Source organism: Elgaria multicarinata, chromosome 17 (assembly GCF_023053635.1).
Source record: "Elgaria multicarinata webbii isolate HBS135686 ecotype San Diego chromosome 17, rElgMul1.1.pri, whole genome shotgun sequence".
Taxonomy (NCBI): Eukaryota; Metazoa; Chordata; class Lepidosauria; order Squamata; family Anguidae; genus Elgaria; species Elgaria multicarinata.
The window spans coordinates 12,356,191-12,426,940 of record NC_086187.1 but is presented as its reverse complement, the minus strand read 5'-3'; the positions used below and the strand labels follow the sequence as shown (position 1 = coordinate 12,426,940).

At 45.7% G+C, this 70,750-nt stretch overlaps 4 protein-coding genes across 4 annotated transcripts in view; all 4 read left to right on the top strand.

Moving 5' to 3' along the window:
• FBXL16 (F-box and leucine rich repeat protein 16) overlaps positions 1-974 on the top strand; it is an 18,460-nt gene extending 17,486 nt beyond the window's left edge. The window contains exon 5 of the mRNA XM_063143133.1: positions 716-974. Coding sequence (XP_062999203.1) covers positions 716-864 — 149 coding nt within the window. The 3' untranslated portion in view covers positions 865-974. The remainder of the gene's footprint in view (positions 1-715) is intronic.
• A 20,546-nt stretch (positions 975-21,520) lies between these two features.
• Positions 21,521-29,835, top strand: WDR24 (WD repeat domain 24). Its single transcript, XM_063143033.1, has 9 exons — positions 21,521-22,361; positions 22,625-22,802; positions 23,255-23,936; positions 24,633-24,748; positions 25,829-25,950; positions 26,130-26,234; positions 26,344-26,681; positions 27,887-28,071; positions 29,285-29,835. Exons 1-9 carry the CDS (start codon positions 21,881-21,883, stop codon positions 29,451-29,453), a joined length of 2,376 nt encoding a protein of 791 aa, XP_062999103.1. The 5' UTR covers positions 21,521-21,880; the 3' UTR covers positions 29,454-29,835.
• Positions 29,836-34,721: 4,886 nt separating this feature from the next.
• Positions 34,722-45,022, top strand: KLHL10 (kelch like family member 10). Its single transcript, XM_063143034.1, has 4 exons — positions 34,722-35,211; positions 36,857-37,474; positions 43,008-43,157; positions 44,606-45,022. The coding sequence occupies exons 1-4, from the start codon at positions 34,792-34,794 to the stop codon at positions 44,978-44,980; spliced, it is 1,563 nt and encodes a 520-aa protein (XP_062999104.1). The 5' UTR covers positions 34,722-34,791; the 3' UTR covers positions 44,981-45,022.
• A 3,354-nt stretch (positions 45,023-48,376) lies between these two features.
• Positions 48,377-68,243, top strand: JMJD8 (jumonji domain containing 8). Its single transcript, XM_063142978.1, has 10 exons — positions 48,377-48,409; positions 50,480-50,694; positions 52,201-52,293; positions 54,443-54,491; positions 55,923-56,019; positions 58,997-59,065; positions 60,291-60,410; positions 62,990-63,057; positions 65,067-65,201; positions 67,003-68,243. Exons 2-10 carry the CDS (start codon positions 50,606-50,608, stop codon positions 67,081-67,083), a joined length of 801 nt encoding a protein of 266 aa, XP_062999048.1. The 5' UTR covers positions 48,377-48,409; positions 50,480-50,605; the 3' UTR covers positions 67,084-68,243.
• Positions 68,244-70,750: the final 2,507 nt, after the last annotated feature.

Here is a 70,750-nt window from a genome sequence, read left to right as displayed (position 1 = left end):
TTGCTGTATTGAGAGAGGCCACGTTCAGTGCTTGTTTCAGGTATCAAAGTTGTACAGTGTCAAACAGGATAGAACATTTTTAACTCAGCAGCTTTGTGCTAGAGTTGGTCCCTTTGGAATCTTTGGTGTTGTTGGTTTGCGCGACTCTATGACCCAGAACGCAATGTTCTGGGAGATTAAAAGCCCTCCCCACAGGTTTCTGAATCATTCTTCCCCAACCCAGTGCCCACCAATGGTCCAACACATTAGATGACTAGCAGGTTTGGGAAGGGTGCATTGAATGAATGAATGAATGAATGAATGAAGCATGCCTAATAATAAAATGTCTCATAGAAAGATGCAATGTCTAATTTGGGGGCATCTCCATCAACAATGGAGAGAAATGTCTCAGGATGCTGGAATAAAGATTCTCTATGTACAAAGCAGAAATTCCTATAACAAACATCTCCTACTACGATTCACAGGCAGCACGAGTGGGGACATTTGTTGCAGGAATTCCTGCAGACGTTTTTATAACCCCCCCTGAAGAATTAAAATAGCTCAAAACATGTTGGGCTTTTTACATATAAAATCTTTGTTCCAGCATCTTGACATGTTTCTCTCCGCTTTGGGACCTACTTCAGATGCTCTTCTGCATTTGCACCTTTGATTTTTCTCCATCTGTAGGAGACTTCCTTCTTGTTCACAGGGTGTTCTCTGATCTGAATTTTTCCAGGTTGCCCTCTGCTGACCACCACTGGACTTTCAGGCTTAGTCCAGCTTCAAGACCTAGAAGAGTTAGAGCTGACGAATTGCCCAGGGGCCACCCCAGAGCTCTTCAAGTATTTCTCCCAGCACCTGCCCCGTTGCATGGTGATTGAATAAGCAGCTCCGTGAAAGAATCTGACCAACATCTGGAGTCATGTCCTCCAATCCCAACCCAGCACTGACCAACCAATCAGAGTCATGGTTTTATTTATTCATTTAATATAAATATATAAATATATATACAATATTCTATATTTTTTTTCTTTTCCGGGAGAGATGCTGTGACTTAAGCCACAACCAACACACATGTACACACAGAGAGTGAATGAGGCAAGGAGTAACGGACAATAAACGAAGCCTTAGATCCTTCAAAAGACGACGCATTTTGCAGTTGCGTTCCACCTCCCATAAGCCGTGGCAATGACAATGTGGAAGAATCCCTCAAGTTTGTAAATTCCCACGCCTCCATCTTCTCCCGTCTTCCGTGTAGTGATCTGTCCTGAAACTTAATTTTTGAAAAAATATTTAAAAAAAACACATACAAAAAATAAAAAACAAACGAGAGGAGTATAGAAAAATGAGCAAGAAACTGCAATGGCGGATTGGTGAGTTGGTGGGCAATGCCGTTGCCGCTCAGTGCTGGATCAAAGTGGTTTCCGTCCAGGTGTTCCATGCCATGGCGGGTAGAAGTTCGCCTGTTCCCCGGTCCAGTCCGGGTGGATCGTGAGGCAAGAATAAGGGGCGAGCCCTCTTGGAGGCCTTCCCAGGTACGGATTCTGGGTGGTCAAGCCTGCAGTTGGAGTGGTCAGTGCCGTCCACGCTTGAGGTGGAAAGTGGAAGGGAAATGGAGCACCCTCCTGAGACAGGCGATTTGTCGGATTAAGGATGGGGGGTATCCAAAGATGCGCATTGGATTCGCCTCTGAATTCCAAGAATGGGACGCTGAAACGTTTATAAAAGAAAATGGGATGGGGCGGGGCAGCAAGAGAGAGAGGGAAAGAATAAGAAACCGACCAATGCTGTGAAAGAAAAAAATTGGAGCTCATCCTGAAGACTCTCGGGAAGTTGGGATCGATAGGTGCTCCCGAAACTGAAGCTGATGGGTTGACTTTAATTCGACTTCATCCGAAGAAAAGACCAAGGAGCAAACTTTCCCAGGGAATGGATTTAACTAACTCACCTGAGCAATCCCGGCCGACCTGAAGGTCATATGCGATGCTTGGCAGATAACATCTGCTTTCCTTCAATTTTTTAAAATTTTGTTTTTAATTTCTAAATTCTTATTATTTGCTGATGAATAAGGTTTCCCCTTCCCCCCTCTCTTCGGAACAAAACCCGCAGACTTTGCATGTTTAGCTTGCTTCCGTCTTGTGGTAAGGTAGACTCTGGATTCTGCTTTGGCTGGGCAGGGAAGTCTCAACCCTGGCTTGTCTTGTCTGTTCCAGTGTGTAAAGCTGATGTGGCTTTGTATTCCATCCACGTTCCATTTCTGGGGCCACAGGTTTGCAGTGGTGTGCTCTGCTCCCACCTGCAGGAGATGAAGGCATCTCCTTCCTGAAACCTCCATCCATCCCCTTCCACACCAGTCCCAAAGTACCTTCTCTTTCCATCCTTACTCAGTCCTACGAATGGAAGGGGGCCTTCACTTCATCCTTTTCAGGGCCCTTACTGGCCCTGGGATGCTGGAGAGCCATTCTGATAACACAACTCAGTGCTCAGGCATGCTTCCCTCTGCCCTGATCCCAGAAGCTACTACAGAGGTCACCTTCAGGGTGGAACTACTAGACACAGGGCCTCGATGGGCATGGCCCCTTGGAACAGTCTGGACATGCAGTATCCCTGTGGTCAGGGGCGTTGCTAGGCCAGGGTCCATGGGACCTGAATCTATTCCCCAGAGGCCTGGATCCATTCCCCAGAGCCTGCATATCCATTGGTGCCAATGGAAGGTTTGTTTCCTTGGCGTAACTGCAATGCAGGAGCCGATTTTCAAGGGGGAATGCAGTGGGGTAAGGAAGGGTAAACTCTCCCCCACAAGCTGTAACACACCACACACCCCCAAAAAATCTCTTCCTGCATGGCAATGAAGCTGGGGGGGGGGGAGTTTTCCATTGGTTTTGGGATCATCCAGGACAAGGGCACAAAATGGCAGATACGTGTCCTATGGGCCTAGGCCCTGAATCTTTTAAGTGCCTAGCAATACCGCCGCCGGTGGTAGAATCCCGCCAGGATGGCAGGGCATGGAGAGCCACTGCTTGTGTGCTTTTGAATGAGCAACGCTCATCCACCGTCGCTGCTCGCTCGAGTGCCTGTGCGTGTTTGCTCAATTTGCTGCTTTGGAAGAGAAAGGAGGAAGCCCACCCCATCGTGTGGCTTTGAGCTCAGCCATGCAAGATCAAATGTGCCCACCTTTTCTATCTCAAAGAACACACCAGGGCATTGGGTGCCTTCTCCTTTCCAAGACTGGTAGAAATACCACATCCTGTTTCCCTGGACAGGCCACGCATCTAAGCCAACGGCTTATGTCATCAGGGGTGCACTCCTGTGTGCATTTACTTACCTGGGAGTAAGTCCTGTTCAATATGGTGGGCCTTGCTTCTGAGTAAACATGATTGGGATGGCATGGATTCATTTTGCTATCGCCCTGACATCTTGTTATATGGGGGACGAGGCAACGGAGTATCCTCCTCATGGGTTTTCCAGTTGGTTGCAGACCCATTTCCTTGTTCCATAAAAGGGGAACAAGCACAGGGATGGGACATTTTCAGCATAGGGATGTTAATGTAATATTGCATTAACTTGTATGGAGTGAGAGAAAGGGCCGGGGGGGTGGGGTGGCAATTGTCTCCATACTTCAGACAATTGTCCCAAAGGTCTAGGAAAGGAGGACTGTGTCCCCATTCTGTCCCCTTAGTGGGTTTTCCCAATTACCTTGGTGCACCTGGAATTCTGACTCTTGAAGCAACTGCTTGTAACACCATTGCTTTGGGCTGGCCCCAGATAATTTACTACACACGGTGCAGTTTCCGATTTGTGGATGACTTAGCGGCCTTCTCATTTTTGTTATGGTTTTAAGAAAAAACACCCAGCAACAATTGTGGGCTTTTCTACACGAGGCATTCATCGTGCACTCATCATTCCCTACTCATGGTTGTTTACAAGTCCCTTAGACGATGTTGCGGCCCTCCAGTTTTGCTTCTGTGTCTAACCAGCACTTTCAGCAAGTTTTTTTTAGAGCAAGGAAAATGCAGCATTTAATGGTGAAATGGGAAAAAGTGCAATTTCCTCTTGTGTATTTGCGCTGTTCCATTATACCACAGTGCCACCTAGAGGTTATGTAGCAGAAAATCAGGGAAGGAAACACTTAGCGCTGCGATCTCCATTCTGCGGCGAAAGTAGAGACAGTGGATTAACAGCCTCGTGTAGAAAAGCTCTGTATTCCTCCTCCAGTTCCAATCTGGGAGGAACCGGAATGTGTAACGCTGAAGAAATGGCCTCTGATTCTGAAGACCCCGTAGCTCTTCCAGCAGTTAAGCCATCATGCCCAATACCAGCAGAATGAGAACACAGGGACTGTCCACCCTACCTCTCTCAAGTCTTCCCAGCTCCATCACCATTTTCTATCTTGGGCTTAATTTGAGCCAACTGTTCAGCTTTAGCACTAGTAATGCATTTATATTGATATCGCTTGCTAAAGGAGAGTAAATCCACCACCCCAATCCCTGCTCGTCCCTTTTCTGGATACGCCGATCTATTATTTTATTTACCTATTAAAAAGCATAAAGATCAAAGATACACAAATGAGACCCTTTTTTGGGGGGACACAAAATATACACAGAGTCACTTTTTTGTAACAGCGAAAGACACCATCTTCCAACTAAGTTTAAGGTATAGCTCACGGATCTGACTTACTTTGCTGTCATCTATCTAATCTGTTTCACTAGCTGAGAATCGGTTCCCATTTAAGTTTTGGAATTCTGGGTTTGTTCATTATAGTGAATTCTATGGAAATTCATGAGTTTTATCATCTGGATAAGATTCCAAATCGTCCATAATATCTCTCATCCCGATTCAGCGCTTGATCAGGCTTTTGCCAGAATGTGGCTGGAGATGTTCCCTTGAATGCACATCCCATGGAAAGCAATGCAGTGCAGATAAGGCAGCATCCAAAGTTGGGTGTGCTTTTGGGTGCTTCAATCTGGGGGTGTAACTAAGTAATTTTATCCATGGATTTAATGGTCTTGGGTAGGGGTGGGAGGCTTTAAACGATCACGAATATTATTTCAATTGTGAAGCACAGTGAAGGCTGGTGGCTCCAAAGCCCCTTAGACAGCTCCTTTAGAGTGCTGACTGGTTCTGGTTGAAACCCAGAGCAAAGTCACTGCCCCACAGATGTCAGAGCCACCAGCCTCCACCGATGAAGCGCCCAAATAACATTTTTCTTTCCTTCCTCTCCAATTGCCATTCCATGCTTTACAACTGCTTCTACATTCCTGATATGTTAGCACAAACAACAACACTGCCAACCATATATATATATTATAATACTCTGAGCATGGTGCATTTTAAATGCACTTAAATCACTGCACCATCGTGAATAAAGAAATAAAATGGGGTTTGCTGCCACCCTCTGGGTGGTCGTTGGAGGAGGGCACTGGGTTGGGGGCCCTGAACTTTGGCTCCAAGCAGCCCCATTGGGTCCCATAGCTCCAGATCCAGACAGTGAGGCTGCTGCGGATTTCCTTAGCTAGACTGGAGTGTTTATTTCTGTAGGAAGGCTTGCCAATTTCCCACCTTATAACTATCTGGGTTCAAAGAACTGCTGATGTATTCAAATCTGATTTTAAAAACAAACAAAAATGCTTTACGTTTTCTAGACAATCCAGCAATGGTACCATAGGCTTTAAATTGAGGAAGTTAATATCCTGTTACCTTTAAATAAAACAACAACAGTTTATTCACTGATATCAAAAAGAAACAAAAACTTCACAGGCATCATTTCATAACAGGCTGATGTTCCAGATGAAAACATGGTTAAAACCAAGCTTAGGGATGCTTTGAGTAGACCCACTGAAATCAACAGGATTTCAGTGGGTCTACTCTAAGGACAACTAATGGCTACTAGTTCTGGTGGGTATATGGTACCTCCAGTATCAAAGCCAGCATGCCTATGTATACCAGTTGTTACTTAGGTATGATTAATGTAAATTTTTCTCACTCTCCATATTTTCCCGAGCCATACATCTATCAAGCAATTCGTCTATCAGGCTAGAACTATTTTTTTTTTTTTTAGCAATAATTAAATTCATTACTCACAGTGCAAACCTATACATATCTACTCTGAAATGATTCCTATTTAATTCAATGGCGATTACTCCCAGGAAACTGGGTATAAGGTTGCAGCCTTACAGTGCAATCCCATGCATTTGTGCTCAGATATAAGTCCTGTTGAGTTCAGTGAGTCTTACTCCCAGATAATTGCATATAAGGTCGAAGCCTTATTCTTTTCAATGCTCTGGGAACCTGCACCCAGGTAATCTAGAAAGATGATGTATGGATCAAATGGAACTGGGATTTATAATATTTGTTCCTTTATATCAATCACTCCTGGCCAAAATGTTAACAACAAAGGAAGGAAGTCTACCACATAAAACAAAACAAAAAAACTCCCACTGTATTCTATTATATTTCTCATTTATTTAATTTATTTATTTATTTATTACATTTCTATACCGCCCAATAGCCGAAGCTCTCTGGGCAGTTCACAAAAAACATCTTATGATGTTGGTTGCTAAATTCCATACCATTTTGTATCTTGTTATATTCCCACCAATAATGGAAATAATTTGCATTAAAAACACCCATTTCTTACACCATATAGCAATATTATACTTTGACACAATCACTCTAAAATACTACATACAAACTTAACTGTACAAACGTTTTCCTTCATTATGCTTCACTAAAGGCGCAATCCTATGCATATTTAGGCAGAAAAAAGCCCTATAACTCCCAGCCTTTTTGTCAAAACATGCATCAGATTGCGCCCTAAGATTTTATTATTATTATTCCAAGTGTTTATTGTTTGCAAAATTCTGCTCCCATTTCCCCTTAATTTTGACTGGTGGGTGTACACACTGTGTGGATAAATATTACACATGGATCTTAGCATCATTAGAATTTTCACAAAGGAATTTGAGCTTTCTTAAAGAGTAACTAATACTCTTTTCTTTAATATACTCTATTCTATAAAAGTATGATAGAATATAGAATAGAATCTACTCAAGTTAGCAAAGGAAGCGTTTGCAGCTGCAGAGGCAATATATGTACACCAGAGTCACCAAGCGTACGAGGAAAGAGCAAATGCACAGGGCTGGCCCTATCTACCGACCTATTTATTTTCTATGTCAGAAATATAATACATTTCTCTGTGATGAAAAAAGTACTCAAAGCAACTTGCATTTATAGAAAAACTTAATAAAACAATGAAGACAATGAGCCTATCTACATTACAAACCTATATTCATTTCACACCCCTTTTAAGTGTTATAGCTTCCCTGAAGACTCCTGGGAAATGTAGTGGGATAGTGGGAAGAGGCATACTGCCAGTGAATCTGGTTATTGGTTGCAGCTAGTAGCCATTGACAAGTCTATCCTCCCTGGATTTATCTACTTCTTTCCAAAGCCATTGATGCTAAATCTCCTGGTTCATCACTTTATGGTGAGGGACACTTTATGTTTACAAAAGCAATTTAACTACCGTAGTGATGATGGTGGGGACTTTAGACACAGTGGAGAGAAGTATCTAGGAAAGTCTCCTGCTGAAGACCAGGAGAATCTCTGGCAGTCAGGGTACGCCATAGCCGGCTATGCCCAATGGTCTGACTCAGCAATTACTCAGTGGTAAAGCATGTGCTTTGCAGGCAAGTTCAGGGCCAACTCCAGTTTTATGGGGGTCATAAAATGCTCCCTGGTGGGTCCCTCCTGTTAGCAGCTGCCGCTGCAACCAAGCAGTTTAGAGCTGTCCTTTTAAATTTCCCACAATGCCTCTTGATAAAGCATCATCCCAGGAGACTGTCGGAAATTTAAAACGGTGGCTCCAAGCTGTTCGTTGGCCCAGGGTAGGTGTCAGTACGGAGGTAGGCCCTGCCAGAATGCTGGACCACTAGCAGCCGACCAAGGATGCCATGTAATGCAATGGGGAAAGTCCATGTAGGGCTGGAGAAGACACCTATCTGGTTTCTAAGGTGCAGCTGACTCTGAGAAAAGGCAGGTACACAATGCAACACTCCCGCCTTGCAATCCCTCTGGATCGGCGACCCTTGCACGCATCCACGCTTTACTGTTGGGATGCGTGTGGACCATGTTCGTTTCACGCATTTGTACGCACATTTTCAATAAGCGCATCAGGAACCTGATCAAAGCCATGCTCATCTTTCTGGAGACAAGAAGATCTCCCAGACGGATCATTTAATAGGATTCAAAGAGCTAGAGGGGAAGGGAAGATTAAAATGTCGTGGATCATCGTGCATGACGTGGGGTGGGGTGGGGTGGGATGGGCCGGGGTGGGGGGTGGGGAGCGACTCAATTTGTTTGTGAATCTTTCGTGAACAGGACAATCCATCCCATCCTATCATCATCCAATAAATCCTACCGCCTGGGCAAACCAAACGGCTAAGCTACACCACAGCACAGAGGCCTAGCTTCTCCACACGAGCCCCACCTGGGCAGGATGAGAACAAGCGCGACAACCTGTCCCGGACTATGGACCCCCACCCCAACACTCAGGGACAAATTGGTCCCGCATCATTTCCAAAGCATGTGCCTGGACACTGGCTCATTCTTCTTCATTTGTACGGAACTCACAAACGAACTTGGTTTGACAACCACGGTTGTTGCTGGTTTTTGGTTTGTTTTTAATTTTTATTTAATTGCAAAGTTTTTGTTGCTATACGATCTTTGTAAAGCTTTAAACAGCCTATTTTTTAGGATGACGTTTTACAACTTCCTGTTCTTTTGGCCTGCCCTCCACATCCTCCAGAAGTGCACGATTATTAGGGTGGGGTAAGTGTGGGGCCAGGGGTGGGGTGGGGTATGGGGAGTCTTGCCTGTTGTGGGTCACACTATTTTGAGTTCCCTCTTTGAACGCTCCTGAAGCTTGGCAGGAGGGAGAATTGAGGGGAAATGAGTGAAATTTTGCCATTTGTCAGCTTGAGTCTTCTCAATGCTTGGGTCTCTGGAAAACTCTGCACACTGCTGCAAAATAAAACCCCATTATTTCTGTCATATGTGAATAGGGCAGCATATCCCATAATGTGGCTTTGACTGCACTCTGTAAATCACTAGCAATCTGGCACTTCACTTATTTTCATCCCATTAAAGTCAGCAGACCTTAGAGCTGGCTGATAAATGTGTGTTCATCAAAGTGGATGGTCTGACATCAAAGTGATGACTTATTTATTTAATTACTTTATCAAAAGCATTTTTGGCCATGCTCTTTGGCCAAAAAAGGCTCGTGGAGCAGCTTATACAAGATCAGTTCTCACCCTCAGGAAGATACAACCGAAAAGGAAAAAGAGATGGGGGAAGGAGAGGAAAATGAGCAAACTCAGGAAACAGTTCTTATTAAAGTGTAACTTATAATGGAAACGGTTCAGGAAGCGGAGAAGCCAAATGGAGCTGATAGCCTGGGCCCTAAGACCTAGGGAAGTTGGAGGAATCCATAATGGGATCAAATGAGTTCTGAATTCTACGTATCCCACATGCTGATTCCGCAACTGACTAGAAAGTATTCCGGTTTCCTGATCATCTCTGAAACATGGGTACTAGCTTTCACAGACCCTCAGTACTAAAGAGTTTACACTCTGTATATGCTCAGAGAGACACTTTTCTCTAGTCATTCTTCAGGCACAGACAAAAGTGCAACGTTTCAACACTCAAGTTTAATGCTTATTCAGGAGATGTAAATGGCAGACCTTGTCAGAAATTCTGAGATTTTTTTTTTATAAAAGGGAGATCCAGACCAAATTAAGCACTGTGTAGCTCACCCAGTTTGCAAAAAACACATTGCCATGCTCAAGTTTACTGCTGAATATACATTCAACATGGAACTACAGCCAATTTGGGTTCCCCAATGAGCATCTGTGCATTGTGTACTCAGAATTTTACCCCACTGGTTGATTTTTTTTATATTTTCAGGCGTCAATTGAAAAAAAGTCTTAGGTGTAAGTGCTGGCTCCAGGTTTTGAAAGACCCATGGCCAAAACACCCTCAATTGCCCCCCTCCCTCAGTGAGACGACCTTCTCACTGCCATTGTCATCAGCTAGTTTCTTCCTCCTCTTTCTCATCATCGCTTCCACTTGCTTGCTTGTCAGGCAGAGAACCAGCGAGCAAGTAAGTAGTGGCATCTCCTGTTCCTCCTTCTCAACACTACCATTGTCTGAGTCAGCTCAAGAGACAGGTGAACAAACAGGTAGCATGGAGGAGGAGGGGGAACTCCAGGGAGCTCTTATCAGTGGGCTCCTGCTGAGGTGTGGACCCTCAGCTGTGCCCAATCGTGCCTACCCTTGATGCCAGCCCTGTGTACACCTAAAAACAAACAAACAAACAAACAGAAAGAAATATATGAACCATCCCTGGATGGAGTGTGTTCAGAGGAGGGCAACCAGGATGATCAGGAGTCTAGAAACAAAGCCCTATGAAGAGAGACTGAAACAACTGGGCATGTTTAGCCTGGAGAAGATAAGGTTGACGGGAGACATGATAGCACTCTTCAAATACTTGAAAGGTTGTCACACAGAGGAGGGCCAGGATCTCTTCTCGATCATCCCAGAGTGCAGGACACAGAATAATGGGCTCAAGTTACAGGAAGCCAGATTCCGGCTGGACATCAGGAAAACCTTCCTGACTGTTAGAGCAGTACGACAATGGAACCAGTTACCTAGGGAGGTGGTGGGCTCTCCCACACTAGAGGCCTTCAAGAGGCAGCTGGACAACCATCTGTCAGGGATGCTTTAGGGTGGATTCCTGTATTGAGCGGGGGGTTGGACTCCATGGCGTTATAGGCTCCTTCCAACTCTACTATTCTATGATTCCAGATTTCACATGATTCATGAATTGGGTGTTTCACAATGTCCAGAGTTTTCCATGGGCCCCACTTGAGACTATCACAGGGAGGGAGAAGCAAAAAGGTTTGAGGTGGGGGAGAAGAAGAAGCCATTGAGCAGAGAGTGCCTTCAGAACGGGTGCATATTTTTTTTCTTCTAAAGGAGAGGGCTGCTATCAAAAATGATTGTTGGACCAGAGCTTTACGGAAATCACCATCTCTTGCCAGAGTCAACCATTTTATTGGTAGTGGTGGGGGTTGTAAAAAAACAACAACAGCAGGGGAGGGAGGTCAAGTTCCAGGCAGGATAGACTAGACAAGTAAACACAGGACTCAGTGGTAGAGCACCTGCTTTGCAGACAGAAGGTTCCAGGTTCAATCCCCAGCATCTCGAGGTATGGCTAAGAAAGAACCCTGCCTGAAACCCTGGAGATCCGCTGCTAGTCAGTGTCAACAATACTGTACTAAATGGACCAATGGTCTGACTCAGTAGAAAAGAGCTTTCTGGTTTCCTATGAAAGTGTTTTTCCCCCTGAAACTTTATGCTTGGAAATTACAGTACGTTGCACGTTATGCTGCAATTCTGGACCAGTGGGGAAAGTAGATGGAATGTAGTGCCCTCGAATAGCCGGAAAGTCCTTGATTGAAATCTTGCCACTGCCATGAACTCACCAGGTAGCCTTAGACAGGGCACCCCCTCTCAGCCTTGGCCCCCATGTCTATTATGGGAATAATAGTAATACTGAGACATCAAACGTATGTAAGGTGCTTTGAACACCCTAAATGTTACGGTTGATTATATCTGTCAGAAATGTCACCATGTTCTTCCTGTCCATGAGGCTTTCTTAGAAATCTATTCCTGCTGTTTCCTGCCCAGTTCCATCACAGTCTTATTACTAACTAGCAAACAAACACTGCTTTGCGTGGGTTAGAGTAGCTCCTAGTTTGATACAGCGAAGCCTTCAAGCATACTGTCACACTTAGATACCCGATCTGGGTGAAGCTATAGCTACTGGGATTCTTAGGAACAGCCCATGCCATGGGGCAGCCCCCTGAAGGGGGAGTTAGTCCAGTCCAGTCCCCTGGGCTGGAGCTGTCCCACGGCAGGGGGTAACAGACAGCCATACATTTCTGACCCTCAGTACACTCCTTCCTAGTTTCAAACTGTACCAAAACTGCAAAGCTATGTGCCTAGTGACCGAAGATAGTCCTGTAGGCTTCAAACAACACAGACACATTTAAATTAATTGGAATTAATTAATGAATAGTAAAAACCAAATAATCCCATGGTGCACACCCCTAGGATCCCCTTGGAATGCATGCCAAGTTTTAGGAGTCTAGGTTTCAGGGTACTGGAGCTATGGATGGATGTTGACAGACAGACAGACAGACATGACCCTCCATTATTATAGATATCGTTCCCAAGAGATATAAATTCAGTTCTATAAAACATTTCCAACATGAGTAACAAAAATCTATACAATATCTCTAGGAAACCTTTCTTATATGAACTGCCTAGAGAGCTCCGGCTATGGGGCAGTATACAAATACAAATCAGCAGCAGCAGCATTTCACTGCATAAACTTTCCTACAATTTCAATCGGAGGAAGGACCATAGCTCAGGGGAGACCATGTACTAATCCTTGGTGTCAGCGGTCAAAAGGATTAGGTAGCAATGGATGGAAAAGAGCATTCTCTGCCTAAGACCTTGGAGACCTTCTAATAATCAGAGTAGACAATCCTAGGCTAGTTACATAGATAGTCCGCCTGTAAAATGACTTCCTATGTTTCCCAAACTGTTCTTTTTTCTACTTTGAAGTAAGTTGGCATAGGAGGGCAGCCATAACCTTGAAAATAAAATAGTGGTAGCGCTGCCACTGTTGAGAATTGTCCTACTTATATCAGGATGTGACCAACTGAACATCAATAAGCTAAGGAACTGGTCCATGATTTTCATCTCATAAGAAGAAGAGATTTGAAAGTCAATATCGACAATGAAATAATTGAGCCTGGCCCTGTTGTCATTTTCAGGCCAGGCACATTCCCTCTAGCTCATAATTCTATCAACCCATTAAATGCTTTATTCATCTCTTTGCAGTGACATTGTTTTAATGCCACTTTTGTTAAAGACTTAATTGCTGCGATAATTTAGAGTGACCTTGAAGAAGCTCTGACAATGCAAGCAACACGCACAGAGCAGATTAATTTTTTTAAAAGATCTGTCTCCTGAAAAAGACAGAGGCATTTGGGGACCTTCCAGGTGAAAAGAATTTTATTTCTGGTAGAAGGAAATAAATTCAAGAGAGAAAAATATTTACAACCAAGGTGAGAAAGTTCAAATGGTAACCTCATCCCATTTAATTAATGTATGATGGGGCAGAATCTATCCTGCACATGTCTGTATCTGACAGAACCCTTCATATTTATTTGAGACAGTACCAATGTTCTGGTTCCTGTTCCTTGTAAATCACTGTTCCTCTTTTGCAGATGCCTTATTAAAATTTTGTTAGTGTGAGTTCCTACATTTGTCATTCTTTGGGGTTCAACAGCTCTCACCCCAAGGATTCCAGAGATTAAGAATCTGAGTGGATGATGGATGAATTTTTGCCTCTAGCACATATCTTTGTAAACGCAAGCGCACAAACATTAAAATGCCATGCAGTGCATATACTGCCATTTCAAACACAGCAGCAGCTGGTATATATTTTGTAGTTAGCATATTGTAAGACTAATATATTTTTCAAATAATATATTTAACTGCAGGACAAATAGCCTCTTGGCTTTTAAAACAGTGAAGGATAGGCTATTGCAGAGTAAATCCAGAGATCCGTAGTAGAAATTTCAGTAGTGTTCTTTGCCATCAACACACACACACACACACACACACACACACACACACACACACACACCCTGTGCTAATTTACTCCCTAATCCTGTCCATTCCACTTTACCTTTGTTTAGCACTAACTAAGGCCATAGCTAGACCTAAGGTTTATCCCAGGATCATCCCGGGTTCGTCCCTGCCTGAGCGCTGGATGCCCTGTGTGGCACTTAGATGAACAGGTTTGACCCCAGGACAATCCTGGGATAAATCTTAGGTCTAGCTACGGCCTAAGACTTACAGGAATGGAAAGTCTCACTTATGTATTACTGAAAGCAGACTGATATGGATCTGAGTGAGAATCAGCCAAAGCTTTGAACATTTCATACTGAGCACAAATTGGACACATCTTTTCAGAGAAATGTTTTGTGTTTTATTGATAGGTTGTTTTTTAAATTACCAATTCTGCATATTTCAATCCTGTTTAGTCGTACTAACATTTCCATCCACTGTAACCATGAAACCTATCAACGTTCCTTTTAATTATCATTATTTTTCTAAATCCAACAATAACCAATAATTAGTATTTCTACCGACTGGAAGAGATTTCAATTTACTCTAGCCATGTGTCATACACACATACTTGGAAGAAATTCCTGAGATATTCTTCCCTAGGTGTGTGAGCGTGTGTATATATTGCACACACACAACCTAGAATCAGATAACACCTTATAGAGATTAAAAGGAACAGGATTTGTCTGCACGATTTGGCCCAATGCAGACCTAATGTTCTTGATCTCCTAGGCATGGTTAAATGGTGGAATCTTTCATCAGCTCAGTTAACCCCAATAGTAGTTAGTTTTTAAGAAAGAAAGGCAAAAGAGAGGGGGGAATTAGTGCGCAATGAAGGGGAAGAAAGACATTGCCGAATTCCTAGCCATCCTTAGGAGATGGGGAACATTCCATCTACATTGGGCCTTATAATTTAAAAAGAGATATGGCATACAAAGAAAGCATTCAGGAAGATCTGAGTCAAGAAAAATGTGCTCAGGATCAGAGTGTAAAGCCATTCATTTTGCCAGGCCACTACAACAGCAATACCATGGATTACTCCTGTTCTGGAGGTGGCTGAGAGAGGTGAATCCATTTCCTGCAAAGTTCCATCAGTGTCTTGGTCCAAATTTAGGGCATCATCCAAAAGGAATTTCTCCTGTGCAAGCCACACAGATGCAAATGGGTAATTGCCTGTTCATTTCAACTGGACTTGTGCAGGAGAAATCTTCAGTGGGTAGTGCCCTCTGGTATCCTTAGCACCCTGTTTAAAGTGTCCACTGGTCCAAAGTATTATTTAAAGCTACTGAAGATGTGATATTTCAAATTGCTATAAAAGGGGGAAAGAAAAATAAAATTCTGAAAACCATTTTCTTACTGTACATACAAGCCTCCTTCTCCGTATATTCTGAAGATATAACCTTATATTTGGTAAGTGTTTCTTGTGCTATTTTATCATGTGATCTGTTTATAAAAATATATATTAAAAAATTAAAAAATACGAAAGGCCTGATTTATTTTTCACACCATTGCCGTTACGTTTATATTTAAATATATACATGGCGGTTTTTCCATGCAAATTTTATTTGACTGAAAATAGAGGGCATGTTATACAAAATGTGTACAGAAAAGTCACTGTTCTGTGCAGGAAATATGCAACTTTGCAGAAAATGTGCATGAGGTGAAAAAACTCACACGTGCAAGCATCACATCTGATGATGTACACAGGGCTTGCACATTATTGCCTACACCGGATATTGTGACGTGGGACCTACATTTCTGTTAATACCATCAGTTCTCAAACTTCACAAAGAGGCATGCTAATATATCATACAAGGAGTCAAAGTACTGCTTTAAAAATTAAAGCGTCTCCTCAACCTTTTGCCTCCAGGACTAGGGAGGGTGTGTGTAGCATTGATCTCCTCCTTTCTATCAATATATGAGCATCAAGTTAAGCCCAAGGGAGAGAATATGGAAAAACAACCTAGGTTTCCTTGATATAGCCTAAGCAACAGCAAACAGAGATAGGGAATTCCAAAAAGGTCACAATTGCCCAGAATGAGCAGAAAACCAGGACGCAATATTTATAACTAGGATATCCTGCATTTTTAACTAGTTTATCCTATAGTTCTGCAAACTGAACGAGAAAATATGTGTGTATCTTTTTTGAGTTTTGATTCAGAAAAAAAGGAATGTGCCCAAGTTCCAAAACTTTAGGAAGCATGACTTTATGCCTAACTTGCTCTTGGGAGCACCACAAAACCAGTGGTAATCTGTAAAACATCAGGCTATAGGTGGGTGGTACCAACTTTTAATGTTCCCCTGTGTTCAATGATAAAATCCATTCTACTCCGAGAACCTCTAGCAGGCCTAATCTACGTAGTCTACATGGGTGGGGTGGGGAGAACCATGCCTTTTGCCCTACTAGGCTAATATTTTTTTGTTATCATTAATAAGTCTTTAGTGATCATTGGGGTGTTATAAAAACATGTCCCTATTTTCATTAGTGTAAAAATAAATACATATATATGAAAATACATAAAATAATCAGTTCTGTGATACTTGAAAATAAATGAAAATGACATACACAAAATATTTAATTCTCCGACCTTGAATTGACAACAGAGTGAATGGATGAAACCATTCTGTTGCTCTTAGAGATATGCTTCGCACATAACATCAACCCAGAGTATGGGCTCTGTATGGGCTGTCATTGAATTATGGGTTGTTGACGAATGGTGGGCTGTCATTACATTGACAACAAAGGTCCGCATAGTTAAAGCAATGGTATTCCCCGTAGTAACCTATGGCTGTGAGAGCTGGACCATAAGGAAAGCTGAGCGAAAGAAGATAGATGCTTTTGAACTGTGGTGTTGAAGGAAAATTCTGAGAGTGCCTTGGACTGCAAGAAGATCAAACCAGTCCATACTCCAGGAAATAAAGCCAGACTGCTCACTTGAGGGAATGGTATTAAAGGCAAAACTGAAGTACTTTGGCCACATAATGAGAAGACAGGATACCCTGGAGAAGAGGCTGATGCTAGGGAAAGTGGAAGGCAAAAGGAAGAGGGGCCGACCAAGGGCAAGATGGATGGATGATATTCTGGAGGTGACAGACTTGACCTTGGGGGAGCTGGGGGTGGCAACGGCCGACAGAAAGCTCTAGCGTGGGCTGGTCCATGAAGTCACGAAGAGTCGGAAACGACTGAACGAATAAACAACAACAAACATGAACAACCCAGAGTTCATAACCCAACAAGCCATGGGTTCTTTTCCTGGGTTGTTCAGAGTTAACAACCCATAGCTAAACCATACTACAAGAAATGCACATAGCAATAACCTATGATTCAAATACAACTCGTACTCAGGGTTGTCATTATCTGCAAATCAGACTACTTCATAGATTAATAAATTCCTAAACAGAAGGCACTTAGCCTCCCTCAAAAAACAAAAGAGTCATGTGGCACCCTAGGGTGCAATCCTATGCGTCTTTAGCCAGAAAAAGTACTGCAACTCCCAGCATGCTCCATCCAGCATGCTGGGAGCTGTAGTACTTTTTTCTGTCTGAAAATGCATAGGTTTGCAACCTTAAAGATTTAGTCCCTGAAAGCTTATGCCAAAATAAATTTGTGAATATCCTATGCATGTTTAGACAGAAAAGAGTCTTTCAACTGGGAACTGTAGGACTTTCTTCTGTCTAAAACATGCATAAGATGTTTAAAGCCCTAAACAGCTTGGGACCTCAATACTTGAGAGAGCGCCTCTCCTTATATATGCCTGCCCGAGACCTTAGATCTGTTGGCGGAGCCCTTCTCCGCATCCCACCAATGCAACATATACGTTATGATGGGACAAGAGAGAGGGCCTTCTCTGTGGTGGCACCCCGCCTGTGGAATGCCCTCCCCTCGGAGGCCTGATTGGCGCCGACATTGATTGCATTTCGACGCCAAGTAAAAACATGGCTTTTTAACAACGCCATTGATGGTTAAACTCACTGGCACATTGTTTTAACTGCTTTTATTGCTTTTAAATTATTTATTTATTTATTACATTTCTATACCTCCCAATAGCCGGAGCTCTCTGGCCGGTTCACAAAATTATATATTGTTTTAACTTGGATTATGGTTTAATTTTTTAACTGTGTATATTTATTGTTTTATACTGTATGTTTTTATCTGTATGACGCCCTGAGATCTTAGTTATAGTTATTATTATTATTATTATTATTATTTATATAGCACCATCAATGTACATGGTGCTGTACAGAGTAAAACAATAAATAGCAAGACCCTGCCGCGTAGGCTTACATTCTAATAAAACCATAATAAAACAATAAGGAGGGGAAGAGAATGCAAACAGGCACAGGGTAGGGTAAACAGGCACTGGGTAGGGTAAAACTAACAGTATAAAGTCAGAACAAAATCAAGTTTTAAAAGCTTTAGGAAAAAGAAAAGTTTTTAGCTGAGCTTTAAAAGCTGCGGTTGAACTTGTAGTTCTCAAATGTTCTGGAAGAGCGTTCCAGGCATAAGGGGCATGATATAGGGGCATAAGGGGCATGATATAGGGCGGGATATAAATATTTTAAATAAATAAATAAAGACTTTAGACTGTTAGTTATACTGTTATACTGTTAGTTTTACCCTACGCTGTGCCTGTTTACCCTACCCAGTGCCTGTTTACCCTACCCAGTGCCTGTTTACCCTACCCTGTGCCTGTTTACCCTACCCAGTGCCTGTTTACCCTACCCTGTGCCTGTTTACCCTACCCAGTGCCTGTTTACCCTACCCTGTGCCTGTTTACCCTACCCTGTGCCTGTTTACCCTACCCTGTGCCTGTTTACCCTACCCTGTGCCTGTTTACCCTACCCTGTGCCTGTTTCCATTCTCTTCCCCTCCTTATTGCTTTACTATTTTATTAGAATGTAAGCCTATGTGGCAGAGTCTTGCTATTTACTGTTTTACTCTGTACAGCACCATGTACACTGATGGTGCTATATAAATAAATAATATATAATAATAAATAAATAAATAAATAAATAAATAAATAAATAAGATTGTGCCCCAAAGGAGCAAATCTATGCACGTTTAGACAGGGGGGGGGGGAGCCTTAAAATTCCCAGCACGCACCAACCAACATGATGGGAGTTGTAGGACTTTTTGTGTGTGTGTGTCTAAACATAGGATTGTGTCCTAAATCTTGACTCCGCGTTGGTTTTGCTGCAATCGACTTAACACGACTAACGCTCTGGAAAGGATGGCTATAATACCTGCGTGAACGCAACAGGGCAAGGGTCTTGCCACCACCCCCTCCCATTCCCATGCAACAGGGCTTCTCTTGCAGAACGCGCGGAACACCACTTGTTCTCCTTCAAGGGAACGATGCATACACGTGATTGCGCGTAACTCATTTTACTGTGTAGGTAATATCTGGGAGAGGGGAACGACGACAAAATAAGCACCAGTCAACCCGTGTTAGGGTTGAGGAAAGAGGGGGAAGGGGAGAATGGCTGAGGGGTGGGGAGTGGGGCAGACCCCGGAGGCGAAATTGGGCAGGAAAACAATGGGAAGGCCGTGGGAGGGGGGGAGGTTAAGGGGTTTGCTGTGTTAAAACAACCACAGCCCCCCGGGCCTGGCAAGGCCGAGCCACCCGGTTCTTCGGCGACCGGGCGAGGGCGGAGCGGCTTTGGCCGGTGGCGGAAGGGGCCGGGCGAGCGAGAGGGGCCGGGTTTCCGCGGCGGAAGAGTGACTGAGGGCCTGCAGCGACCTGGAGTGCTAGTGCTGCCCGGCGTTACCTGGCTGCTTCCCTCCGCTTTTGCCGCCGCCGCCAGGTGAGGTGCCGTCAAATTTTACCTCAGCGCTCCCTCCCCTCCCGCTCGCTGGAGTTGGAAAAGCCAGGCCTCGCTAGGCCCGAGGCGGAAGAATTGGGTATGTGGGTGGGGGAGGAAGGGAGTTCCCGAACCGTTTGATTCCTGGGGTGTCCTTTTCAAATTTATTCTTTTTTTTAATTTATTATTCTAAGGGGTTCTTCTCCCTGTGAAGGAATGCCACAGCGCTTCTGAGCATGTGCAGAGCGCGCCTTTTCTCACTCCCAACTGCTGATTATAAGCACAGCCGGGTGCTCCCTACACAACCCATCACACGGCGAGAGGTGAGCCCCGGGAACATTTTTTTTTTTTTTAGTATAGCCTTTAGAAGCCTAATGCCCTCCAGAGGTTTAGGACTACAACTCCCATCATCCCCAGCCAGCATGGCCAATGGTTTGGTGATGGGAACTGTAGTTCTGCTCCTTCCCCAACCTGGTAGGGTCTTGCTATTTACTGTTTTACTCTGTACAGCACCATGTACATTGATGGTGCTATATAAATAAATAAATAAATAATAATAATAATGGTATTGGACTACTTCTTCCATCATCCCCAGCCAATGGATGGGAATGCTGCGAGTTGTACTCCAAAACATCTGGAGGGCATCAGGTCAGGGATGGCTGCGGTAGCCCATTACATTTTAGGGAAGGGTGTTTTAGTATCTGAGGGTGCAATCCTATGCAAGTTTAGACAGAAATAAGTCCTACAACTCCCAGTATCCTGCCACCAGGGGATGCTGGGAGTTGTAGGACTTTTTTCTGCCTTAAATGTGCATAGGAATGCAACCTACCTTAACTATCTATAAAAAGGAAGCCACATGGGTAGAAAGGAGGTGAATGGAGTTTAAAGAAAGCTACCTGAAGAGTGAATGCATTGCATTCACAAGGTTACCCTTAATTAATTGCTGATGATGATGATAGGTTTTAATTCAAGCAGAATAACAATCCTCTCCTTGATGTTGGGGTTTTGACAAGGACTGACCAAGAAGCGGATGTGCCGGCAACAGCTTTTAGTGCCTATTTGTTTTCCCAGTGGGGCTAATCGCAGTTTCAGGATGGAGTGAGGATTTGGATTGGAGAAATGGCACGGGAAGTGTCTAAAATGGCATGGGAATGGGAGGGGGTGGTGGCAAGACCCTTGCCCCGGCTTCTTTAAGGTTAAAATATAAAGATCGGGTGGTCTCCATTGTTGCTTCTGTTCTTATCGCATTGTATCATCATGCCCTTTGAGATTATCTCGTGTTTGTTTAGCAACAACAATTCTTAGCTAAGACATTGTAAGTGACTGGTAAGCTTTGTAGCTAAGCAAAGATAACAAATCTAGTACCAGCTGTCAAATGACTTGTCAAATATCTATTAAGATATTTTGACAAGGGGAGACACAGATGTCTTAACCAGCTTTTTTTAAAGTTGATTAAGCAGTGAATCAGTGTAATAATAAATTACATTTAAAGAAACCTGATTACCAATACCTCAATATATGTGCCTTTTTGAGCACTTGATTTGGTATGAGTTACAATTTAACGTACAAAATCTGCCACTGTTAGAAAGAAAGAGGCTATCCCTGATATTTTGTTTTGACTCCCTGTTGCATAACCCCTTCAGAAGCAAGTAGCTTCTAAAATAAATATGTGCCTTTAATTTTCAATCCCACATATTAAAACTGATCCAAACGCATGCTACATAATCAGCTGAAGCTTGAGGTGATAAATCGACTAGTTTACAGCCCAATTTTAAGTGCTCATCACTAAGGAGTGTTTTAGTGGTGTTTCACCTTTTACGCAATTGTGTACTTAGAAACAAATACCAAAACTGTGATGATGGTCACTGTTCTTGTTTCAGAGTCAAATGATCAGAGAGATTTTCTCACTCCTTACATGTGTTGTGTAACTTTGCGTCTTTCCTGAATGATTTTCTCTTGTGTTACAGAATGGTGCTGAATTTCTTCAATCAGAAGTTTTCCTGCAAAGGGAGAGGGTTTTTTCCCCCAAGACTTTACTTGAATTAAGAGGAAAAAGAGATTTCAATGATTGCTGAATAAACTCTACATGCATATTTGAAGTGGTTGTAACTAACTCCATAGCTGTAGCATCTGCTTTGTGTGATAAAATGATGGTTTTTGCTTGCATTAAGATGATGCCCATATTTGGGCAGAAGCTTATCTGAAGTGCTGGGTTGTAATAATAAGCAGCCAGCCATTTTGTAATGGTGTGCTTCAAGGTATCGCTGTAGAAACACTTGCTCTGTGGTCATTGGGAGAAACCTTGCCAATACAGGGAGACCCTTAGAAGACAGTCATGGAGAAAATGGCAAGGGTGACCACTGCCCTTGGTGGCAATACCATCACTGGACGGACCATGTTCTGCCACCTGGATGCCCCTGCTAATGCCATTAGCGTGTGTCGTGATGCTGCCCAGGTAGTGGTTGCTGGGCGCAACATCTTTAAGATCTACTCCATAGAAGAAGATCAGTTTGTGGAGAAGCTGAACTTGCGTGTGGGCCGCAAGCCATCTCTGAACTTCAGCTGTGCCGATGTGGTGTGGCACCAGATGGATGAGAACTTGCTGGCCACAGCAGCCACCAATGGCGTCGTGGTGACCTGGAACCTTGGCAAGCCATCCCGTAACAAACAGGACCAGCTTTTCACCGAGCACAAACGAACAGTTAACAAAGTGTGCTTCCACCCCACAGAGGTGTATATGCTTCTCAGTGGTTCCCAGGATGGCTACATGAAATGTTTTGACTTGCGCAAGAAAGATTCTGTTAGCACATTCTCAGGTAACAACTCATTTCTAGACTTGTGGCTGGCTCTTTCATTATAAGCAATGGCCAATTCCACCTAGTTAAAAGGCTTCTATTCTCTCTTCCCCACTCTCTGATGCAGACCTCGTTCACTCTTTCAAATAACCTTGAGGATAGACCACTATAATGCAGGGTTAATAAAAATAAAATGAATTATTTTTAGAATGTGTGTTGTTGTTTTTTACAAAACAGTTGTTACAATAATTCCTGATCATGCTGTCTGTTGCATTCTCCTTCAGGTCAGTCAGAAAGCGTTCGTGACGTCCAGTTCAGTATACGTGATTACTTTACCTTTGCTGCAACCTTTGAGAATGGTAACGTTCAGCTGTGGGACATCCGCCGGCCTGACCGCTATGAGAGGATGTTCACAGCCCACAATGGGCCTGTATTCTGTTGCGATTGGCATCCAGAGGACAGGTATGGGCAGAGGGATTCTGAACTAAAGCTTTCTCCCTTCTCTATTTCCTCTTTTTGTTCTCCTGGCACCTTCTGACTTCGTAAGAAAACAGTCCCTGAAAGTTAAGCTTTAAAAAATTCCAAGAATGTGTGTGCTTTACTCTGTAGCACAATTTCTTTTCCTGAATTGGAAATAGATTCCGGCTAGAAACTACAGAATGGGGATGTTGTCGTGTGAATGAATGCAGTATAGGGAAGAAACGAGTCTGCAAGAGCAAGGGTTGGGCTGTGTGCTCAACCATCACATCTCAAGAGTCAATGGAAGCATCTCTGTAAACCCTCTGAGGATTCTAAGCCTTTAGCAGAATTGTGAATTGATAACTTTTATGCATGAAGCAGTGTATAAGACCAGTGGTGGTAGTTATTGAACAGTTACCTGCCCCTTCAGCTTCTCTTTGCTACTCTTCCACTAGGGGCTGGTTGGCAACAGGGGGTCGAGACAAGATGGTGAAGGTTTGGGACATGAACACCAACCGGGCCAAAGAGATCTACTGTGTGCAGACAATAGCCTCTGTGGCAAGGGTCAAGTGGCGCCCGGAATGCAAGCACCACATTGCCACGTGCTCTATGATGGTGGACCACAACATCTACGTGTGGGACATACGGCGCCCTTTCATCCCCTCGGCCATGTTTGAGGAGCACAAAGATGTCACCACGGGGATCGTGTGGCGTCATCTCCATGATCCTTATTTCCTCCTGTCCGGCTCCAAGGATAGCACCCTTTACCAGCATATCTTCAAGGATGCCAGCCAGCCTATTGACCGGGCTAACCCTGAAGGGCTTTGCTACAGTCTCTTCGGGGACCTGGCTTTCGCTGCCAAGGAGAGCCTCATCTCTTCTGATTCTAACCGTAAGCCCTACATCGGGGACCGGCGCCACCCTATCTTCTTCAAGCGCAAGCTAGACCCCACGGAGCAGTTTGAGTTCATCTCTTCTTCCAGCGCCCTAAGCGTCTTTGAAGCAGACACAGAATGTGATGCTGGTAGCATGGACTGGTTCGTGCGAACCGCCAAGCAGTACGTGCTGACGGGGAGACCGCTGGCGGAGCTGTGTGACCATAATGCCCAAGTAGCCAAAGAGCTCAAACGCAACCAGGTAAGGGCTCCGTCCCTTCCAGTAGTTCTTGTTCTTATACTCATATGCTTTAGGGAATTAGGAGAGAAGGGCACAGTCTACTTACCCCTCCCTCACTGTGAGCATCTGGGAGGGGAGTATCACAACGAGCCAGAGTTGTGGGTTGCCAGATTTTAATCCAGGCCTGGAGCGTGGGTGTTTGAACCTGGGTTACCTGAAATCCGTTCTGCTGAAGCTGGAGGCTTGAGATGAAGTCAGAGGAAGGGCTTGAGTTACACCCTGAAGTGCTGCAAGCAGAAGGGTTAGCTTCGTTGAACAGGCAAGAGCAGAAATCCAGACTCCTAGTATTTTTGATAAGAGGCCTGACCAATTCAGAGGAGTCATATTTCCTGCCAATTGTAGGGGCTGATATTGTGTATGTCTTTGGCTGAAGAAGGCTTTGAAACCTGAGCGTGCACACTCCAGGTCCCGCATTAAACTACGTCCCAGCCCTGGAATCCATGACAGAGAGCTAGGAGTTCACTGTTTTATGGAGCCGAAAGCAGGCTTGTGTCCAGCCCATTTCCCCTCTTCCCCAAGACCTGTGACTTTTTTTTACGGCGGCCACTAGCTCAAGAGCTCGTTCCTTATGGTCACAGTTGCCTTCATTTCTTTTCCTTAGCTGCAAAACATGGCTGCTGATTGTTAACCCTTTCTGTTCTTTGTCTTGTTTGCCAGGTTGCCCAGACGTGGACAATGCTCCGGATTATTTACTCTAGTCCTAGCACCATGCCCACTTCAAACTTAAATCACAGCATAGGAAAGAGTAGCTCCAGCCTTCCACTCATGAATAGGTAAAAACAAAACGCCTAAAAGGGTTCAGCATTCTAGAGCTTGGCATGGTTGTGAGATGGGTAATATAATGTAGACCAGCCTTCACCAATTGGTGTCCTTCTGATGCTGGCTGGAGAAGATTGGTCCAACACATCTGGAGGGCACCAGAATTAGGGGGAAACTGGTGTAGACTATGGGCTAATGCAGGTGGGCTGACACGTAAGCCATGTGAGACATTGCATTTACACAGACCAGTGCCATTTGGACTAGGGAGGGGATTTGTCTGGATAACAGTGTGAAGGATTGCATTTCCACTTATGTGTGGGTGGGTGTATACAGGAGTTCTTGTTATTAACTATGAGATAGTTCAGACTTTAATATCTGTATTGCTACTTTTTTTCTGGCATCTCGAAATGTCTCTTGTGCATGAGCTCAGGCATATATGCATAGATCCCCATGATGGTCCCAAGATAGAGAGTTAGGCGTGAGGGGAAAATCTCTGCTTCAGCACTTGAATAATGAGGGGAATGCAAAACTATGTGGAAGAAAGTGCTGGGTTATAGCTACAGATTTGGGGGAGTGGGAGGGAAAGTGTCACCTTGATGAGGCTAGAGGGCAAATACAAGAGTTACGAGAACTTGAGGATCGGGTTTTTAATGTAAATTTTGAATCCTCTCTCATTGGTTCCTCCCAGTCCCCAAATTTCTTTTCTTGCACGTGTCTGCACTAGCTATTTTTGGGATCACATTGTTTACATTGGGATTTCCAGTTTCAGCAAGTAGGCACAGCCAGTGGGTCCTTCAGAGAATGATCTTGTTTGTAAGCGCTCTTGGAAAGAGGGCAGATGTCTAAGCAGAAAAAATACACCCTGCTGATAAGCCCAAAAATATTACTGATCCCTCTATATGTGCTGACGTGTAACACAAGGTGGCTTGAGCAAAGAGAAAAGTTGAAATAAAAATGATGCAGGATTTTGTTTGGTTGCCAGAAATTACAGGTAGTGGGAACATGGGTGAAAGGAGGTAGAAAGGAAGCTGGGAGGAAGGACATATGCACCAGATTTTACTAGGATTTAACACAGATCTATGTTTCTCTCCCAGCTTTAACTTGAAAGATATTCCCTCTGGGATAGGCAGTGAGTCAAGGCTGGAGCGGAACAAGGGAGAGAGCCGCCCTGAAAACATTCTCATGGACTCTTCTTCTACCCTGATCAATAACGATGGTGAGAACAGAGGTGGAAAAGTAACACACACACACCTACTCATCCAGCCCTACACACACACACACACACACACACACCTTCCTATCTACTTATTTACCTTTAAGAAGCATTTCACTTACCTTTAAGACTAATTTCAGTCTTTCTTCTCTGCTTCTCCATTTTTTCTCATGGATGTTTAGAGAATGAAGAGACTGAAGGCAGTGATGTCCCTGCAGATTATCTCCTTGGGGATGTGGAAGGAGATGAAGATGACCTGTACATGATGGACCACGAAAACCCCCACAGTGAGTGTGTTCCCTGGGTCACTGTTGGCCCTTTCTGCTTGCCTTCCTGTGCTGAAGTTTCTAGATCTTTCCCTGCCTGCCTTCACTCTCAGTCTATGCCTTCTTACAGCTGAGGAGCAAGAGTACATCCTTCCCCAGGAGGCCTTTCCTTTGCGTCATGAGATTGTGGACAACCCATCTGCACTGGACCACCTGCAGGACAAAGCAGACTCCCCCCACGTCAGCGGCAACGAGGCAGAGACTGTTTCCCTGACGCCTGTGGAATCTTTCTCTCTCATCTCCATCTCTCACTCTCTGTATGAGAACCGCCTGCCTGCCGACTTCTTCAGCTCCATTGTCCGTGACATGCTGCTCTTCTATGCTGAGCAGGGGGATGTGCAGATGGCTGTGTCCGTGCTGATTGTGCTGGGGGATCGCATCCGGAAGGAGATTGACGACCAGGCACAGGTACCTGCCAATGCTATGGGCCATGTTGATAGCTGTCGCCATTGGGCAGCTGCCACGGTCAATACCCCTAATACCAATCCCTGGAACCTCCTATTCTGCTGCTGCTGCTGCTCCTGGCTATTGCTGCCTGTTCTCCTGCCCTCTCCAAGTGAGCAATCAGTAAGAGGAGCGAGGAGAAGGAACAGTAACTTTTGCAAGCCTTGTCCTCTCTCTTTCTGGAACCAGAACTGCCATGGCCTCTGCCCAAGACGGGGAGGTAAACATTCCTTTGTACATAGTGAAAGCCTTTTAATTTGGGGGCAGCAAATCTGGATACGAACAGCTCAGTCTCCCTCCCCGGCATGGATATGTAGTTTGGGAAGGGTAAATCCTGCCAGATTCTGAGCAGAACCCAGCTTCTTTCCCTTCTGTTCTTCCCCTCCACAGGAAAAGACAGGGTGGGCATCAGGGGACCACAGTGATGGCAAAACACTCTGTCCTCTCCCTCCTGCTTATTTGTTTTAAACTCCACCTCTTTATAGAGCAGAGAAATGAAAAGTTCTAAGAAGCAGGAACTGTGGTAGATCTTGGACTTCTCATGCTTACCAATTGTTTTGAGATTTATGCCACAGAGACCTCTGTAGCACTCTTGGTTTTTTTTTGGGGGGGGGGGAATGATCTCTGACTGCTTAACCAGTCAGGAAGAGAGTTTGGGTAAGATGGGAGGTAAGTGAGAGGATGAATGAATGAACATGGTCCCAGGGCAGGTTCTTGACACACATGATGCTGCCATCTTTCTGAAGCTATGCGTTTCTGGATCTGGTCAGTGCTTGGATGAGAGTCCGGCTGGCTCCCCTTTGTACTCCACCTTGAATTCTGTGATGGGAGAAGGGCAGCATATCAATGAAATAAAGAGCTGCTCTTCACATTGACGCTTGTGACAGTTTGCTATGTGGAATTGGCCCAAAATGTAGGGATACATCTGGTGGTCATGCCAAGATGAAGAAGGGGCCAGTTTAACTTAGATTTTTCATCTACAAAGAAGTATAATCCTTGTGGATATTGTTTTCCATTTTTCACCTCTCTTAGAAGTTGCCCATAGCCTTTAGTGCCTCTATTTGTTGAGATGAAAAGATGGGGTACATGTATTCCAGCAAGTAAAATTAAGTAGCGAGACAGGTTGAGAGGCAGGTATGCAATTTTGTGTGTGTCTTAAAACTCCACAGGAACACTGGTACACATCCTACATTGACTTGCTGCAGCGCTTCCAGCTGTGGAACATCTCCAACGAGGTGATCAAACTGAGCACGTGCAGAGCCATCAACTGCCTCAATCAGGCGTCCACCACGCTGCACATCAATTGCAGCAATTGCAAACGACCTATGAGCAACAAGGGCTGGATTTGTGACAGGTGAGAAGTTTGTGAAAGAGGGACGGGGCAGACCTTAGTTTGTGACAGACCGGAAAATCGTAAATACATGAAGCAGCTTTATTCAGAGGCAGACCATTGGTCTTTCTAGCCCAGGACTGTCCATTTTCATGGCTATGGCTCCCTGAGGTCAAAGGCAAAAGTTGCTCCCAATATTGGTACCCAAGTTCATTTTAAAATAGATTCTGGGGATTGACCTCATAAGCTGCACGCAAAAAACATGTGCTTTACTAAGCTGTGGTCCCACTCTCATGTAATGACTTGCAAAGACATTTGCTGATCAATCTTCCTTCCCAAATCTTCCTGCTGGCTCCTGAAACTTGTTTCCGAAACTAGCTTCCGGTGCTCTTGGCCAGCCCTACCATTAGGTAAAGTGAGGCACCTTTACCATTAGGTAAAGTGAGGTAAAGCAGTAGCAAGGTGACGGAGGAGACGACATGGGAGGACAGGGGCATTACTTGTAACATTTTTATTATTATTAGAAATGGTGTCTTTACAGCGGCACCCAAATGCCCCAGCTAAGGTTTGAGCTGCACCAAGCAAAAAGCTAGAAATGCATCCATTTCATCTCTCTGTAGGACTATTCACATATTGACCACCATCCAGAGATGAGCCCATGGAATCAGTCCAGACCATAATATGCCACGTTGTCTAATATCTTGTAAAATGGAAAAGGCAGCCCCAGTTCCAAAGAGTGTGCAGTGACTGGTGTGTGGCGCATCCTTTCCAGACAGTTTGACTTTGTTTAAAAAAAAAAATTGGAAGAGATTTGTTTAAAAAAAAAAAATTGGAATATAATTTAGAAGAGATCTCGCCCCCTTGCGGTGATGTTTGACGACAGTGGGAGGCAGTAAAAAATGGAGTTTCCTTGTGATGGGCTTCCATCCGTGACTGGTGTGGTGCCTCGGGTTCAACAGGCTATAAATCGTGCAGTCCTGATCTAGAATATATCTCTTGCCAGTAGCCACCTTATCCATTCCTGAGAAGAACTTCCTTCATCTCAGATCGCTATGGCGCCGCCAACAATATGTTAAAAACCCTGACTTGATATTTAATTTCAGCTGGGGCCTGTTCAGCTGACGGCCACACAACCACCCTGTGTTGACGGTAGACGAGGCAGAGAGAGCAGGGCTGGCCCATGTTCACTCCGGGAGCTTCATGGCTGTATGGGAATTTGAACCTTGCTCTCTTTCAGGTGTCGGCAGTGTGCCAGCATGTGCGCCGTGTGCCACCATGTGGTGAAGGGCTTGTTCGTGTGGTGTCAAGGCTGCAGTCATGGAGGCCATCTGCAGCACATCATGAAATGGCTGGAGACCAGCTCTCATTGCCCTACAGGATGTGGTCACCTCTGCGAATACACCTGAACCGAAGGGAACCTGTGTCTGCTGGAAAGCAAAACGCAGCCCAGTGGCTGCTTAGAACCGGCACTGAAAGCTTCTTTGTGGGAGGCTTTAAAGCCATCGTTATTGTTGTCCTGGACGGCTGCATGAGAGAGTGTAGTGGGTTGGACGCTTTGAAGGGAAGGTACCTTCTTTGCTTCACGACAAGCGGTGAAATTTCTAATACTCAGGGGATTCTTCTGGAAAACTTCACCTGGTCACGTTTATTTATTTTTTTACAGCTGTATAAACTTTTTATTATTATTATTATCATGATTCTACACAAACCTACTTCTTAAGGTCAAGATGGCAACGAAGTGCTTCTGACCCATTTTTATACTGAATTAAAAGAACAAAGCGAACTTTACCACTTGCTGTTTTGTATGGAGTACTCAAGTGCTTTTGTATAAATGCTCCTAAATGGTAAGTAGTGGACTAGGGATCAGCATCTGAAATCCTTCCTCAAAAAGGAAAATCCTTCCCCAAATCTGTGCTTGGTATGGTAATTCTGAGCAGAAGCTTAATTTCTAGCTCCCAGATGCAAAAAACAAATTACTGATCAGTGAGGGAAGATTACACTTTAAAAAAAAACAGTTTTAGGATTCCATGATAAGTAGAAGACTGATAAAAATGTCTTAATGCAGTTGGAGTTCTCAAAGATAATCATAATGGCCCTCTGCTGTTCAAGGACAAAATGGTTATGCAGTACAATCATATCAGTATGATTGGGAGTTTATTCCCAGGTAAGTGTGCATAGGATTGCAGCTTTAATCATCTTTATATTATTAAGACCAAAAAAAGATAAAGAGATGAGTGAGCAGTGATTTAGTTTGCTGAATGTGCAAGTCGCAACATTTTCTGCCCACATGTGTGTTTTTTGTAGTGCAGCAAAGGGAACTGGGAAGACTTGCCCATCTTTTAAGTGGCGTGACTTTCAGCTGGCAGAATATGGATTGCCTTGCTGAATCACATTCCTAGGGTGCTTCCAGATGGCGTAGTCGTAGCACTACCACTAGAAGGCGTTGTGCAACCATTATGCCTTTTCTTCCTTAGTGGATTTTCTGTGATAAAGAAAAATGATGTAAGAAGCAGTGGGAAAACATAGTTACAAGTGTCGTCTGCTCCACCATAAAATTCCATGAGTGAGGCAAGGCAATGGTGCAATAAAAGGCTCATCTGGAAGCACTGCTAGGTTTTTTTATCCCCAGTGAATAAGGTAGATCATTGTACTCCAACGTGTTTCCAGTATTTAAAAACCTGCTGCTTCCCTCAGTCACTTTCACTCTAGGTTAAGCATGTTTTGTTCCTTCATCCTGTCACATGTGTCTCATCTTTTAAAAATATTTTTCACCGTTCAGTTAATGAGGCCTGATGGCTTGCTGACAGAAGGAAGTTTGTGCTTGAACAGAAGAGAAAATTATAGCGACAACTGCCTAAAATGTATGGACAGTGTTGAAATCATGATCTGTGTGTCTTAACGGCTTGTCACCAGATGGTAAATGCATCTTTTCAGCTGCCAAAGACTGAATTAGCACGAAAGTGGTGGTGTACAGGCTTCAGAGAAATGATTCCAGTGTTTGGCACAATAACGGAGCTGGCCACTGTGCCATGAAACCCTTTATCCAGGGGTAAGCAACCTGGAGCCCACCAGATGATTTGGACTACAAGTTCCATAGTCCCTCACCACTGGGAATGGTGCCTGGGGATGATGGAAGTTGGAGGCCATCAGTTTGCCATAATTTGAACTACTAACATTTTTCTTTCTTGTAACTCCTCTGAATCCTTTGCCTTTCGTATTAAATTAAAGGCCAAATAACAGGGTATCATTTTATTTACTTCAGACATTTTTGCCCCACACTTAAATTGGCAGGCCAGCTTAACAATAAAATATAACAATTAAAGAATCCATGTATCTTTAACCGAGAATACAGTAAAATCAAACAGGTAGAGAGAGGCAGCATAACACCATCCATTAAAATAAATGCTAAAACTTCTACTTAGAAGACCTGGGGAAATAAAAGAAGTCATCACTTCACACTGGAAAGACATCAAGTTAGGCATCAGGTGAGCCTCCCTGGGGAGACTATTCCACAATTCAGGTGCCAACACTAAAAAGGCCTTTTCTCTGTTTGTCACATATCGTAGCAGCACCTTGGGGAGGGCCTCAGAAGATGACCTAAGTGCATGAATAGGCTCATAAGGAGATAGGTGATCTAACAGGTTTCCTGATGCCAAACTGGTCAGCTTTCTAGGTCAACAGCAGCTTACATATTTTATGTATTCATTACATTTATATCCCACCTTTCTTCCATCACGGAACCCAATGTGGCTTACGTGATGGTCTTCCCTCCAAGCACTGACCAAACCCAGATCTTCTTAGCTTCAGCAAGGTGAGCTGCCTCATGTATCTTCAGACCATGCCTTTGGACTTGCTTTTTTAAAGTTAAATTAATAAAACAGAAACTAGGCTGCCTAATGGGTGCCAAGTTGAACTATATTGCTGTTCTCTGAAGCCTTGGATACAGTTTTTGCTCTTAATGTAATCTACAACAACATTGGCCTGTGCTGCAGCATTGCATTGTTGGCCAAGCTCAGTTCATCGATACAAATGTATGTTGAATACTTCGCAATGGTGTTCCTTGCCTAGCCAGTTAGTCAAACCGTACGCCTTTGTGGCTGTCCTAAGTTCATCTCCCATACTATGTTCTTAGGAGTGGTAAAGATGAACTTCTGCTAGTAGATGAACATTTAATTATGGATTAGCTCAGGAATAGGCAGCATGCAATCCTGCTTTTATTGTGTTCTTTCCCCATCCATAAAACAGCCATGCCCCCTCCACCATTACCACTCCTGATCTATGAGTACCTCGTTGAGATAGAAGCAGACAAGGAAATACACCTTATTTGCAATAGAATTGTTTTGGTGTTCAACTCATATAATGTAGTTATACTTAAATGTTTTATATTGCTAATCAGGAAGAATTGTATTCTGGTCCACCTTCAGCCTGAGATGTGTAAATCTGGCCGACAGTGAGGGAAAGGCAGGGCCTGTTCAGAAGACACCTTAAACCCTGCTGGTTAACGCTTTTGGTTAAGCAGCAGGGTTTGAGGTGTCTTGTGCAATGTGTTTTGTTAAATCCTGCTTACTCACTAACCACATTCGGGCCGTCTGCAGCAGGGTTAGCATCTCTAACCATGGCTTAAAGTGTTGTGTGCGGCAGCACGGCTTGTGGTTAGTGATAGCCCCAAAGAACCACAGTTTCGCTAACAACAGAGCCTGATGTGTCATCTGAACACGCCCGCCGGCTACACATGGATTCGCTTTATTTTCAACTGCCTAGGAAATGATATCCAAACCTCAAACGCCGTGCTCTGAGCAGGGCCATCTTGCTTCAGAGGACAGCCAAGATTCTAGAACCTGTTCATGTCAGGGGTCTCATTATGGGAGGGGTTCTGGAACCCCTGAACCAATCACACCCTTTTTCCAAGAGGAGGGTTAAGTGGAAGGCCCGGCAGCTCTTTCCGCTGCCTCCCCCCACCTTGAAAAAATGGATGATGCCTCTGCTTCGGCGGGGTACTCCCATCGCCACATGGAGAGGAAGATGAGTGCGATGGCCTGTACAGTCTTCAACGAACTTCGACTGGAAGGGAAGCTCTGTGACGTGATCATCAAGGTCAACGGGTGCGAGTTCAACGCCCACAAGAACATCCTCTGTAGCTGCAGCTCCTATTTTAGGTCAGTACTTCTGATATGCCCAAGAGGCAGCTTGAACCCTGACCAAACTCCCAGGAACATGTCTTCTTAACTTCAGGGCTAATTTATATAAAACAGCCTGGAGTTTGGGTGTCTTGAAAGATGCACCTTTCAATCCAACCTCTGCCCATAATCCCAGTTGTGGGGAAATTATTGCAGCTCATTACTAGGGCTGACCACCAGTTGAATGATTTTTATTAAACATTCACCTGCCTTTTACCTGATCAATTCAATTTAAATGTGACGACATTACCAAAACCATAATATAGGTGCCTTTTTGAAAGAACTACATCTAGTCAAACAAAAACCACAAGAATAATCGGGAAGGCCATCTTGTAATATTTTCTTTTTCAGACCCTATTACAGCAACATTGAACCCAGCTAGCCCTAAAAAGTAAACAAGTGTATACCGGACTCACAATCTGACCAATTAAAAGCTTCAGGTCAGTGTGATGCCAAATGTCACGGCCCAAAAGCATAATCCAGAAGTGGGGTCTTGTATCCAAGCCAAATAAGTCAAGGTGAAGCAGGAGATAGAATAGAAGAAGGCAGGAATGCAATTTTGTAGGGTAGGAATAAAGCAGAAATGGCAGTTGGGACTTGAGATTGACTAGGTTCCTACTTTGCTGTTCAAAGAAAATGGATTCCGTTTGAAGGATTTCTTGAGATTTAAGGGAGAGGGGGGTTTGTTAGCTTTTGTCTATCAAGGGGAGAAGATGATGCTGCATTTCTGAGCCATTACTAACTTATAGTATGGGGAGGCTGAACAGAATGCTATTTGAACAAACTGGGTGTTTTTTCAGCACCCAGTGGGGACCTTTGAGCCTATAGTTTGACAGAGCCGAGAGCCCCGTTTTCTGCATGCACAGTCACGTAGTCAAGGGCTTGTACCCAATGCATTAGGTGCAGGATCTATCACTATATCACCCCGATAGCTACAGAGGACATGATCCTCATGGTGCAAGAAAGCTACAAAGCAGTACAAGTTGGGAGGCCTGCAGCATCAGTCAAGTTCTATATCTTATCAAAACTATAGGTTCTCAAACAGCCTCCATAATGCAAGAAGAAAACGGTTTGTGCCTTCCCAAACATCCAGAGATTGTTTGCATCGGCACAAGTCCACATGTTGGTGCCACACCAGATGAACATCCCATCCAGATGTGACTTAGCACAGTCTGACCTGATGACAGGCATGGTTGCAATGTGTCCATGTTGCAAGCAAGGTCTGCTTGGTCATAGGAGTGATGGCGCACAGCTGTCTGGCTCCACATTGCTCAGCATGAACAATATTTTCCATGCTCTGCCTTCAACAACGTGCATTTTACAAATAATACGATGCCAGCAGCCACCGTGAATGGCACCAAATGTTGTTGCTGTGGGAGTGACGATAATGAGAGAGGTTCAGCAGGTTGGCTGGAGAAGGGCCAGCATGGTCCTTTTGAGGGACAGGAGCCCAAGATCTCACAAAGACCAATGCGAAATAGTTGTGTTCTTTTTCAGAGCTTTGTTTACCAGTAGCTGGAACAACTCAGAGAAGAGAGTATATAATATTCCTGGCATTACCCCCGATATGATGAAACTCATTATCGAATACGCCTACACAAGGACAGTGCCCATCACGGTGGACAATGTAGAGAGGCTTCTGGTGGCTGCCGACCAGTTTAACGTGATGGGCATCGTTAGGGCTTGTTCCGACTTCATGAAATGTCAACTGTGCCTGGAGAATTGTATTGGCATCTGCAAGTTCACCGAGTACTACTACTGCCCCGATCTGCGGCAAGCGGCCTACATGTTCATCCTGCACAGCTTTGAGGAGATGGTTAAGGCGTCTACTGAATTCCTAGAGCTCTCGGTCAATGAGTTTAAAGACATCATTGAAAAGGACGAACTCAATGTGAAACAGGAAGATGCCGTCTTCGAGGCCATCCTCAAATGGATCGTCCATGATCCCCCAACCAGAAAGCAGCACATGGCTGCCCTGCTTCCTAAGGTTAGTTTCCTGGTCTGTTTTCTTCCTTATCGAGTGACTTGTTTTCCAGATCTGCAAAGCTGGCTTTAGGGTGGCCATGTGTCCTATTTAACAGGTGACAGTCCTCTATTTGAAGGGCTGCCAGAGGACGGTCCTCTGCTTTGAAGGTGTGCTCTATTTGAAGGGTGGTCTGGTCCAAATCCAGTTTAAAGATAGAGAACCCTAAGAAGGGAGAGCCTTGAAGTTCCCTATCAACATTTAGAGGTTTACAAAATTATGCATGGTGTAGAGAAGGTGGATAGGGAGACTTTTTCTCCCTCTCTCATAATACTAAAACCTGGGATCATCCCATGATTGGTGGGAGATTCAGGACAAATAAAAGGAAGGACTTCTTTGCACAGTGCATAGTTAAATTATGGAACTCACTACCACAAGATGTTGGGATGGCCACCAATTTGGATGGCTTTAAAAGGGGGTTGGATAAATTCCTGGAGGAGAAGGCTATCAATGGCTACTAGTGCAACCTCCAGTATCATAGGCAGTAAACCTGTATACACCAGTTGTTGGGGAACATGGGCAGGAGGGTGCTGTTGCACCGTGTTCTGCTTTGTTGGTCCCTGGTCGACAGCTGGTTGGCTACTGTGTGAATAGAGTGCTGGACTAGATGGACCCTTGGTCTGATCCATCAGGGCACCTCTTATGTTCTTATGTTAATACCCAAACAGCACACTGAGCAGGCTCACCTGATCACAGTCTTCCCTTGCTATGGTGTGATACATTTCTGTCTAAATTACAGCAATTCGTTATAAATTGGCTCTGCGTTGTATGCACACGGTTTGGCTTCAATCCTGGGCTCAGGTGAGCAGATGATAGGAAAGATCTCAGTTGTTGCTTACACTTTTTCCCCTCTACTCCCTTCATGCTGCTGACGGACTCCGAAAGCTTATGCCGTAATTAATGTGTAAGTCTTGAAACTGCTGCAAGACCCATGGTTGCTTTTACTGCCAGTCACAGCAGACAATACTGGGCTAGGGAGTATTCGGCTACTGGGCAGTATAAAAATGCAATAAATAAATAAATAGGAGGCGAATAGTTTGACCTGGCACTAGATATAGCTTCTTAACAGTGCAGCTGGTGGAGGCTTCCAGGGTTCTTTTCCTGCTGACCCCAGTGAAGATGGTTGTGGGGGAGAACCAGCCTGAAGGTGTCTGTGATTCCTGAAGCATCAGATGAAAAAGCTTGAACTGTTGAGTAGGTTCCAGTTAAGATGTTATAGGATATAGTGAGATTGTGATAATAGTACCACCTCTGCATGACATAGTTATTGGAGCATTGACCGCTGTCCCATGAGCCATTTCCTCATGTCATGGAGGCCTTTTCTGTTATCCACTGGTTCCAGACAGCTATCTTCAGTTATGATGTTGTTCCATCGTTCTGAGAAGGCAGATACTGTTTTATTAGATGGCTCCTTTTGTACCATAACGGCTGAGGCCTGGTCTCCGTTACTGCAAGCAACCCATGGTGGAGTAACAGGCCTGTCAAACAAATTTGAGAACCGTGAGGCTAGAATGCTCCTTCCAAGAATCAAGCCTTTGGCTTGCCGTCGGTCTTCATCTGCTTCCCCATGAACTTTACCAACTTCCCATTTGCTCTCCTCTCTTGGCAGGTCCGCCTGGCCTTGATGCATGCGGAATATTTTATGAACAATGTCAAAATGCATGACTACGTGAAGGATAGTGAGGAGTGCAAGCCCATTGTTATTGACGCCCTGAAAGCCATGTATGATCTTAACATGAACGGCCCGTCGAGTTCTGACTTCACCAACCCACTGACAAGACCCCGTCTGCCGTACGCCATTTTGTTTGCCATTGGCGGCTGGAGTGGTGGGAGTCCAACCAATGCCATTGAAACATACGATGCCCGTGCCGACCGCTGGGTGAACGTTACATGCCAGCAGGAGAGCCCCCGGGCATACCACGGGGCTGCCTACCTTAAGGGCTACGTCTACATCATTGGGGGGTTTGACAGCGTGGACTACTTCAACAGTGTCAAGCGATTTGAGCCCGTCAAAAAGACGTGGCACCAGGTTGCGCCCATGCACTCAAGACGCTGTTATGTGAGCGTCACCGTCCTTGACAACTTCATCTATGCTATGGGTGGCTTCGATGGCTACGTGCGTCTCAACACGGCTGAGAGGTATGAGCCCGAGACCAACCAGTGGACCCTGATAGCCCCCATGCACGAACAGAGGAGTGATGCAAGTGCTACAACCCTGTATGGAAAGGTAACAGTCATGCGAATGGATCTGTGCGTTTATTAAGATTGCCAAACGCTAACTCAGGGTATCGGTTGCTGAATTCTGGACCAGGAATGATCCAGAAAGAGAACCTATTTTATTCTGTTTTTTTGTTGGATTGTGAACTCTGGCTTATTTAAACCGTGGGTTGTCATTACATGCAAACCCAGAAGTGTGGGGTTGTTAATAATAATAATAATAATAATAATAATAATAATAATAATAATAATAATATATTTATTTATTTCTTACCCGCCTCTCCCTTTAGATCGAGGCGGGGAACAACATTAGAACAGGAATCAATACATCTTAAAAATTCATGATTTAACATTGATCTGGATAGGCCTGCCACAAAAGGCTAGTCTTTAAAGCTGCCTTAAAATCACACAGAGAGTTAATTTTACGAATCTCCTCCGGCAGGCCGTTCCACAATCTGGGGGTGACAGAAGAAAAGGTCCTCTGGGAAACTGATGTCAGCCTAGTTTTAGCTGACTGAAGTAAGTTCACCCCAGAGGACCTGAGTGTGCGGGGCGGACTGTATGGGAGAAGGCGATCCCGCAGGTAACCTGGACCCAAACCATTTAGGGCTTTAAAGGTAATGACCAACACTTTGTACTTTGCCCGGAAACTAATTGGCAGTCAGTGGAGTGATTTTAATGTTGGGGTAATATGCTCACCCCTAGATGTACCGGTGACCAACCTGGCTGCCATATTTTGAACTAGTTGAAGTTTCCGAACTAGGTACAATGGTAGCCCTATGTAGAGCGCATTGCAGAAGTCGAGCCTTGAGGTTACCAGCGCGTGCACTACTGTCTTTAGGTCTCCTGACTCTAAGAAGGGGCGCAGCTGGCGTATCAGCCGAAGCTGATAATAGGCACTCCTGGCCGTCGCATCTATCTGGTTGTTAATAGGTTGTTTTGGCAGTCTACAGAGGCGGCAGATAAAAGTGGTTAAAAACCAACTACCAGCCACTCCACTTGTCAGTACTACAAGTTCCACAAAGACATTTGGGATACAGGGAGGGAGTGGGCAAAAGAGGAGTGAAACAAACAACCCAGGCATTGAGAAAACAAACTGTGGTTTGTTGGATCATCTGCCAAACCATCCATTGGGGGGGGACAAACTTTGGGTTAACCATGGGTTAAATGAGCCATGGGTTATTGTTACATGCAAACCAGGTATTTCTGTAAAGCAGACACCAATACAGACATGATATTGCATATTTTAAAACATGCAAGGGAAAAGAAAAAAAACTGGAGTAAAGTGTCATCAATTTGCTGATGGCGCCCAGCCCCGTTTCTCCTTTTTCATCAAATTCAGGTGAAGCTGAGAACAGGATGTGCAAAATGGTTACTTGTGGACTAGATGGGAGCCAATAAACTGAAACTCAGTCTAGATAAGATGGAGGTGCTGTGGATATGTAATTCATCTGACCTGGGAGGAGTTATTCATCAGTTCTGGATGGGGTTGTCCTTCCTCTGAAAGATCAGGCTTTCAGATTAGGTGTGTTATTAAATCTGGCCATATCTTGAGAGGCCCAAGCGGCCTCTGTGCCTTGAAGCATCTTTCATCAGTTGCGGCCGGCCCATGAGATGTGAGCCCTTCTGGACAGAGATAACCTGATGGCAACATCTTGTTGAAGTTATTGCAGTGCGCTCTATGTGGGGCTGCCTTTGAAGACAGTTTGGAAAACTCACTTAATGCTGAGTGCAGCTGTATGTTTATTAATGTGGATCGCATTATATGCCGATCTGGAAACAGCAACATTGTCTACCAGACCATTTCTAAGCACAATGGAAAGTGCTGGTTTTAACCTGTGAATCCACAACTGAAGTGAGAGATGGGCGGTGGCTGAAAATGAGGCCTTTTCAGTTGTGCCGAGATTCAAGAGGGATTCACCTGCCACCATCTTTATATTATTTTCATGTGAAAAGACTTTATTTGCCCACACCCTCCAATGCTTGTATGCATTTTATGCTAGTTTCCAATGACTTTTGAGATCTGTTTGCAATGGTTCTTAATATTTGCTTGGCTTTATTGTTTTAGTGATTGTAACTATACTTTTATTGCTTGTGTTGGCTTTATCAAAGCCACTTTAGCAGTGTTCTTGGCTGAAAAGCAATAGGGAAAGGAAAGGAAAGGAACCTCTCGTGCAAGCACTGAGTCATTACTGACTCTTGGAGGGACACCAGGTTTCGCTGACATTTTCTTGGCAGGCCTTATAGCGGGGTGGTTTGCCGTTGCCTTCCCCGGCCATTATTACCTTTCCCCCAGCTAACTGGGTACTCATTTTACCGACCTCGGGAGGATGGAAGGCTGAGTCGACCCGAGCCGGCTGCCTGAGAACCAGCTTCCGCTGGGATCGAACTCAAGCCATGGGGAGAGTTTCAGCTGCAGAAACTGCTGCTTTACCGCTCTGCGCCACACGAGGCTCTGAAAGCAATAAAGGCTGATCTATTCTGGCAGACCTGTCCAGTGAAATTTTAGAATGTTTTTAGGATGTTTTAAGGATGTTTTAATCATGTATGTGATGTTTTTAATCAGTTTTTAATGTGTTTTGTATTCGCTGTTGTTCCCTGTCTCAATCCAAGTGGAGAGGCGGGTAAGAAATAAATGATGTTGATGATGATGATGATAAAACTATCTAAAATAATTAACACAGAGGCTGAGTTCGGATGACATGCTAATTACCGTGTGTGTGTGTGTGTGTGTGTGTGTGTGTGTGTGTGTGTGTGTGTATAATAGGAACAAAATGGAAAACAACCGTTGCTTAGTGTGTCATCCGAACATAGCCAAAGTCTTGTGGCTTCGACGGCATAAACTTTTGTGGACCAGAGTCGAGTTCACCAAATGCCATGAGACTTTTTTTTTTTTCCGCTGGAAGTGACTAACACGGCTACTCCTTTGGCAATTATTCAAACAAATCACCCTTGTAAATAAGCCCACAAAAGTTACTAGCCTGCTGTAACATGACTGAGGAAGGACTGAGAACTCCATCCTTCCTGCACCACTCAACCGCACTTCTGTGCTCGATGCAGAGGGGAGGGGGCTTCCGTCCTTCTTCTCGCAGCCCACTTGGTTTCTTTGCTGGGTGCAGAGAGGAGTCAGGGTCCTCCGTCCCTCTCCATCCGCTTGCTCACTCACCTGCCATGCAATTCCTCATTGCCCATGGCTACCAAGTGAGTTCTTAAATACCAGTTTTACATTGCAAAAGAGTTTGATAGTGGAAACTCAGATCTCTCTCTCTCCCACTCCCTTCCTTAAAGACAACAAGTACTGCCAGTCTCTCTGTCAGGCAACAAACACCCTTGCGCTCCCCACAGAATCTCTGGGGCAGGCCTTCAGGAAATCTGAGAACCCTACCAGTTGTAACAGACACTTGAGCATTCCCTTCGGACATAGGGTCATAAGCGGACTGTGAATCTTTAGGCCAGGGGTGCAGAACGGCAGGCCCAGGGGCCAAATATGCCCCTTCTGAGGTCCCAATCTGGCCCTTTGCAGTTCTTCAGATAGCCACACACCCCATCTCCTGTCCCCACTCCTTTCCCCCCAACCATTCCTGGCTTTTGTTCAATCCCCCCTTTCTTTCTTTCTTTCTTTCTTTCTTTCTTTCTTTCTTTCTTTCTTTATTCCGTTTATATCACACCTTTTTTCCTCCAAGGACTCCAAAGTAGCATACATAATCATCCTCCCCCCCCTCTCCATTTCTATCCTTACAACAACAACCCTGTGAGGTAGGCTGGGCTGAGAGTCTGTGACTGGCCCAAAGTCATCCAGTGGGCTTCTATAGCCGAGTGGGGACTAGAACCCGGATCTCCCAACTCCCAGTCCAACACTCTAGCCACTACACCATGTGCCGTATTATCACTGGGATCTCAGTACAGATCAAAAGCAGAGCAATGTAAAACAAAGATATGCCGCTAAAAAAATTATTAAATCATTAACAAACTAAAACCAGTAGAAAAGTTTGAAAGCAATAAGAACAATTAAAACAATTAAAACTATGTGTCCCCTTGGAGAACTTTAGCCTTCAAAGACTTTAATGAAAAGCCGTGTGTTAACTCGGTGCTGAAATGAAGCCAGCATCAACGCTAGTCAGGCCTTTAAGGGATGCCACCACAGAGAAAGCCGTGTCCCACCATAATGTATGTCTCGCGTTGGTGGACACAGAAGAGACACACACACACCCAGATCTCAAATCTCGGGCAGGCAGCATATATTCCAAAAGGTTGAAATGTTTGCTGGAGGTCTAGTTACTAGCAGAAAGAGCTTTAAGTTAAAATAGGCTGGTATTTTTTACCACCATCTCTTTCGCCTTAAGTCCCGTGTGCCACTGGAACACAGCCCCCAAGAGAGTCTCTGAAATGGAATTCATCCCTCAGGCTGAAAGAGGCTCAACGCCTCATACTTTAGGCTGTTGTTCTCCTTCTGGTCTATTTCTGTACACAGTCCTGCACAATTTCTGACACACCAAGCTGAATACAGCCCATCAGCCCTGTAATGTGACCTACCAGGTACTTGGCAAACCCAACTGCTTTCATAGTGTCCGGCAGGCTGCAAACACATGAGGTTTATTAAGCGCCTCGTGGACTACCAGGCCTCTCTGGCAGATCAGTCCTGCTGTAATATCTTAAACAATAAGGTGTTTTCCAGCCCGGTGTTTTCAATATGGAAAAGCACCCTTAATTTCTGTTGATTTCAACCCTTCAAATATCCAGTTTGAGAGCCAGAGTAAGATGGGGAAGAACAAGGTTCAATTCTCCACTCCGCCATGAAGTGATGTGTGATCTTGGATCATTCTCAAACTCCTGGCCTAATCTGCCTTACAGAGCTGTTGTGAGAATAACAGGGCACACTGTTCCTGAGCGCCTTCGGGTAAAAATGTAATGATTCGCACTACAGTCTTATAACCGTTATTCCGTCTCCCTAAGGAACCCTGGGAACTGTAGTTCTGTCAGGGGTCTGGGGAGGATGAAAGAATTCTCAGCACCTTCACAAACGACAATGAACCTTTCCGTACACTACGCTCAGCATCTAAGGGCCGTCCTCCAAGTGACTCCTCCAAGGGAGGCAACAAGGGAGAGGGACTTTTTGGTGGTGGCCCCCCAATTATGGAACGATCTCCCTGACAAGATCCACCTGGCATCAACATTGTTATCTTTTCAGCTCCAGCTTAAAACTGCCCTCTTCTCTCAGACATTTGTCTTTGGTTGATTGTTTTAAAAAGTGTTAAATATACATTGTCTGGGTGTGTGCTGTCTGTCTAGATGTTTTATGTAAATAGTTTTTGCACTTTGTATAATGTATTTCTAATAGTTTTAATCTTTCTGAACCAGGCAGAGAGCTTCGGCTGTGGGCTGGTATAGAAATATAATAAATGAAATGCCCAGGATTCCTGTGAGGAAGCTGTGGCACTTAAAATGGTTGGAGGGCCTTAGACGTTTTCCATAATGTGTTCACCATAAACCAACAATAGTGTAAAAGTCTACCTTCTCTCCCGCCTGCTTTCCTACAAAAAAAGGTCTATATTTGTGGTGGATTCAATGGGAATGAGTGCCTGTTCACGGCTGAAGTGTACGATGCCAAGATTGATCAGTGGAGTTTGATCGCACCCATGAGAAGCAGGCGAAGTGGCATTGGCGTGATCGCGTACGGAGAACACGTCTACGCAGTAAGGCCAGGATCCTTTTGTACCTGTAAGAGCAGATGAGCCTCTAGCACTCCTTCGTGGTCAAGGGGTCGGAACAACGTTGCTTTCCTCCCTTTAGTTTAGGGTGGGCAGAGCATGGCCAAGCCGTTATCCATTCACTGTCTATGATTAAGTAGGGTGTCCACTCATGAATTGCCAAGAAAAGAAAAAAAGGAAACCCATTACCAAAACTGAGGTTTGCATGCAATTCGCATTATGTTAATTTTATGCACACGGATGCAAATGTGGAAGAAATGACTGTTATTTAGACAGCAATATAATACACCTCACTTTACCGAGGAAGACTCTGGTGTGACCGGGTGCTTCGTTCAGGTGCTGCTAAACGTTGAAAGGCAACTTTCGGACAGGACTTTCGAACAGGACAACCTTCAAACAGAGGATGCCTAGGAATAGAAGACTATCATAGAATCATAGAATAGCAGAGTTGGAAGGGGCCTACAAGGCCATCAAGTCCAACCCCCTGCTCAGTGCAGGAATCCACCCTAAAGCATACCTGACAGATGGTTGTCCAGCTGCCTCTTGAATGCCTCTAGTGTGGGAGAGCCCACAACCTCCCTAGGTAACTGGTTCCATTGTTGTACTGCTCTAACAGTCAGGAAGTTTTTCCTGATGTCCAGCTGGAATCTGTCTTCCTTTAACTTGTGCCCGTTATTCCGTGTCCTGCACTCTGGGAGGATCGAGAAGAGATCCTGGCCCTCCTCTGTGTGACAACCTTTTAAGTATTTGAAGAGTGCTCTCATGTCTCCCCTCAGTCTTATCTTCTCCAGGCTAAACATGCCCAGTTCTTTCAGTCTCTCCTCCTAGGGCTTTGTTTCCAGACCCCTGATCATCCTGGTTGCCCTCCTCTGAACACGCTCCAGCTTGTCTGCATCCTTCTTGAATTGTGGAGCCCAGAACTGGACGCAATACTCTAGATGAGGCCTAACCAGGGCCGAATAGAGAGGAACCAGTACCTCACATGATTTGGAAGCTATACTTCTATTAATGCAGCCCAAAATAGCATTGGCCTTTCTTGCAGCCATATCGCACTGTTGGCTCATAGTCAGCTTGCAATCTACAACAATTCCAAGATCCTTCTCGTTTGTAGTATTGCTGATTCTCTGATTGCTTTCTAAATAGAGGACTGTCCTCTTAAAGTAGGCCAGGATGTATGTTAGAATATGCCCCAGAATCCTTTGCAAAGGCAGGAATGCTCTGGCAGACAAGTTAACTGGGAAAAGGGCCGCCCTAGAAAGTCTGGGAACTTCCTCTACGGTATAAATGCTTGTATGGAACAGGAGTTGGCTTTCGCCATCTCCCTGGTCTCTGTGGGCCAAACCACAGTACTGTGCTACATGGACCAATGGTCCAATTTGCTATAATCCCGCCTCCTCCTAAACAAAAGCCTGTCTTCTTTTTGCTGCCGACAGGTGGGCGGATTTGATGGCGCCAACCGCCTTCGGAGCGCGGAAGCTTACAACCCCATAGCCAACACCTGGCGAACGATCCCGACCATGTTCAATCCTCGGAGCAACTTTGGCATCGAAGTGGTGGACGACCTGCTCTTTGTGGTGGGCGGTTTCAACGGCTTCACGACAACGTTCAACGTCGAGTGTTACGACGAGAAGACAGATGAGTGGTACGACGCCCATGACATGAGCATCTACCGCAGCGCTCTGAGCTGCTGCGTGGTGCCGGGGCTGCCCAACGTTGGGGAGTACGCTGCCAGGCGGGATAACTACGTGGGGTTATCCCAGAGAGATGAGGTCAAGTACTCCTCATCCACAAGCACACTACCTGTGTGAAAAAGCTCCTTGACTAATAAAGCCCTCTAAGCAAGAACTATATGCACAGGTGGATTCACCTTTTATTTCCCCCTCAAACAAGCGACGAGACTAGTGCTCATAGAGGAATTAAAGGCGCACATCTGTCCCCCCACTCGGATCCTTAGCAACCCAATTCCATTATCTTGTAGACAATCATTGAGCTGGAGGGACTCAGAGGATGTTAAGAAAGATGCTGAGGACATTTGAGAGGATTCAGAGGAGAGCTGCAGGGGTGGGGGCGGGATAGTGGGTTATGCCACGTCTGCTGTTGTCGCTCTGACACAAAAGGCGAGTGGGTGCGGACTTCAAGGTGATCAGGACTAAAGAACAGCATGGCATGGCTACTATCCGAAAGGGGAATGTTGATTGTAAGTCAGCCGTGTTTTGTATGTACCTAAGGATTTAGTAACCCTTCCACTCTGCCTGATGAAGAGCCCTTTGTAAGTAGAAAGCTTGCATATTCCTGCACCGGTAGACGTTGATCCAATAAAACCCATTCGCACAGACTACCCATCTTCTATTTCTTATTGTCTGGAACAAGAGCAACAGCAATGGTCCATGCCAAATTACGGAAGTTTTCCATAGGCATTCCACAAGACAACCCTGTTATCTGTCATTTTCTTTTGAGACTTTGACCCTGTTAAGCCACAGTGGTTAAGCATTTTGAGCTAAATATTATGGCTTAGCGTGTCATGTGAACCATGACTTAGTGTGTCATGTGAATCATTCCTAACCATTGTGGCTACATAACTATGGTTCAAACATGCTCACTAAGCATTTTCTGAAAAAGGGTTAATGGCCTAGCCATGGCTTGGTGTGTTGTCTGAACAGACCCACTGATCCCCACACTCAGTTAACAATTTTTTAGAACTTTAAAAACATAATGATCTTAACACAACATATGATCATTTCTTACCTATATACATATGGTTCTTCATAAACAGGAAATGCAACGTAAAGAGCACTAAACTTTTCCTGTAGCTAAATCATTCAGGAGACTCACAGCTGCCTCTAAAAACAGCAGTCATGCATAGCCTCCTTCTCTCCCCTAGTAACATGTATTACTACAATCTAGGTAATATGGGCCTCTTTAGAACTTTCCCTTCCTGCATTCATAAATGTGGGGCTGAGTGAGGCTGTGTGCACTGCTCCTGTCCTCAACTCCCCAGCTCCCTCCTCCCAAAATCTGTTAGTACTCCAGAAGACAGTGATAAAACAAAAGATAAATGCTACCACGTCAGCTTTTGCATGGTGATGTTCCAATGGCTGTCATAGGTTCTCCACTATTACCAGCTGTGGAAGCTAAACATGAGTGCCAATGGAGATCCCTCCCCCTTTTTTAGCCCCAGTGTGTATGTGTGTGTGTTGCGGGGTGAATTTAAAGTGGGGGCAGTGGCTGAGTGAGAAGGTTTAACTCCCACCTGCTGTAAGTGGTGGTCCAAATTGGGGACCCTTCACACTTACACTACAGTAAACCAAAAGTATTCACATCACTTATATGCTGTTCATTAGTGTAGTGTGTTATTTAGCACTTACTTTTGAAAAAAATGTGGATAGGATTGTGCTGTAAGTTTGGATAATGCTTCCTCCATCCCATGTTAAGGCTCTTAAAAACTATAGACTGTGGATGCTTCTAGACAAGGCTTTTATCACACCGTCACCGTGTCTCATTCACAGAATTTTTACAGGAAGGAGGGGGGGGAGTTCCAGATGTTATTATCTTCCACTTGTAATCATCCTGTTTTTCTCTTCCGTCTTGTTCCTTACTACAGGGGTGGGTGGGTGGGAATGTTAAGGAGGAAACATCAGAATAGCTGCACAACACCTTTATATATTAAGGGCACCATCTTATGCATGTTTAAACAGAAGCCCTGCAACGCACAGCATTCCCAAGCCAGCTGGGGAAGTTGTAGAACCTATTTATGTCTAAAAATGCCTCTTTTTTATCTTTTTTTTTTTGATGTTTAAAATTATTTTTAGGCCTCCTTTAAGGGTGAAACCCATCACTTGAGGTTGGAAGGATGTCATGTCCAGCAGCATCAATCTCTTCCCCCTCCTTTTTTGACTTGTGTTTTGCGTAACATCCTGGGGAAGAACTCTGTAGAATTCAAAAGCTTGCTCACTTTTTCGTGATTTTTTTTTTAATCAGTCCTAATAAAGACTTTATTTATTACATTTTTATACTGCTCAATAGCCAAAGCTCTCTGGGCAGTTTAGAGGGTTCCTCTAAACCTTTTAGAGGGTTCCTCCACCACCACCTCTAATAGACCAACAGAATTGCCTTCCACTTTGTGCATTAGGAAAGACAATTCCACATTACGGTGCCAATCTGTGGCAGCTGGCATCAGAACCTAAGAAGAGCAGAAGAGCCCTGCTGGATCAAACCAAGGGTCCATCTAGTCCAGCGTTCTGTTCACACAGTGGCCATCCAGCTGTTGACCAGGAACCCACAAGTGCAACAAGCAACATCCCTCCACTCATGTCCCCCAGCGACTGGTGTACTGCCTCTGATATTAGGCAAAGCACATAGCCATCAAGACTAGTAGCCATTGATAGCCTTATACCTCCATGGTTCTATCCAATCCCTTTTAAAAGCCATTCAAATTGGTGGCCATCGTTACATCTTGTGGAAGTGGATTCCATAATTTGACTATGTGCTGCACGAAGAACTCCTGCCTTTTCTCCGCCCGACCAGTCAGCTTCATAGGATGATCCTGGGTTCTAGTAGTAGAGAGTGAAACGTGTCTCCCTAATCTACTTTTTCCACACCACACATAATTCCATGCATCTCTATCTCCACCCTCCCACCCTGTCCCAGGCTTGCAGGGAGAGATTTTGGTGTGTGCGTGTGTTTGTGTGTGTATGTTGCAGCATGTGTTTTTGTGTGTGTGTGTGGTGGTGGTGACGTTAACTCTTCCCTCCCCAGCTTCAATGCCTCTGAAAATCGCCTCCTGCATGGCAATTAATTGAGCAAAAACAGAAGGATGCGCGGTCCCGCAGCAATGCATTGTAGGTAACATAGTCTCCAGCCCTTGTATCCAATAGCAACAGCCCACATCCCTGTGTCTTTCCCCGCCCATCTGTTCCTTCCGGGCTTGGGTACCAGGCGGTCCTCTGCGCCCGGTGCCTGCCGGGTAATGTAGTCCCTCTCCCTTCCCTCCGCGCCGAGCGCTTGGCGAAACGTTGGCAAAGGTTTGGAAAGCGGGCAGCGCCTCGAGATAGACCCCCCGAGGGCTGGGGCCAGGCTGGGAAGCTGCGGGCTGTTTGAGCCCGAGGCCTCTGTTTCAAGGCGTGGTGGCGAGGCGAGGACTACAACTCCCAGAACCCAGCGGGGCGAGGGCATCCGTTGCCGGCGGCCCCAGGAGGGCTTGGAGACCTCTGCAGGTAGCAGCGCTCCTGGAATGAGAGGTAAGGCAGGAGGGATGCTGGAAAGGTGAGCGCGGAGGGATGCATCCTCCTGCCCTGCAAGGTGGAAGAGAGCGGGCGGGCTCTAGGCCCTCCACAAACCCTGGAATCTGTGTCTCCAGGGGGGGCCAAGAGGGTTGGATTTGGGGGGCTGAGCCCCACAGCCCAAGGGGTCCCCTCTTGACCCCACTGGAGAGCGGCAGGTGATGAGGCCAGCAGCAGAAGCAAGGTGCTAGGATTGAAGGGAGTTTAAAACGCCACACTGCACATGCTCAGAGTTTCAGAGTTTGGGACTGGGAGACCCCGGTTCAAGTCCCCACTCAACCATGGAGCCAACTTGGTGACTTTGGGATAGTCACTGACACTCAGCCTAGCCTACTTCGCAGGGCTGTTGTGAGGATAAAATGGAGAGGGGGGATAGACCCAGGCCAGATCTACCGCCAAGCAGGATATAATACTTTGAACGCAGTTTGAAAACAGCATATGGGTTGTGTCATGGGCCTCCACAGTTGTCAGTGCATTTCAATACTGTTATATAGGGCACCCTGCCCTTTGCTGTCTGCTGCCACCAAGAAAACCCGGTGGGATGGCGTGTCGGGGGCACCAATAGAAGAATGTGACAGGCAGACATCACTTGGCCCTGTGTGATTCGATCTCCTGATGGTATTTATTATTTTTAAGCAGCCCCAGAGGACTCGAGTTGGATCTAGTACCTGTCTTGTTTTCCCCACGAGGCTAAAACGTACAAACAAAAGTCAGGCGATCCGATCGCAGATCTCCTGATTCTTGTGTGGCTTGGCCCACACACTTTGAAACCGACCTTGGCGGCCACCTTCAGTGTTCTGAATTCTACACCCAGTCCCGGATTCGGCCTTGGTTCTGCAGAATCGCAAAATGCACCCACCGGCCTGCCATTAGCCTTCTGCTGAAGGAGAAGGCTAGTTCATTATTACTTTTTCCCGAGCATAGGAAGCTGCTTGGGACCACAGTACCTGACAGAGCGCCTCTCCCAACATGAACCTACCTGTACACTGTATTCATCACCTAAGGCCCTTCTTCAAGGAAGAGGGCCTTGTCGGTGGTGGGCCCACAGTTGTTAAATTATCTCCCCAATGAGGCCTGCCTGGCACCAACATTGTCATCTTTTCAGCGCTAAGTGAAGACCTTCCCTTTTCCTCAGGCATTTGGCAGCCTATGATGAGATTTAATCAGGTCCTGGATTTGTTTTATGGTTAATTGCTTTAAGTTGTTTTTGTATATATGTTGTCTCTATGTGTGCTGTGTTTATATAAATGTTTATTTAAAGATGTGTTTATATCGCCAATAGTGCAATATGGCTGCAAGAAAGGCAAATGCTATTTTGGGCTGCATTAATAGAAGTATAACTTCCAAATCGCGTGAGGTACTGGTTCCTCTCTATTCGGCCCTGGTTAGGCCTCATCTAGAGTATTGCGTCCAGTTCTGGGCTCCACAATTCAAGAAGGACGTGGACAAGCTGGAGCGTGTTCAGAGGAGGGCAACCAGGATGATCACGGGTCTGGAAACAAAGCCCTATGAAGAGAGACTGAAAGAATTGGGCATGTTTAGCCAGGAGAAGAGAAGATTGAGGGGAGACATGATAGCACTCTTCAAATACTTAAAAGGTTGTCACACAGAGGAGGGCCAAGATCTCTTCTTGATCCTCCCAGAGTGCAGGACATGGAATAATGGGCTCAAGTTAAAGGAAGCCAGATTCCGGCTGGGCCTCAGGAAAAACTTCCTGACTGTTAAAGCAGTACGACAATGGAACCAGTTCCCTAGGGAGGTGGTGGGCTCTCCCACACTAGAGGCCTTCAAGAGGCAGCTGAACAACTATCTGTCAGGGATGCTTTACGTTGGATTCCTGCATTGAGCAGAGAATTGGACTCGATGGCCTTGTAGGCCCCTTCCAACTCTACTATTCTATGATTCTATGATGAATGTTTATTTAAACTTCATATACTGTATCTTCCATCTTTGTAAACTGCCAGGAGAGCTCCTGCTATGGGGCAGTATAGAAATATAATAAATAATAAGTACTATATATCATGTCAGACTATTTCTCTATCTAGCACAGTATTGTTGTCCTCCTCTGAACCTCGTCCTCTCTAGGTGCTCCAGCTGTCTTTGCCTGCTGACAACCACCACTTGGAGTGACAGGTGTGTCGGACCTCCGAACAGATGGGATCCAGGTGCCAATTCTTCCTGCTCTTGCTGATGTTCTTCCTGGTCTCTAAAGATTTGGCACTGCTGGAAACGGATGGAGGCTGGTGAGTAGGCGTGCTCTGAAAGACGGATGGGTCAAAGTCTTATAGCTTCTCCCTTGAAAGTCAACAGTAGGGAGTGTCCATAAATTCCATCACGTTTGTAAAGGCTCCTCCGCTTCCCTTGCCAGTCCCTCCCTTTTCACGACCTGATTGTGTGACATCCATTGTGCACGGTCCCATATCCTTCCTGTTGGATACTGGACCTGTTCAGAGGTTCTCTGGGGTTAGCACTAACCACAAGCTGTGCTGTCACACAGAACACTTTAAGCCACGGTTAGAGCCGCTAACTCTGCTGCAGATGGTGACCCCCGAAACCCTGCTGCTTAACCAAAAGCCTCAACCAGCCAGGTTTAAGGTGTCTTCTGAATAGGCCCACTGCTAGTCACAGCTTAAGGCCTGGGGCCTGCTTTGATACCTGGCTTAAATTCTGGTAAAAATTCTATAATAATGTCCCTGCAAAATCGAACCATTTAGCCCAGTCTTGTCCTCTTAACCCATATGCCCAGTAAAATCTAGTTTTTGCAAACAGCAGATATGGACATAAACCTGTCTGGACTGTACCACCACTATACCAACATTGCAGGTAGGGACACGTAGGCTTTAGCATTCTTCCGTAAAAAGAATTAAACAAACATCCCTGCTCCTAGAAAACTAGGTGATAGGAAGACGGGCTCTTGCCTAAACTTCTCTACGACACTCTAGTTTTCTATGTGCAGGGTAGTTGTTCTGTATGGAGGAGCATTTCATCCTATGACTCTCGCTCTGCAGTTAGAAATGGTACAGCCCGGACAGTTTTTTTGCTCAGGGTGGCCACATGGCCTTCTTTGCAGAGGACAGTTCTCTGTTTGAAGGGCTGTCTGGTCCAAGGCTGGTTTAAAGAGAGAAAGAGCCATCAGAAGGGGTTGCTGAGGGACCTTGAAGTTGCCCATCCGCACTTAAGCACCTGGACAACAGGTAGAACAGGCAGGCCTGTCCTCAGCCTTAATTGCGATGGCGAAATGCCTGCTATTTCTGTTTAAATTCTAGCCATTCTTTCCAAATTTGCATCTAGACATATAAATTACCTTGGGCAATTTTTATGCAGATCCTCTTTTGTGGCAATGCGTAAGCGGACACCCTGGTTTTGCCGTGTCTAAACCGGACTTTTGCGTGTGCCTAAACTAGGGCCTCATCTACACCAAGCAGGATATTGCACTATGAAAGCGGTATATAAAAGGCGGGAGCCACACTATTGCTTTTATAGCAGTATTGAAGTGCACTGACAACAGTTGGGGCCCATTGACACAGACCATATGCCGCTTTCATACTGCTATATCCTGCTTGGTGTAGCTCCTGCCTTTTATATACCACTTTCATACCGCTTTCATAGTGCCATATCCTGCCAGGTAGTTGGGTATTTTCAAGCTTTCAAATCTCAGGCCTTCCTAAAAACATATATTTACAAAAAACAACACACACCTTCATATCACACTATTTTAAACCCTGCTTCTTTTTCCTTCCCCGTCTCAGGCTGACAAGCAAACGCTCTGCCCTAATGGAAGAAGACACTTGTACCGTGGAGAGACTGGATTCCACTCTCACCTACTCCCAGTTCATTCAACAGTAAGTGAGAGTGAAACGCTCACATACTTCCCTGGCTTGGTCACCACCAGGGAGCACTGTGCCCAAATTCTGGTGAATGGCTTGCGCCGGACCAGAACAGAGAGGCCTGTAAGCTCAGACATCTTTCGCCAGATGCACAAATTCACCGTTTTTTAAAACAAAAAACCCTCTTTGTTAATTTACAGTGCACATCTTTTAATTTAAAAAAAAAAAAACCACCCAGAGAGCTTCAGCTATTGGGCGGTATAAAAATGTAATAAATAAATAAAAATGTAATAAATAAATAAATAAATATCCTCCCTCTCTCCATAAAAAAGAAACTCAAAGTGTGGCTTAAACCGTAAAATAGACATACAATAAAATGGGATTCACAAAATGCAGGAAACAAGCCATTAGACAATACCGAACGAAAAAGAAAAAAATTGCAATTGCCTAAACCAGCAATTCGTAACACACCCCTACCCCACAAAAAAACAAACGAACCCCGAAGTGAAGACACAACCTTGACAAGGAGTGAAACATTTTCCAGCTGAAGTTCTGACTAAAATAACCAGTGTTTGGCCAAACAGCTACAACCATAAACTGTCAGGGCTTGGCGAATCTCAACCAGGTGTGTAGCCACCACTTAAAAGGCCCTGCTCCTGCTTTTCATTGGGCCTCAGATGGGCAAGAAATCTGGATCAGGGCCTCGGATAATGAACAGAGCATGTGGGGGCGGATGTGTGGAAGGGAGGAGGCTACAAAGTGCCACACCTGGAATTGGTTTGTTTTTAGAACCAATTGGGAACAAGTGTAGATCAAGCAAATCGAGCCATAAGATGTCCTGATCGCTTTGTTCTAGCCAATACGTTTTTTGCACTAAGAACATACGAATGTAAGAAGTGCCCGGATGCTGGATCAGACCAAGGGTCCATCTAGTCCAGCACTCTGTTCACACAGTGGCCAACCAGCTGTCGACCAGGGACCCACAAAGCAGGACACGGTGCAACAGCACCCTCCCACCCATGTTCCCCAGCAACTGATGCACACAGGCTTACTGCCTTAGGTACTGGAGGTATAACTATTGATAGCCTTCTTCTCTAGGAATTTATCCAACCCCCTTTTAAAAGCCATCCAAATTGGTGGCCATCACTACATCTTGTGGTAGCGAGTTCCATAATTTAACTCTGCTCTGCATGAAGAAGTCCTTCCTTTTACTTCTCACCAATCAGCTTCATGGGATGGCCCCATTGGGTTCAAGTATTATGGGATGGCCCCATTGGGTTCAAGTATTATGGGAGATGGAGAAAAATGTCTCCCTCTCCACATTCTCCACCCTATGCATAATTTTGTACACCTCTATCCTGTTTCCCCTTAGCCTCCTCTTCTCCAAGCTAATGTAACCTTCCCTTGTAGGGGAGATGCTCCAGCCCCTTCATCATTTTAGTTTCCCTTTTCTGCACTTTTTCCAGCTCTATAATAACCTTTTTTTAGGTGTGGTGACCAGAACCATACACAGTATTCTAAGTGTGGTCGCACCACAGATTTGTATAAAGGCAGTACGATACTGGCCGTTTTATTCTCAATTCCTTTTCTTATAATGCCTAACGTGGAGTTTGCCTTCTTTACAGCGGCTGTTTCCAAACACTTTTCAAGGCGCTTAGAACTCCTTGCCAAGGGGGGCTTGGTTGGCCCCCTCTCTGTTGTTCCTCCATTTTTATTCAGGCAGGCCTATGGCGTATCAGCTGGTTCATTGCTGAAGGAATTGGCCTGCTTGTTTCCTTTATTGTTGCATTTTTAACTGTGTTTTTAAGTTTTGGGGTTTCCTATTTCCCGCAAATGCTTATGTTTCAGGGCCTAAGGAGTTCTCTGCCACTATGGCTCAAAATTCCACAAGCTGACTCTTTTCTGCTGCCATCAGTTCTCTTAAAATACTTTATACCCTCCTAGTAGCTGCTTAGGCATGAGATGGGCACCAGCACTGGAGACATGCTGAACTATTTAAAAAGTAATTTATTTACTTCTATGCCAGAAAGTAAAATGTCAGGGTCTGTGTGTCACCCCGGCGGGAGGGCTTATGCAACCCAAGAGCTGTGTGGCTAAGAAATGCAGATAAGGAACTGGTTGTTATATAGTACGTAACGCTGTAAATCACTTCTTCATTTCCCAGGTATGCCTTCTCTCGGCCAGTTATACTGCAAGGAATCACAGACAACTCGGTGAGTGTCCCCATGCCATAGATTTGGGTTAAATGCTAGGAAGAAGACAAATCACGTGAGGTACTGGTTCCTCTGTATTCGGCCCTGGTTAGGCCTCATCTTGAGTATTGCGTCCAATTCTGGGCACCACACTTCAAGAAGGACGCAGACAAGCTGGAGGGGGTTCAGAGGAGGGCAACCAGGATGATCAGGGGTCTGGAAACAAAGCCCTATGAAGAGAGACTGAAAGAACTGGGCATGTTTAGCCTGGAGAAGAGATTGAGGGGAGACATGATAGCACTCTTCAGATACTTGAAAGGTTGCCATACAGAGGAGAGCCAGGATCTCTTCTCGATCTTCCCAGAGTGCAGGACACGGAATAATGGGCTCAAGTTACAGGAAGCCAGATTCCAGATGGACATCAGGAAAAATTTCCTGACTGCTAGAGCAGTATAGCAATGGAACCAGTTACCTAGGGTGGTTGTGGGCTCTCCTACACTAGAGGCCTTCAAGAGGCAGCTGGACAACCATCTGTCAGGGATGCTTTAGGGTGGATTCCTGCACTGAGCAGGGGGTTGGCCTCGATGGCCTTAGAGGCCCCTTCCAACTCTGCTATGATTCTATGAAGATCTGGTGTGATTTCCACAGAGTGGCTTATTTTTCACAGACAAGCTGCCCAGAGAACCCATGGCTTATTGTTGGGTTGTTCAGGGTGGCTTGTCGCGATGTCTGAACCCAGCCGGGCGACTTCATTATGGGTTGTCAGGAATGACTTGAGGGCCTCTTGGCAAGAGCGGTGAACCCCCTGCTGCTTCTTGCGATCACCCCCACCCCCACATCTCAGTGCCCTCCGCCCCGTGTTCCTAAGAATCAAGAAGAAAGGACACTGTAGAGTGTCCTGAACCGTTCACAACCTTTAAAAAAGAAAGTCTGCATAATTTACTGCTCTACCATGAAATTTGTGTATATTTACTTATCCCCCTTTTGCATATGGAATCTGGAGATTGCATTCCCCCCCCCCATAATCAGGGTGAGTTTTTGGATTGGGGCAATTTGGGGGTTATGCACCCTTGATCCTCTGTTGCAGAGTAAGTTTTGTAGGACTATCCTCAAGACAGAACACGATTCAAGCTTTAAACAGGACCTTTACTGAGCATAGCTGTCTTTTTCTTTTCAATTTTTTCTTACAACTAAAAAAGTAGGCAAAAGTGAAGCGAAATCCTCCTCAACTCTCTCCATCCGTTAACCATTTAGGGCGCAACGTTTAGACAGAAAAAGAAGTCCTGTGCTGGCCAGGGAATGCTGGGAGTTGTAGGACTTTTGTGTGTGTGTGTCTAAACCCACATAGGATCGCATCCTTGGTAACTTTTCAACCAGTCATTTTCTCTCGCCATAGAGTGGATTTCAGCTATTGGCTGTTGCTCATTGCAGCCTCTTCTTCTGTGCCTGCAGGAGTTCCAGGCTCAGTGTACCAAGCACAAGCTGCTAGCCATGTTTGGGGATCGCCCGGTCCGTCTCAGCACCGCTAATACCTACTCTTATCGTAAAGGTGAGGAGGACTGGGTCACCAAGAATAGGGTTGGGTAGAAGAGTGCAAATTCACACACGCACAAATCCGCCGTGTTGCATACCCTATATATGTTGTATCGGGCTCTATTATTTATTTTATTTATTTATTTAAGGATTTTTATGCCACCCTTCAGCCAAAAAAGGCTCTCACGGCGGCTTACAAAAGTATTTCTTGACAGTCCCTGCCCACAGGCTTACAATCTAAAAGACATGACACAAAAGGAAAGGGGATTGGGAGGGAGGAGGAGGGGGGGGGGGAAAGGAAAGCAAACTCAGGCACTACAATCTTAGTTGCAAAGTTCAGCAGTTACAGGTGACAGCAGGAGGGAGGGGGCTCTCAGCTGGAGTTGGACCCAGGCACGGTGGAGAGGTGCCTGGCTGCTGCTTCCTCCCTCACTGGTGGCCTCTGCAGAGACAGTTGACAGCAGGAGGGAGGGGGCTCTCAGCTGGAGCTGGACCCAGGCACGGTGGAGAGGTATTCTATTAGGAATGCTCTATTATGAAGATCGATGATCTTCGTATTAAAGTTTAATAATAGTTAAGGCTGCAAAACAATTTTTCAATGTTCTTCAAAAGCATACTGTGTGTTTGTGTGTGTGCGCAGAACTGAACGTCAGAAGAGCCCTGCTGGATCAGACCAAGGGTCCATCAAGTCCAGCACTCTGTTCACACAGTGGCCAGCCAGCTGTTCACCAGGACACGAGTGCAATGTTCCCCAGCAACTGGTGTCGATAGGCTTACTGTCCTCTGATACGGGAGGTAGCACATAGCCCTCAGGGCTAGTAGCCATGGATAGCCTTCTCCCCCAGGAATTTATCCAACCCCCTTTTAAAGCTGTCCAAATCGGTAGCTGCCATGACACAGGCTCTGAACACCAGACCTCACGGCTGCCACCACTTCTTATGGGGCGACACAGGCTCTGAACACCAGACCCGGCCGAGGCTACTCCCTGCTCAAGCCAAGCACCACCGCTTGATACGCCTGAGACAAGGGATAAGAACCACCTTCCTCCAAACTATGTGGAGAAAGGGGTTTAAAATGGAGAAGGATTTTAATATATATAATAATGCGCTGTGAGTTATATCTGCTTAGGTGAATGATTGTCAGAGTGGGTGTTAAATGTGTAAACTTAAGATGATAAATGCCAAACAGACACATGGGCTTTTTGTGGTAGTTTAAAAACAAAACAATCAAAATTTATTTTTAAAAGTTCATAAGCTTTGTTTCAAATAACAACCTTTAAAAACCTTTTTGAAACCTTCCATACAATCCTGTCACTCTCACATTCGCGCTTTCCTTTCTCTCACACAATCACTCTTGAACTTTCTTTATTCTCAGTATTGATTAATATACTTCCACTACGTGCACACCACACTCTAAAGACACCACTCACTACACTGACTCTCAAATTTCCCAAAACTTAAGTACCATAAATACAGAGAGCACTACAGACTCTAAGAGTCCCTAACAAGTCTCCCTGGAAAGAACTCCCAATCCCCTCAGTCATTCCCTTATATATCACTCCTCCCCCCTCCCAAGACATTCTAACTCCGCCCACTCAGGCCAACATTCTACAAACCACAGACTTACAAACCGCAGACATACCTTTGGAATTGACTTGTGGGGTGTAACACCACAGTAGCCATCACTACATCCTGTGGTAGTGAGTTCCATAGTTTAACTCTGCGCTGTGTGAAGAAGTTCTCCCTTTTATCCGTCCTGAATCTCCCACCAATCAGCTTCATGACCCCATTGGGTTCTAGCATTATGGGAGAGGGAGAAAAATGCCTCCCTGTCCGCATTCTCCACCCCACGCTTTCCTTCCTCACCCCATCCTCCTCCAAGTCCAGGGAGGTGCCGTTTGCTGACATTTGCCTTCTTGGTGCCTTCTCTCTGATCGCATTGTTTTGGATGCGCGTACATACATACACGCCGCAGGGCAAGCTCTTGCTTCCGTACCTGGGTGGCTGCGTTTTTCTGTGTGCAGACGACGTTTGCAAAGTTGGAGGAGGGAGCAGAGCATTGCCATCCTACGCACTCTTGTTTATTTTCTGCCCTGTGATGGTCTCTGGTTAAACTGGCTGAGCAGGTTTCTCAGCTGTATCAGCACACAGCCCAAACAGCGTACGTTGGTTTTACACACCTCCTCTTTTTCTTTTCTTTTTTAAGAAACTGCACAGGCTCTGCCAGTTTAAACGAACTTACGCCTGCGCAGGCGTGCAGACACGCAAGGTTTCCAGGGAGTTCTTCATGAGTTCCCCGCGTACCACCCTCTCTGCAGGCCTGGTTGTGAGCATCTGGTGGATAATGCTAAAGGAACAAACACACTGCTCCACATCTGTAATAGTTTTAAAACAGATTTTTGAGGCCTTCTTCTTTTTTAAAAAATAAGGTTTGTGAAAGGGTTAGGGTTAGGGTGAATGTCTGTCCCCCCATATCTAATTTCAAGAAGTTTTTTTTCTTCTCTTTGGTTCCCTTTAAGAGTGAAATTGACTGGACCAGAAGCTGCTTGGAGTCTGGTCTAGTCAATTTTGCTATTCTACTGAGTTGGATGGGGAACTAGCCGCAATTAAGGAATGAGGATAGGAACTAACAGGCTTCTATATGTGTACACACACACACACACACACACACACACACACACACACACAGAGTCTCCTCTCCCCATTACATCTGTACATATATCAAGCTATCGATACTGATTTAGACTTAATTTAACAAAAGCAGCTCAGTCCCTTAGAGGTAGGAGGCCGCAGTAGTAGCTGGGCTAAGGAATGGTTGCAGCTGTAGTTGCAGCTGGTGGGCCAGCAGGAAGCAAGTCCATCCTACTGTGTGATAAAATGGCCGTCATCTAGTTCAGGGTTGTGTTGAAAGACATCTGAAGCTGCCACCTGGCCGCTAAGGGGAAAGGAAAGGCTGTCCAGTGCATTCTTAGCGGCCCTGTTTTCTTGTTGCAGTCGACGTGCCTTTCCAGGATTACGTGGATCAGTTTCTGGAGCCGCAGGACCTGGACTCCCTGGGGAGTGGTGAGTTGGACATTCCGTGACCTGCCATGCCTTTTTTCCTTCAACCCCCGGCGCGGACCCTCTTTCACCCCAAGGGACGGAATTCCATTTCAGAGAAGCTCTCAGGGGCTGCATTCATGGGCGGAGCCTAGGCAAAAGGGGTGGGCCCAAAATACCAATCACGCCGGCATATTGCAGCTTTAAAGCCTTTCCGTCAACATCTAAGGTCCTCTTCCAGGTGCCTACTCCGAGGGAAGTTTGGAGGATGGCAACAAGGGAGAGGGCCTTTTCAGTGGTGACCCCTCAATTGTGGAACGATCTTTCTGACAAGGCTCGCCTAGCACCAACGTTGTTAAACTTTTCTGCGCCAGGTCAAGACTTCTCTTTTCTCCCAGGCATTTAACAGCATATGTTGAGTTTTAACTGACTCCAGATCAATATCCATTTAAACGGATATTGTCTTTGTATTTTATCTGTTTTATGTTTTGAATTTGATGATGGGAGTTGAAGTCCAAAACGTCTGGAGGGCACCAAAGTGGTGAAGTGTGTTTCAACTTCTTTTCCATACCCCTCTTGGGAAATCTTTGTCTTTCTCCATTCCGTTTAGTCTGTATGTCCTCTTTAAAGTGCGGTGCCCAGAACTGGGCAGATGAAGAGACCAGATCCATTTGTGTCTATAACGCCTAACCCCTTTGCTCTCCACACATCTGACGAAGTGGGGTTTTTTTTTAACATTTAATCTTTTTTTTCTTTTTATTGTGAGTTTAACCGAACAACAACAAAAAACAAATTGTAGAAAGAAAAACGGAAATGAACAAGAAATTACTTGCATAGAAATATCAATATTCCATCAAGTACAACCTTCTAAAAATTGGGAGGAGGGAGATCATACGTACATTTCAATAAAAGCCGACCAAATATCCAAATATTTATCTATTCGCCAGTGGCACCTATATACCACCCGTTCGAATGTTGATAGAATTGCTAAGTCTTCAGCCCATTGCATTATAGGAGGTGAACATTTACCCTTCCAATGTTGTAATATTAGTCTTTTGGCCGTCGTAAGGGCTCGGAAAATCCATTTGCACTGACCACATGTTGACTTCCAAGAAACTGGTAAATAGTTTAGGAGGTGGACTTTAGCCTCTAGCAAGCTCAGCCTGGAATACAGCTGTTAGCTTTTATTTTCAGCTTTTGCCGGACAATCTTTGCTATGGAAGGATTGCCCTCTTTCTCTTCCCCTCAGAAACACTCTACTTCTTCGGGGATAATAATTTCACCGAGTGGGGGCCCCTCTTGCGGAAGTACACCCCCCCGCCTTTCCGGATCCCAGGCACGACTGGAGCATACAGCTTTGGAATTGCTGGTCAGTAAGGAGGCTGTCAAGGGGAGATGTGTTTGTTCTGATCAGATCACAGTGGGGCTGTTCACACAATGCGCTAACCCACACTCAGTCGTTGAATGTGGGTTGTTGTCAAACCGTGGGTTGTTTGCTGAACCGTGGGTTTGCATGTTGTCTGAACCCAGGACATTTTCCGCAGGGTGCTTCGTTAACCACACAGTGTGACTTGTTACCCAACAACAAACCATGAGTTTTCAAGGTGGCTTGTTCGAGAAAAAATAAGCCACGTTGCATGGTTAACAAGCAGCCCTGCAGAAAAAATGTCCTGGATTCGGACAACACGCTAACCCGTGGTTCCACAAACAATCCACGGTTCACCTACTGGGTGTGTGTTAGTGTGTTGTGCAAACCCAGTCAATGAGAGGTTCACGTATCTGTGAATTTCTGCTAGTTTTTAGGCTGATGTCAGTCCTGACCCTTGGTTGACCACATTATCTGTGTATCACAGGCTGCACAATGTTTATGGCTGGAGTGCAGCACACAAACATTCAATTCACACTCACACATTCATTCACATTCACTCACATACTCATACCCACATTCATTCACAACATACTTCTCTCTCTCTCTCTCTCTCTCACACACACACACACACACACACACACTCGGGGCTTTATATTACACTTTATCTCGTCGTATTTGATTAATTTATTTTATTGTAATATTTTTATCCCTCCCTTTCTGCCAAAAAGGCTTTGAAGGCGGGTTACATAGACATTTCTTAAGACCATCTCTGCCCAGAAGCTTATGGTCTGAAAGACACGACTCTAAAGGAAAGGGGATTGGGAGGGAGGAGGGGGGGAAAAACAAATTCAGTGACTAGGTACTTCATTGCAAAGTTCAGCAGGTCATGGACACAGTGGAAGGGCTGCCGCCTCCTCTCTCTCTCCAGTGGCTTCATACGGATCCAGGCACGATAGAGGGATGCCTGATTCCTTTCACTCTAACAGCCCTAGTATTTTAGGCTTTTCATTTTTGTGAACTGTCCAGAGAGTTTTGGCTATTGGGTGGTACAGAAATGCAATAAATAATTAAATAAATGCAGTTCAGACAAGTGGATCAGTTCAGACAACACGTTAGTCAAGGCAGTGTGAAAACTCCACTCAACAGTTGAGTTTCTAGGGCAGCTTTCCTCAACCTTCGGCTTCGGCTATTGGGCGGTATAAAAATGTAATAAATAAATAAATAAATAAATAAATAAATAAATAAAACCTGGAACGCTCCAGATGTGTTGGACTGCATCTCCCAGAATGCCCCAGCCAGCTGGATGGGGCATTCTGGGAGTTGTAGTCCAACACATCTGGAGCGCCCCAGGTTGAGGAAGGCTATTCTAGGGAGTACTCCCCACACACAACATGTTCTAACTCCACTGTTGTATGACTATGGTCTCCTGTGGAGTTGAGTAAAATCCATCGTGACATTTGACTGACAGTTCCTCCGCCCTCTCTCCTCCCCCGGTACTCCCGATGGTATCCCATCAGCCATTGCCGCGAAAAACCCAACCCCGGCGGCTCTCCTAGAGCGGCACTCGCTCCTTTCGCCGCTCTTGCCAGGGAACTCTGTAGCCAGTGGGAAAACTCAATGCAACGGGAAACTTCACGGAGCCCTCCGCACAACGCTTGTGCAGGAGCTCTCCTCTGCACAGCATGGAGTGCTTTCAGACCGCACATTTCTCGACAGTGTTGTAAAAACTCCACCGCCGAATTCTAAAGCCACCGTTGAGAAACGTGTTGTCTGAACTGAGCCACTGTCTCACACCAGATTGTCTGTCTAGCACAGCCTTCCTCAACCTGGGGCGCTCCAGATGTGTTGGACTACAACTCCCAGAATGCCCCAGCCAGCTGGCTGGGGCATTCTGGGAGTTGTAGTCCAACACATCTGGAGCGCCCCAGGTTGAGGAAAGCTGGTCTAGCACACTGTTGCTGGCTTTGACTGGTAAGGGGAACAGTTGCCTTTTCTCCGAACCTTCTTCAGGCTTCCCTTGCAAGCGCTCATGGAAGCACTAGCGAGGGAAATGGGAGAGATCAGAGATAAGGGAAGAACTTCCCTTGCGAGCGCTAACACGGGAAACTCTGGGAGAGGTGAACGCCGCTCTGTGCTGCCTGCTGTTCTGAACTTTACTTTATGGGCCCACCGATTTCTCAGGCTGTTTTACTTTGCTTCAGCTAAAGTGTCTAGTTATATTTTAGCTCCGTTGTCGCACACCATCTCGATCTGTCGAACATGACGGGCGGTATAGAAATATTTTAATATGAATAAAATGGGGCTGCGGCGACGGCACGTTACGGCCATCTATCCTAGAGGCGACCATTTTATTGATTTATTTATTTATTTAAGGATTGTTATGCCGCCATTCAGCCAAAAAAGGCTCTCACGACGGCTTACAAAAGTATTTCTTGACACCGGGGAAAAGTGCATTGGGCAAAAGACCATGGCACATGGCCCTATATGTGAGTCGCCGACTCCTTTGGAAATGAGATGACATTTTGGCATTGATGCTTCGCAAACCCCTTCTAATTTCTCCTCCTCCCGATCTTTCACAGGGTCTGGCTCAGGAGTGCCCTTCCATTGGCATGGCCCTGGTTACTCAGAGGTGATCTTTGGCAGGAAGGTGAGTACCATAGATGGAAGTGCTGGTTATGACCTATAAAGCTCTATATGGCTCGGGTCCAGGTTATTTGAAAGAACGTATTCTCCCTTATGAGCCTCCCCATGCTTTGAGATCTTCTGGAGAAGCCCTTCTTTCAGTCCCACCTTCTTCACAGGCACGCTTGGTGGGAACATGGGAGAGGGCCTTCTCGGTGGCTGCTCCGGTGCTCTGGAACTCTCTTCCCGGGGAAGCTAGGCTGGCTCCCTCCTTGATGGGCTTTCGGAAGCAGGCTAAAACTTTTTTGTTCAAGCAGGCCTTTGGAGAATAATCCAGCCCTCCATCTATGTTAATGTCTTATAATTTTGTTGTGTATTTTTTTAATTGTTTATGGTTTTGTTTCCCTCCCCCCCCCATTTATATTTTAAACTTTGTAAGGCTGCCTTGAGGCCCAGCATTGGGCAAAAGGCGGGATAATAATAATAATAATAATAATAATAATAATAATAATAATAATAATAATAATTGTTGTTGTTTCTCTGGGAAGCTGGCATGCTGCAAAGAGAACCGCTGCGCTCCTGCACCGTTTTTATTTCGGTTCAGAAGAGCAGTTCTGTGTTCTGCAGCTCAGGCCTCCCCTCCGCCTTATCCTTCGGTTCTTGGGCATGTTACTTTTCTCTGAAGTCCCTTGCTAGTTTGCCCTCTGGGAAATGGGTGTTCCGTGACCAGCCATGCCCACCCACGGCAGCCATTTTGCGAGAGCGCCCACAACTCTTGAAATCCCCAAAATGCTGGAGACCTCCGGTGTATACATCCTACAAACCAGGCACCGCCTACAGATTCCGCGCGCTTCAGATAATTTGTTGTCAATGTAGAGATGGCGCAGGAAGAGTGGTGATGAGATGATCAACCTGTACCTGGGTGGTCTCGTTTAAGCCTGCAGGTGTGGGCTCACCTAGATTGAACGCTCCTCAAAGGCCTTGTCACATGAGACACTTAAAAAGCTCAGGAAAGCCTTCCTTTGTGGCATTGGGGTCAGACGGATGCTAAAGTGGGAGCTGACGGTGATACAGTATGCAGGTGGTGTATGGTGGGACCATAGTTCAGTGGTTAGAGCACCTACATTGCACGCAGAGGGTGCCAGGTTCAATCCCCGGCATCTCCAGGTAGGGCTGCAAAAATTCCAGCCTGAAACCCTGAAGAGTCGCTGCTGGCCAGTGTCCGCAATACTAGGTTAGATAGACCAAAGGTCTGACTCTGTATAAAGCAGCTTCCTAGGTTCTAGCTCATTTAGATTTTACCATTATAATGCAGGCGGTGGCAGCAAAGGAGCATTGGACTGACTTGACCATCTGTGGGCTGGCATTTGGGGACAGGGGGAGATTCCCTCCTTGTTCAAATGACTGAGTGACCCCAGATGGCTAGTTTGTTGACTCCTGCAGCCTGTAGCTTGGCTTCCTCGCTTGCTCCTTTGCGTTGTTTACTTGAGTATGTGCGTGTGGTTAGATCAGGATTTGCTGGTAGATTTGCAGCCAACTTCCAAGAATTCCAAAACTTGCAAAAGCAACTACACGCAGTTATCTGACGTGGGCGACCCACGTGCCTCACTCTTCCCCATGTATGAAATGGGAACATCCGTCGGTGGCTTGCTTTTGACCGGGTCTTCGTGCTGCTCTGCTGTCCAGTTTGAGTGTGGCAGTCGCAGCTTTGATCTGTAGTAACACAGACGTAGATTTGTATATGTAAGCTCATTGCGGGGTCAGGTGTGTGTGGAAGAAATGCTGGACGTCATTATCTGTGTCTCCTGAGCCGGTATTTTGAATCTGGTTCTGGGCTTCCCGGCCAGCAATTTTACACTTTTGCTTCTGGTTGGTAGACCTCTGGGTTCTAGTACAAAAATGAAGTTGACCCCACAAGCCTGACACCCTGGTTTGTATCTGGGTGCGGGCTTGTGGGAGGTGTTGGATCCTACCTTACCGTGGCAGCGGGAGAAAGGTTCAGGCTTCCTACCAGCTGACCCTTTTTCTCTGCAGCGCTGGTTTCTGTATCCCCCGGAGAAAACGCCGGAGTTCCACCCCAACAAAACGACCCTGTCCTGGTTACTGGATACATACCCTTTCCTGCCGCCATGGGAGAGGCCAATAGAATGCACCATTCATCCAGGAGAGGTAAGTCACAGCTGTGCTCCGTCCACCATGGCAACAGGATTTGCCCCGATTTGCCGTAAGAACATAAGAAAAGCCAGGCTGGATCAGACCAAGGGCCCATCCAATCTAGCACTGTTCACACAGTGGCCAGCCAGCTGTTGACCAGGGACCACCAAAGCAGGACATGATGCAACAGGACCCTCCCACCCATGTTCCCCAGCAACTGGTACACACAGGCTTACTGGTTTCCCTCCTCTGAACACGCTCCAGCTTGTCTGCATCCTTCTTGAAGTGTGGAGCCCAGAACTGGATGAGGCCTAACCAGAGCCAAATAGAGAGGAAGCAGGACCTCACACGATTTGGAAGCTATACTTCTATTAATGCAGCCCAAAATAGCATTTGCCTTTCTTGCAGCCATATTGCACTCTTGGCTCATATTCAGCTTGTTATTTACAACGATTCCAAGATCCTTCTCATTTGTAGTGTTGCTGAGCCAAGTATCCCCCATCTAGTCCAGCACTCTGTTCACACAGTGACCAAACAGCTGTTGACCGGGACCAACAAAGCAGGACATGGTGCAACAGTCACCCATGTTCCCCAGCAACTGGTGCACACAAGCTTACTGCCTCGAATACTGGACATAGCACATAACCATCAGGGCTAGTAGCCCTTGATAGCTTTCTCCTCTGGGAATTTATCCAACCCCCTTTTAAAGCCATCCAAATGGGTGGCCATCACTATATCTTGTGGCAGTGAGTTCCATAATTTAACTCTACACTGTGTGAAGGAGTCCTTCCTTTTGTTTGTCCTTGATTCAATTGGACTGGCAGCCTGTCCCATCCCAACAGGCTTGGCTGGCCAGATGCAAAAAATAAGGTCCGGCTTCTTGCACCTTGAATAGTGGTTAGAAGAGTAGAAAAGTCGTGCAAAAGAGCCCTCTCCTGCGCAAGTATTAATGGCACAGGTGTCCTCTTTTCCAACTGGCCACTCTACCTGTAGCTGGAGAAGGGAAACAGTATGCTAATAAAGCAGGGGGAGGGTATTGAGATAATCCCCACCCCCTAAAATTCATGGCTGGGAATTATGGGAGTTGTAGTCCAACACGCCTCTGAAAGGCATCAGGCTGAGGAAGTTGGGAACACCGCAAACGTTCTGTAACGGGGTTTTTCTTCTGTTGCCACGATTGCTTCAGCTGGTGCCACTTTGCCCAGCCCTACCTGAAACCCAGCGAGGGGAAGGAACTGCTGTGCAGCACTGTGCAGCACCCGCTGCAAGTATACAGCTCCAACTGTGTGTGTTTTTCCTCAGAAATCCAATGGACTGAAATCACATTTTATTTATTTATTATTGCATTTATATCCCGCCTTTTCTCCTCCAAGGAACCCAAGGCGGCATACATAATCCTCCTCCTCTCCATTTTATCCTCACAACAACAACCCTGTGAGGCGGGTTGGGCTGAGAGTCTGTGACTGGCCCAAAGTCACCCAGTGGGTTTCCATGGCCGAGTGGGGACTAGAACCCGGTTCTCCCGACTCCCAGTCCGACACTTTAGCCACTACACCACACTGGTGTCGACCTGCTGAAGTCAATGGGACCTGACTTGAGCAAGGCGCAGGATCCCTGGCCTTCTACAGCAGAGGTGGGCAGAAAGTAGATTCCCAGATGTTCAGGATTTTCAACTTCCAGCATTCCTGACCATTGGCTATGCTGGCAGGGGCTTCTGGGAGTTGAAATCCCAAACATCTGGAAATCTACCTTCTGCCCACCCCTTGCTCTACACTACTTGGCCTCATTCCTTCCTTCCCTTCTGCTTTCTCTATAGGTCCTGTACTTCCCAGACCGCTGGTGGCACGCCACCCTCAACCTGGACACCAGTGTTTTCATCTCCACCTTCCTGGCTTAGCGGATCCAGACGGCGCCCGGCTCCTCCGTAGGGGGAATGCCTGCCCTCTCCCCTACAGCTCCGTACAAAGAAACCGGATTTCTTTGTTGCAGGCAGACCTCCGCAGCTGGGCTAGCGACCATGGGGCTACCCCAGTCTCTCGTAAGCACAGCACCGGATTAGGGGAAAAGGCAAGCGGCGGCCTGACAGTGGGCCACTGGCCGCATCCCGATGGCTAACACAGCGCTCGCTGTCAATTCAAAGTAGACCCGGGTTCTTAAGCAAAGAACCAGATTGCTTAATGCAGTTTGGTTACGGATTCACTGAAAAGATCCTGGTGGAGCACATGTAAACACACAGATGGATCATGGCCGGACTAGACATTTGACAGCGGAGTTCGCTCCGGGAAGCCGCGTCTCCTCCACATGCCTAAAAAGGTGGTGTGGCGGTTGTGATTTGTAAGGGAGAGCAGTAGAAGCTGGTGACTCCGATGTCAGTGGGGTGGTGAATCCGCTCTGGGGTTTGGTCAGTACCTTGGATAGCTCGTTTAGAGTTTTGGCCAAAACCCGGAGCGGATTCACCACCCCACTGACATCAGAGCCATCAGCCTCCACTGGGGGTGAGGGAGGGGTGCATAACCCTCTCCCCAGATGTATGTTCCTTCTCCCCCCCCCTTGTTGCTTCTGCTTTTCAGGTGCCTAGCAAGGACTTGGGTCTGCCCCAGACTTCTCATTTGACCCTTGAAAAAGCACTCCAGGGAGCTGAGTGGACAGCAAACCCTGAAATTATTCCCGAATTTGCTCACCCACCATTATACTGTACCTGTCTCACTCCCCAGAGGGAACATTTACACGGATAAGTGGATAAAGGAACTAGCCATTTCTAGCCTCCTAATGACCACTTTTGTGTAAACGACTCATCCTTAAGGAAGTTTTATAATCCTCGGTTTACTGACCAGGAAGGAAAGCCAAATTACTTCCCTGTAAAATATGTTGATGACAGTTGTCACAAACCGGAAAGGCCTCGGTTTGGCTGAAGTTAAGCCTTCTGTTTACAAGTCGTCTCCTGTGATTAAAGCAGGACACAGCAATATACTTTTCTCGTCTGGGGCTGGCGACTTTACGGTTTCCTTTTTTCACAGGCTCTGCTCCTGTGCCTAACTTCAGCTCGGTGGGCAGAAAAATTAACCTGTAAAGCAGCCTTCCTCAACCTGGGGCGCTCCAGATGTGTTGGACTACAACTCCCAGAATGCCCCAGCCAGCTGGCTGGGGCATTCTGGGAGATGCAGTCCATCACATCTGGAGCGCCCCAGGTTGAAGAAGGCTGCTGTAAAGGGTTGGTTTTTTCCTCCTTGCTCCAAACCTCTCTGCCAAGAAAAGTTTCACCAGCCAAAAATCTGGACTCATGCGAGACACAGGGATCGAAATACTAGTTACCAGGATCTTTGTTTTTAAAAAAACTTTGTACCAAAAAAAAGCGCTTTCACATTCCCCTGCCTGTTCCTTTCTCACGGATTCACCCAAGGTGCCCATCCTGTCCTGACCATTTTGTTTAACCCCTTCACAGAGCAATCTTAAGAAGTTGGATGGGGGAAAGACCCTGCGGGCGATAGAACAGCCTAGCCCTGCTAGCTCATGTCACACATGAGGGCGGGGGGTCGCTTCCCCCCACATTTTTAACAGGCTGGTACCAAAGTTGTGTTGTTTCTTTCCCATCTGGGCTTGCACCTGTGGAACGCCGAGACTGTGGAACTTGCTGCTCCAAGATCTTCCCAACACACTCCATTTTTTCACTGTGCCGCCAAAGCGTTCTCCAACCTTTAAGAACTTGAGCAAAATCCTACGGCCCCTGGAAGGCCTCCCAGGGATTATAGGATTCCATTCTTTGAGATTAAATTAGATTTGCAAACCCCGTGCATTTTGCTGCTACCCATTTTCCCACCCTCTGGGAAAAGGTGGAAGAAGTCAGCAAGTGTGCCCTGTGGGTGAGACACTTGCCAGTGGGGTGGAAGCGGTGTCCCCATTCCGCTGCGGACAAGAGAGACCTTAACAAGGGATTCACCTTCTTCCACCATCTGCATTCTCCAGTACAAAGTTTGATTGTTCCAATTGAAGGCTGGGTGGCTCCGATGTGGTTGGGGCGGTGAATCCGCTCCGGGTTTCAGTCAAAACTCTAAAGGAGCCATCAGAGGTGCTTTGGAGAGCCTCTTCAGAGCTCTGACTGAAAACCGGAGTGGATTCACCACGTCACTCACATCGGAGCCTCCGGCGGTTCTTCCTACTCGTTCTGAAGAAAAGCAGCTGTTTTGAAAACCAGCCTGGATCACGCTGAACTGGAGCTGGTCCCATTTCTGGTTGCTCCACTTTTATTTTTGGATTAAAATCTGTTTCAAAAAACCGAAGCTGTTGTAAAGTCATAACTGCGGTTGTAACAAAAGCATCCTGGCCCATTTGGGTGGGGGGAGCAGGGAAAGAGAGAAATGGAAAAATGCATAAAATAATAAAATAAGCGAAGGCCGCACTCCATTTTAAAGGGGGAGGCTGTGAGGTTCCGACCTCTTTGCATTGGCACTTAGAAAGAGGTCCTGCTCCTTAATTTTGACTTCTGAGGGTATAATAAAAGAGGTCGCCGTTGCTCACTGGTGAGAGAAAGGCACTCTGGACATGCACAGAGGTACTTTTAACAATCTAGTTAAATTATAGGCTTGTTTCTTTAGAGAAGGGATGTGACTCAATGGCAGGGCGTGAGTCTCAAAATTAAAGACCAGCTGCTTGTTCCAGAGTATCCTCTATACCATCCTTCCCCATGCTGCCTGAGGAAGATGGGAGTTGTAGTCCAATACACCTGGACAGTGCCAGGTTGGGAAAGGCTATTCTCTATACTAATAGCAAATTCATTCTCCAATTGTGGAACTCTATGTAGTCAAAGACAGCACCATCCACGCACAAGAGGGAGGTATTAGCAGGCCTGGGGGAAGGTTGAAAGAAAATAGATTTAAAGGTGTAAAGGATGTTTTTTAAAAATCAAGTTTAGATCCTCCAAAAAAGAAAAGAAAAAAACACCCAGCCCAATGAGGTCTGAGCATGTTCAGTGGGCACGCAAGGGAGGAATGGAGCTTAGTGGCAAAAAGCATGACTGGCACACTGAATGCCAAACCGCAACTTTTTGTTGCAGCTCGCACTACTACTACGGCGAAGAAGAAAACACCTCACTGACATAGCAATACCTAATGACAAAAATGTTATAGAAAAATAAGTGGAAGAGAAAGAAAAATATACACGGCTGGCTATGGAAGTTAAAGAGCCTTGGCAATAGGAAAAAGCTACAATTAGTCATATCAATCACCAGCATCACATCAAAAACCTATACAGAAAACCTTCAGAAACAGAGCCTGCCCAAATACATCCACACCAACATCCAGAGAGCAGGCATTCGTAAAACAGGCTCAACAGTCAGGAATTTCCCGAATCAGTAAAAAGCATCATGACTTGGCAAAGCCCGTCATGTCCATCCAGAACAGCCTTCCTCAACCTGGGGCGCTCCAGATGTGTTGGACTGCATCTCCCAGAATGCCCCAGCTGGCTGGGGCATTCTGGGAGTTGCAGTCCAACACATCTGGAGCGCCCCAGGTTGAGGAAGGCTGATCCAGAACAACCGCCACCAGTGAGAAAAGAGGGATAATATTCTG

Coding starts and splice junctions, on each gene's coding strand:
- WDR24 (XM_063143033.1), top strand. CDS start 21,881: ATGGAGAAAATGGCAAGGGTGACCACTGCCCTTGGTGGCAATACCATC. Junction 24,749..25,828: donor AGCCTTCCACTCATGAATAG/GTAAAAACAAAA, acceptor TTTCTCTCCCAG/CTTTAACTTGAAAGATATTC. Junction 26,235..26,343: donor GGACCACGAAAACCCCCACA/GTGAGTGTGTTC, acceptor GCCTTCTTACAG/CTGAGGAGCAAGAGTACATC.
- KLHL10 (XM_063143034.1), top strand. CDS start 34,792: ATGATGAAACTCATTATCGAATACGCCTACACAAGGACAGTGCCCATC. Junction 35,212..36,856: donor TGGCTGCCCTGCTTCCTAAG/GTTAGTTTCCTG, acceptor CTCTCTTGGCAG/GTCCGCCTGGCCTTGATGCA. Junction 43,158..44,605: donor ACGGAGAACACGTCTACGCA/GTAAGGCCAGGA, acceptor TGCTGCCGACAG/GTGGGCGGATTTGATGGCGC.
- JMJD8 (XM_063142978.1), top strand. CDS start 50,606: ATGGGATCCAGGTGCCAATTCTTCCTGCTCTTGCTGATGTTCTTCCTG. Junction 56,020..58,996: donor TACCTACTCTTATCGTAAAG/GTGAGGAGGACT, acceptor TTCTTGTTGCAG/TCGACGTGCCTTTCCAGGAT. Junction 59,066..60,290: donor CCTGGACTCCCTGGGGAGTG/GTGAGTTGGACA, acceptor TCTTCCCCTCAG/AAACACTCTACTTCTTCGGG.